This window comes from Stegastes partitus, unplaced genomic scaffold (assembly GCF_000690725.1).
Source record: "Stegastes partitus isolate 25-593 unplaced genomic scaffold, Stegastes_partitus-1.0.2 Scaffold210, whole genome shotgun sequence".
Taxonomy (NCBI): domain Eukaryota; kingdom Metazoa; phylum Chordata; class Actinopteri; family Pomacentridae; genus Stegastes; species Stegastes partitus.
Window position 1 is genome coordinate 175,666 of NW_007577941.1, and position 72,089 is coordinate 247,754.

General features: G+C 40.9%; 2 protein-coding genes across 5 annotated transcripts; one reads left to right on the plus strand and one right to left on the minus strand.

Annotated features, from left to right (window-relative positions):
* Positions 1-16,373: 16,373 nt before the first annotated feature.
* shha (sonic hedgehog signaling molecule a) lies at positions 16,374-23,631 on the plus strand. Its single transcript, XM_008280788.1, has 3 exons — positions 16,374-16,837; positions 20,772-21,033; positions 22,946-23,631. The coding sequence occupies exons 1-3, from the start codon at positions 16,538-16,540 to the stop codon at positions 23,629-23,631; spliced, it is 1,248 nt and encodes a 415-aa protein (XP_008279010.1). The 5' UTR covers positions 16,374-16,537.
* Positions 23,632-27,774: 4,143 nt separating this feature from the next.
* Positions 27,775-54,187, minus strand: rbm33a (RNA binding motif protein 33a). Of its 4 annotated transcripts, none has more exons than XM_008280790.1 (19): positions 53,986-54,187; positions 51,342-51,420; positions 50,291-50,339; positions 49,804-49,877; positions 49,360-49,675; positions 47,374-47,520; positions 46,677-46,845; positions 46,274-46,494; positions 44,278-44,596; positions 42,697-42,758; positions 39,749-39,878; positions 38,982-39,334; positions 38,296-38,562; positions 37,765-38,070; positions 36,601-37,392; positions 34,700-34,876; positions 33,678-33,863; positions 33,171-33,259; positions 27,775-33,006 (listed from the first exon to the last, which is right to left on the minus strand). In XM_008280790.1, exons 1-19 carry the CDS (start codon positions 54,002-54,004, stop codon positions 32,958-32,960), a joined length of 3,804 nt encoding a protein of 1,267 aa, XP_008279012.1. In that variant the 5' UTR covers positions 54,005-54,187; the 3' UTR covers positions 27,775-32,957. The 4 variants fall into 4 exon arrangements, with proteins under 4 accessions (XP_008279012.1, XP_008279011.1, XP_008279013.1 ...); XM_008280789.1 differs by having other exon boundaries at positions 38,970-39,334; XM_008280791.1 differs by lacking the exon at positions 34,700-34,876 and having other exon boundaries at positions 38,970-39,334.
* Between the last annotated feature and the right edge of the window lie 17,902 nt (positions 54,188-72,089).

A 72,089-nucleotide genomic window follows, 5' to 3' on the forward strand; every position in this document is an offset into this window, starting at 1 on the left:
GAGCAGCAAGGTGATTAGACGCTGCTGGAAGCAATCCAGAGAAGAGAAGGAAAAAAAACAAGGAGAGGCTTTTTTTTTTTTCTTTTTTTCTGACTTAGATCGATCCTGTTGACTGAAATGGCCTTGGTTCATAACAGAGCATGTCTGCTAGCAACAGCTTACCTGCTCCACTGAAGTGTCTGTCTGCACATCTTTTGGGAGGTTTCTTTAAAGAGGGGGTGTAAAGAAGTCTCTCTGAGAAAGAAGCAGAAAAAGATGTTTATTGTGATGACCCACCTTGACACTCTGAGACTGCCTCCTTGGCACAAAAACACGCTACTCCAGGGCTAGACTTTCAGACAATCTAAGACTGTATAAACACAGAGTGGAGCCAATTACATCTTTATTTGAAGTCATAGAAACTGGTTTTTATATGCTTCCACTTCTCACTTTTGAAAATAATAGTACACCTTTCTGGGTGCTGTAAGTTTGCACATACTCAAGTCAGTTCAGTTTTCTCGCAGTATGAATCCCATTGCAGCTGGAAACGTGTTGAAGGAAAATGGATTGTACAACTTGAGTCTTATTTAGAAAGTCATCAGTCTTAAACTCATCATGGCTGTTAATTAAAATGACATATTTCGAAGATTTTACTTCATGATAAAAGATCCTGTTCTGCCATTAAATGGCTTAAATATAACTCTACACCATTGCCACTGTTTACAATGAAGATTCTAGCTTTTTCTCGAACGCTTGCTGCAGCTTGAGCACACCAGCTCACCTACGACTCTGCTCAAACATTGTAAAACTACTCAATAGCACAATGGCAAGTTGTAATATTTTAATTATTGTGCCACGCATGTTTGAACTTGCAACTGAGTCTCACCCCCACATTTAAGTTTTATTTAAAATCCCAGATGTCTGTTTTTTTAGGCCGTCATTGCTACGCTGCAGTTTCAAGGTGAAAATGCTCAGCCATGGTGTTGACTACTTGTTTCGCTCATAATGTGTCTTCTAGCATATAAGAACATCGTATGTACCATTATGAGTGGGTCATTGTCTTGTTTATATTGTGCATATGTAAACTGATGACAGTTCTACTGCAGGTTTTATGTTGTTCTGCTGATGGACAACTGTTTGTTACAATTTTAAAAAGGCAGCAGTAATGTTATGCAAGAAGAAGGCTGCTAGTTAGCATAACAGATAAATAAAAGAGTAGGATTTAAGACTGTCTTGGATGAAAAAGTGACCATTTCCACCTTGAAACTGCAGTTTACCTTTGAGCATCTCAAAAACATGGATTCCGACTTTGAGAGATCCGTACATAACACATCTAAGGCCCCTACATGATGGGACTTTTCATGTCATTATTCTTTTTTTGTTTTAGAACAGTTTCAGATTTAAACCAACATGACAGCTTGGCATTGTGCATGTTTGAGAGGAGTCATCGGTGAGCTGGTGTGCTTGAGCTGCAGGAAGTGTGAGTTAAAACGGAGGAGGGGATTATTTTCATTTAAAATAAATACAAATATGTAACTTTGATACACAGAGATGAAGCTTTTAGGAATTTAATTAATGACTACAAAGGGATATTAAATTATATTTTTAAAATTTGAATCTGCTAAGCCTCAGGTTTATGAACAATGTCAGAAATGCTGAATTTAAACATGATTTAATTCATATACAAGTAATAAAAATCCATAAGACACCTTTAATTGAACTAAAAACATCACTAAAAAGGAATCCACACATGAGCAGTTAGACAATCATAAAGGTTTTAAACAAACCATCTTAAACACATGTCCTGCTAATACACATGCACCATCTGTACCCAGCATTCAGCCTTTCAGTAAGCGAGCATTAAAAACACCGCATTAGGATCTGATGATCGATGAGGAAAAGTCAATCCACGGACAGATTAAGACAAACTATCAAAAGATAAACTGCAAAACAAAACAGCACAAATCTCTTTTGACTGTTCTGTAATTTGAGGCTTTTAAGGAGACCTGAATTATTACTTACGGCCAGAAAGTAGACAACAGCATGTGGATGTCAGCAAAGTAAAATAAGTTGCAGCACATTATTTATAACACCATTATCCCCCCACAGACACCCACACATTCACCTCACACGTAACCTGCTCCTCCTGAGAAATATTTCTCACTGTACTGGCATGAGTTAGCAAATAATTGCTAGTCAGGGGAGGAGGTAGCTTATAATATGCATTGGGAATTTTAATCTTGACTTTTAATAAGCTTTTGACCTTCTTGCGTCTGTAGCCTATAATTAGAAATTCTGGCTGGGCCAGATTGACAGAATGCTGTGTCTTAGGGGAGGTAAAACCTTGTGTGACTGCGGTCAGCAGACCTTCTAAATCATGCGGCTGCATGAGAAATGTTTAATCTAACAAATTGGTTTCTGTTTCCTCTCTTTTTTTCATTCTTTCATTCAGTAGGTATTCTGAATATGGAGGTGATGTCATCATCTCATCCTTTTAAGAGTGACTGTGGACCATATATTCTGAGGGGGAGGCAGAGAATCAGGACCTAATGGTCTCTCCTCCTTCAGCCAAATCTAATTGTGCCCTTATCTTCTCCAAGTTTAACTGCCCCATTGAGCTGTCTGGACTTTAACTGTTGACTTGCCTGTGTGTGGTTTTACATATGTGAAGTTATACATCAAACTGAGCTACAGCTTTTATTCTGCTATTGACAACATGCAAATAACCCAGTTTGAGTCTCCTCAAACAGCAGCAGTTGCAGTTTTCTTCTATCAGAGTTATTCTTTGGGCCTTTGTATCTGTCAGGCAGCACTAAATTTAGCGGCTGGCGTTTATTTACCTTATGTCCTTGCTGGTGTGTCCTTGCTAAATGAAGGCGAACAGGACTGTCACCATCCAGAGGACAGCACTGCCCAGCCCCTCGGGAGTTGATGGATAACATGGGGATGTGTACGCCTGCGCGTGTGCATGAACAGAAACTAGACTACACGTGTGCAAAAACCCCCAAAAACCTGTGCATGCAGACACACATGCACAGACAAAAAAGCGTGCATTGCTGTAATCCACTCAGATCTTACAGTACAGGAAGCTGAGTGCGTGACCAGCCATCACAACAGGCCTGTGTGCCTCCAGTCATACAGGTATTTGCAGCCTGTGAAGGTATTCGGGCTTCCATGTGGCATAGTGGTATTTGCACCTTAGCTGTTTCAGTGTGTCAGTGTTGAGCGCTACACAGTCCTATGGATCAGTGCCTCTGTATGGATCCCCTGGAGCAGCCTCTTGTTCCTTTAACATTCCAGGTACATCCACACCAGCTCCTTCCTGTTGCTCCCCTTGTGTGGCGCTGATTGACAAGCGTCCGCTTCTCTCAGGCGCATAATCAATCTGCTAATTGGTGTCGGAGGGTCGGTTGCTGTTGAAGCGTCCCCCGCTCTTTCTTTGGCTAATTTATCTTTGTCACCGCCAGACTCACAAGGTACATTAGTTGGGAAAGTTCAGTCTCTGCAGAGCCTCGTCTCCCTGTGTTTCTCACACACACAGTATGCCACTGCGCTTTGTTCATCTTTTTTTTTTTCTTTCTTTCTTTTTTTTTTTTTTACTGCAATACATCACACAAAAGAGTGAGGGTAAATGTTAGCCTTGCACTGTTTCCATTGGTAACCGTGGCTCAGGAGGTAGAAAGGGAGAGCAGGTCAGTCTCTCCGTGCAGGATAATTGGCGATAACAATGTGCTTTATCATAATTGACTACAGCAAATAAATCACAGGAGTAGAAAGAGTTATAATTAGTGGGAGTGCTTCTCAAAGTTGTTGAATAGGGTGAATGCAGTCTGACAATAGGAAGATGTTCTTTTTAAAAAAAAAAAATGTTGCATTTGTGGAAAAATGAGCAGTGTGAAATGCATGTGAATCCTGACAGAGGCATCCATACTGGCAGGGAGCTGACTGAGCCCTTGAAACTGCACTTCACATCTGATTGATTTACAGGCCGTTTCGACCCAGGGTGCCAATCAAGCCCTGATTAGGCATCACTGACTCGTTGATGACGGGTTCAGACAGCAGCCGTGTCCGCGGTCTCGCCGAGCACACAAGATTGATTGCGCGAGGCCGCTTTAACCCAGATTAATCTCCGCAAATGAAATAAGAGTCATGAAGTTTGTGTCTGTCTCGGTTTAAAGTAGGTGCAGTGTGTCAGTGGGGAAGGAAAAGGAAAGGCATTTGCCTGCTCCCAAACTTGTGGATTAGGCCCCCAGTGCCCCCTATTGGCCCCCAAATCATCTGTTGATTCTCTCGCACACTGTTCCTCCACATTCATCTGCTGAAGACTTAACTCTGAGAAGCTCTGACTTACCTGTAGAAAAATGAATATTTACGTCCACCATGACACACGTCTGTAGATGAAATTACTCTATAGGATAAAAATGTGTATGTCTTCCTATTGTCCTCCCCTTCCTTCCCTCCTACACCTTCACTTTTTAGTGTCTCTTCTGCTTCACTTCTCCCTTTTTTTTCCTCCTCTGATGTGGTGATTTATAGGCGCTGAAGTGAGCTAAGGTGCTCTGATGGCAGGAAATTATGGCGAGCAGCAGGGGAGAAGTCCATATTCCAGCCCTGCCAGCTTCCTCGCTCTTAATACGACGAGAACAGCGGCTGCACACTGATCATACCCACATTAAAGTTGTTCACTTTCTCCTTTTTCACTCTTTTATTTTTTCTTTGATGCACTCACTGCTCTTTAAGTGCTTCGAGCGCGGCGGCAGTTACCTCAGTAAAAGTCTGTTAACAATCACCTTTTCAACAATGGCAGGACTATCAGAAGATGATTTTATGCAAACTTCTCCACAGATCGATCCACCTCCATTACCTCCGCTTTTATTCACTTGCTACGTTTATATTAGTGCCTCAAATGTCTTTTCAATGCAAAATAAGGCTCTTAACATAGCTTCGGGATCAGAACAGAGGCGATCTCCTCATCATTATTATTCACCGCTGTCATGTGAAAAGCCGTAGAACTTCAGCTTTGCTATTATTCATGTTTTAATTTTGTTACTTTCTGACTTTCATTACTTTGACGACCCTGCGCATTTATGTAACTTCTGAATAACCGGTTATATAAAGATGCTTTTAGTTATTCAGTTTTCAAAAAGGATTTTTCTTTTATCTCCTTTATTTTCATTAAATGCAAAGCCCAGGCAATGAATTCCATATTCAAAGCTCGCCCGTTTGTTGTGCGACTGCGATTATTCTTGTTAAATTATTGACACACAAAATAATCTGATGGAGGAAAAACGACATTTTATGGTTTTTACAGCCAAAGCTTAAGGGTCAGAGTACAAACAGATAAGGCTGGAAATTGCTTTGTTTGTACGAATCGACCAGATTTTAGCGTAAAAGCTCTTTATTTTATTAAGGTTTCAGGAGGAAGTCACGGTGCTTGTTGTTCCAACATGAAAGGACATAAACTACCGCAGACCTCCAACAGGTCACGACTATGAGGCTATGAGACGCCTCTGATCAGCCTATCTGCTGCTGCCTGCGTCGGCCTGCTGTGCGTCACACTGCACATTGTTTCAACCCTGACCCAGACATGCAGCCAGACGGACACACTGACAGGGACAAGACCTACGGACACGCCTAATACAGCACATCTGCAGAATCACATTAAGATTATGAGTAAAAACAAACAGAGCTTTTACTTTGATTAAGATATCTTGACACTTCTCTGAGTCTTACTGCCTGTCTGTTTGGACAATAACACTTCTCTCTATGTCTCTGACTTTCTGTATTTAAAAAAAAAAAGCTATCAGGGCAGTAAATTCAACACATTTTTGAGTGCTGAGCTTCAGTCTGGTTGGCAGCTTACTTGACAATGTAGCGAGTGGGTGAGTTTTTGCACACCGTCCTGTCAGTTTTCAGGGAACTACGCAAGCAGAGGATGTGGTGAAGTCTCACACCGGCCCCGACCTTCCCGAAAACCTCCAGCGGTGGAAGCCGGCCTCTGATAGTTTGGTGAGATTATAGAGGAACAGACGAGCGTCTAAACTGAACAAAAACATTATTAAAGGGGCTAAAACAGCAGTAAATCTGCGCAGAATATCCTATAATATGGCCGTAATGTGGAGTGTTCTTACGAGAAATGGCGTTAGGTGGGGCTATTCGAGAAAGAAAGGAGGATCTAAGGTGGGAAAACACCTTTTCAACAAGAACAAAGCATAAACACCAATTTGAGCAGCACTAAACAATAATCAATTTGTGCTACTATTAAATAATAAGAGCCTTGAGCGAGATAATCTCTGTGAGATTGGCTGCACTGCGGAGCGTAGCCACCATCTCCAGTGCGAGCAAGTCCGTTTCCTGTGCTTTTGATCTGCAGATAGAACACGTCTTCACAAAGCTGAAAGATAATGTACGATTTGATATTACGTTCATATGTACACGGCACTAAAACAGCCTTCAGTACACTCCTCAAACACCTGCGCTGTCTGCTCTGTGATCCCCTCACCTGTGATCTAAGCCTTTTATAAACCTCTCCACCCTGCAGTAGCACAGTCGAAAGGAGCGTTCAACCCCGTAAACTCCTCCCTCCGCTCCTGACGGTGCAGCCGTTCTCTGAGGCAGTAAAGATAAAGGATGAGGAGTTTCCCACCTGCACACAGGAAACGGGGATAAGGTCGCTTACAACTGGAGCTGCCAAACACAGATATTTCACAGGCCTTATCCTATGCGATCTAGAATATAAACCGACATCCCGGACAACTGTTGGCCTACCAATAAGGTCTGACCCTCTGTGATAACATAAAGAAATATGGGGTTTGGGACCTGCTCAGACATGCCCCTTCTTCTCCATATATCCCACCTAAAGTCATGTTCCAGCCTCTTGTTTGTAGTCCTGATATGTATTTAGTTCTCTGGGTTTTATTTGCAGTGGCAGGACCGGATTAGTTCAGGCTTACCGAGCTGTGCAACTAGAAGGAGACGCAATCCTTGTGGAGGATGAAAGAACGTACCTGGTTTCAGTTTATGAATCAACAACCGCAGATGAAGATGAGGATCTTTTCATGTATGTCATGATACTACGGTAGCTGCGAGATCTTAATACAATGCAACTTAAAGATGCACTAACCAGTGTGTTTTGTACGAAAAATGGTTGAGATTAGAGATTTCGACAGAGAACAATCACCCAACTGCAGTTCCTCTCAGCACTACAGACCTTTTTTAGCATCTTTAAGCTCATTGTTTTGGTTTCAGACCAGAATCTGTACTGTTTTCATTCATTCTCACTGCTTAAGTTAGCAGTAGCTGCTGAAAATTGGAACATTTAGTGGCTATCTATCTGTGATCTATGACTTTGTGTGCTTTGTTTTATTGTCTGTCAGCTGAATCTGTCTATTACTGATCAGACATCAAAGGAGCTTTAACGCAGAGCGGTGCTCCACATTTTCCTCTCAAGGGTCACAAACAGAAGCCATTTAAGAAGATTGACCCAGAGCCCACACAACCTCGCCGGCTAAACAAATCATAAAAATAGGTATGAGAGTCCAGCAGGTTGATTGTTTGGCAGCTTTTTATGAAGCTGCCATAAAGGGATTCCATCCTTCCATGATTCATTTGAAGTTTGTGCTTGTTAAAAAAAAAAAAAGCGAGTGAAGATGTCTCAACGTGGATCTTGTTATTCACGGTGTCAGGGTGTGAGCGGCAGGGGTCATCGCTAAGGTGCGAGCGAGAGGTGCGGTGCAGTCTGGGTGCTAATCAGACTCGTCCTTTCGGAGGCAGCGTTTGACATTTCCCATCAACGCCGGCTCCCGACTCGCTCTCCCTCCTCACCTGGGCTCTCTCAGACACTCAGCTCCCAAGCAGACTGTCTTCCATAGTCTGTTGACACAGGCAGGCTGCTCCGTCAGTCACTCGCCTCATTAACTCCTGCGGGGATGTTATTCCCACTGCTACAGTTGTACATGCACGTGCCCTCGCATATGCACACTCGCATACATCCACCGAGTCAAAGTTTCCCACTTGGAGGCAGCCGAGTGTTTGTCAGTTTGCACATTTTGACATGTTTTGACGTTTTTGCTGCTTGTCTGAATTACTATAGCTGCAGGATTCTCGGTTAGCCTCTGATCAGATGAATTGATTTTGGAATGGGCTGACAGGATAAGTGTGTACTTTTTTCCTTGTCAGTTTGGATTATAGCTCAATAGATACATCACTTTCATAGGAAGCTGCACAGAAATTATTAGGGGTGTACGGAGGTCCCAAAAAGGAGGAGAGTAATGTTTTGCTGATCTAATTTTTTTTGGGGGGGGAGAGACGAAGAAGGTTTCTAAACTTGATCCCTCCAGAGATCATGTTATGTATCCTTTTTTTCTGCAGTCCGAGCATTGAACCCTCATTGACTATGTATCAGGATGTACTATCCCTCTGTGATGTCTCATATTTGGTGGCTTCAACTGTGGCCATCTTGACTCCCCCACTTAAAGTCCAAATCGTATACTTTTTCGTTTTTCCGTTCTATACCTACCCTTAACACCGAATACTATTTGGACATACTACTCCATCAAAATATTGCACCGTCAGCTTTGACCATCTTGCTCTTATATCTGTCACAGTCTGCAGTGTGAAATCACCTGTTGGCACAGTCTTGTTGACTCAAGCAAGACAAACTGACTAATCTCCCACTACACAGACACTAAGGCTCTGAATAAAAAAAGCCATGCTGGGTTGCACACTACATATTTCTGGCATATTGTATTTAACACACTTTGCTTTGGGACACACTAAATCTTTTCTGGCATACTATATATTTGGATGTATCCCACCTAACTTCCGCCTAAAAATGAGCAAAGAGGTTGAGCGTGAGTGGAGTGGAGCATCTCTGGGCCATCGACCCACTTCTCACTAGAAGTGGTCACTCTCTTAATTTATGCATAACTTTAAGCCTTAATACAATTTAACCCGGTGAGTTATATAAAAATGTACCTCCTGCACAGTTGTCCTGAATAATGAAATTAGCTACAGAGATCAAAACAGTTTCTTGTACCTGGCTGTAAACATGTTTATTCCTGCTGCAAAGTTAAGCATTTTAACATGGGGTCTATGGAGATTGACTCAATCTTGGAGGCAACCTCAAGTGGCCATTCAAGGAATTGCAGTGTGTTGGTTTCACATTTGAGCCACTTGAGCGCTCCCTGCATCTCTAACGAAGTTGTTAGTAGTCTAATGGCATTGTGGGTAATATCGACACCAGGTTTTGACAAGAAAGAAGAATGTGTGGAATAAAAAAGGCAATACATCTAATTCTGCTGCGTCACTTTAACTGTCCATTGTGAGTCTTTAAGCTGTGCAACACTAAATTGAGTGCTCTTAAATTTTAAATTGAGGGATAACTTTAATATTCTGTGGACACTTTTGGTTATTGCTGCACTAAATCAATGGTGCCGAAGAGAGAATACACCAAATATAAAAATACAATGACCTTGCTTTAAAAAAAAAAAAAGGTTAAATCTACATTTAGCTTCGCTCGCCAACGCAATACTTTTTGTACAGTCCTCAGCTGAACCCAGGTACAGACTGAGACGCTTTCGTATTCGATATAAATCAGCCAATCCAGGTTGGTTTGCTGGATGTGAACAATCAATATATTTCACAATAAAACAAATATGTATGCCAGAGGAAAATACTGTATGATTGGATTTCTCATATCTGTCACTTATTGTTTCCCACAAAAAGCTTCCATCATTACACAAACTGCACCATTTGACACAAAATTTATTGCCGCTTTCATTTTGAATGACCATCAAATATCCAGCTGACAAAGATCTGTGTCCATCCAAAGCCACAACTCACAATAAGATATGAGCCAATGTCACTTTAGTTCAGCTTCCTTGTTCCTTTCAGGCAATAACTTTGATCAGTGGCAGCAATTTCCTGGATTAGTAAAATATGAATGAACGCACAAAGCGGAAAGGATATAGGTTGCTGTGGAACTGATCGCTATCAACTTTTGATTTATCGCAAACCGTGACACAGCAGAACGTGCCAGCACTTCCTCTTTTTGATAAATTGGGATATCTGCGGCAAATCAATTTGAAATTGGTTGAAATTAAAGGGGAAACTGTAATCCCACAGCACAGGAAGTGACGTGTGCATCGAGTTATTCTCACTGGGGGGAAATGTGAAATATGCACCAACTTCTACCCGAGCAACATAACAAATAATCAGCAGGGTGTCAGTTCGATGACAGATGCAGTGTTTTGCAGATATCATCAAGGCAAATGAGAAAGAGCTGATTGAGGAGAGGAATGCCTGAGCAACGTGTTAGCATATCGTAAATGACTATCAGACACACAGGTGGTTACTGCGGTTGGCATGGGTAGTGTAGTAGCCTGCTGAGGGGGCGTGGTGAGGCTTTACTGCTGTTTGTTGTGTTCCTATCGCTCATTTTAGTCAGAAGGGAGTTATTACCCACCATTTTCGTAGCCTGGGGTGAAATGGCACACACTCGAAGCACTCAGGGCTCATTAGAGAGATACAATCAGTGTCCTCACTTTAATGAAAGCAAATGCAAAAGAGTTCATGTTGAAGCAGATTGCTCATCTGCGAGAAGTATATTTGTACAGCAGATACTCTCACATCAATGTGATTAAGTCTGGCGCTTCAATCAGTTTCACAATTTTGTATCTTTGCGTCATTGCTGGTGTTTTGATAAAAACTGTTCGGAACCTTGTACATCAACATATTTTTGGTTTCCAACATCGTAACTAACATGCAAATATATTACAATGGCATCTGAGCTCACAATCAGCCATTGATTCAGCCAGGAAGGCACAAGCAAGAAAAATAATCATTCAGCTGAGCGTTTCCAACTCAAAACTGCGCTGTATTGATGAAAAACACGGATTCAGACCTCGAGCAACCAAACAACTGATCCTGTCAACGTGCTTGGTATTCTTCACAATGGGGTTCTGGTTTGAACATGTATGGCTGAATCACTTCAATATTACAACTTCCCATTATGTAGTGAAGAGTAGGTTGATAGTGTTAAAGCAGAGTGAGCCGGCGTGCTTGAGCTGCAGTGAGTGAAGAGAGAGATTTGCACATTCTAGTTGAAGCAACAGCGTAGAGCTACACATGAGCCACTTTAAGGCCTACAGGGACTACTTTTAATAAAAAAAAACGTATAAATATGCAACTTTGATACACAGAAATGAGCTTTAAGGTGTTTAATTAACAATAAGAGTGGCACTTTAAAGGAGTACTAAAGCAATTTTTCACATGAAGCTCACTTTGCTTGTTACACTGAGTACTATTTAGACTGTGAAAACAATGGAGGGAGTTTTCTAAAGTCTGGGATGTCATCAAAGTTATCTCTTGGCTCAAACCTCAAGCATTCAGTTTTTTAAAGAAAGCCTAAATTACAAACTTGGAGCCTAAAAAAGCCGTCAACACCAGGCAGGGTGGTTCAAACAAAAGATGATGCAGAGTTGCAGGAAGTCTAGCATGCAGAGCTTTCGGAGCACAACATGTACTAAGGAGTAAAAAAATCAGAATATGTCAGCGTCTGCAGCAGAAATGTTGACCATTCCTTTTAATTAGTATCTCATGAGTCATGCAACTTAATATTTTCTTGTTAAAGGAACATTTTCAGGCCCGGATAAGAGACAATGTGACTTTTGTTTCTCCCCACAAACTGTTAGGATAGTTGTAGATAAAACTGACTGAAATCAGTGTCAATAATAAACAGCATAAACAAGATGGAGAAAAAAATGTTCCTGCTTTTAAAAGCTAGAAATAAAGAAAATATATATATTAAAACGTAAGACAATTTTCTTGAGAAATAGTACAACGTATTGTGTAATAATTTTCTTGCTGAGAACTTGCTAAAGAGATTGACAACTGTCCATTAAATATGAGACTGAGCGAGGAAACAGCTCAGGTTATTTCAGGTTAGCATAAAGACTGGAAGCAGCAGGAAAACAGCTAGCCTGGCTCCATCCAAAGGTAACAGAATCCGCCTGCCAGCACCTCTGGAGCTCATTAGTCACCACATTAGGTCCTTTTAGTCTATTTTCTACAAAAACTGGGGCGTAAAAGTGCCACATTCTGATTTTACAGAGAGTTACATGCTGGACTTTTTCCTTAGTTGGGAGCAGTGACTTCCTGGATTCTCTGCTGGTTGCCTGGCAACCTCTCAGTAACAACACTACCGTGCCAAGCTACATGTTTCCCATCGTTTCCAGCCGTTATGCTAAGCTAAGCTAAGACTGTGGGTTCAGATTTAGCACAGAGGTATGTAAGTGATATCAATCTTTTTTTTTTTACTTAACTGTTCCTTTAAGATGCATGTTCTTTACAGCGAAACCGCAGAACCTTAATGTGCAGTAAATTGAAATAAATCATATGTGCTGCCAAGAAAATGAAAACTATCAAGTTCTCTTGTTAGACAAAGAAGCGGAGCCCAACAGCACTTCTCTGTAGAAAACAATTAGAGCTCAACAACAGACCAAACAACTTGTTTAGATGTAAATTCCTGTCAGTGTCTCATCACAAAGTCTCGTTATGTCTGGAAATAAACAGACACTTATCATGTCAATACCTTGGAGCCCCTCCCTTCTCCGTCACCGTTGCAAAAGTTTGTGATGGTGTTGCACTGCACGGCGGCCGGCGCTGACTCACCTGGTGGAGTATCGCACAAACACCAGCCCCCTGCTCTCCACTCACTCACCTCCTTCCCCTCCCACTGAGTTCACCCTGCCCTGCAGTTCAAAGTGGTTTTGCCTGTCTAGCCTTGGCGTTTAATGTTTAAGTATTGGGAGCGGCTGGAGAGTGCAAATAAAATGCCTTTACAGACTCCGGGGCACGCTGAGGGCTGTGATTCTAGATACTGTATTGTGAAATTTCCATTGTACTTGACAGATTAGCTTCAGGGCACCTGAATCTGTTCAGCTGGGTTCTGACTCTTTGCTTCTGCATAATGCTCGATGCGTGCGGCTTAGATAAACCATTTAGAGGAAGATTATTCAAACTTTATTGCTCTGACAAAAGAGTACACATGTTCATGGGATAGACGGCGACTTGTCTGACTTGAATGCGGACCCCACCTGCAAGGAAAAAACCACAAAGAGTTGTGGTAAGGCCGCCTTTCTGTTGGGCTGGAAGAAAGGAAACCCTATTTGCAGCAAAGGAAAACAACACAGAAAGCCTGACACTACTTATATGTTTGTGCGTGATTATTCTGTAGTCCTAATCCGTCTAACAATGTTACAAAACATTCAGACAGGAGGAGGCTTTAAAGCAGTAATTGGGGGGACTTAAACTGGTTAAACTCCACTCAGCCACTTCTAGTTGCATCTCGCTCGTGCTTGATCGAGACTGTGGCACAAGAAATCAAACATGGGTGTGGATTTAGTCTGATTCTAAGCATATCTCTTAATTCCTTTGAATGTCAGGCTGAGGAAGGAGCGTTTTAAAGAAAGACGGTGTAACAGAGTAGATGTGTCCAAGTAGGCAGAAGGTTGAATGTCAGGTTTGTGCATTTTGGGGGCAGTGAAGTTTGATGTTAAACACAAGGAGCCAGAAACTGATGACTCACTGGCCGTTTTCACGCCTCGCACTGGATTAGCCATCACATGCAACAGGCTTCTTAATATGAATTGTGTAATGCCCTCAATCCCTCCAGAATTATTTCATAAATTTAGCCTGTGTTTTGCTGTGTCACCTTCATATGCAAAACCAAGGTCAGTCAAATAAAACAGAGTGTCACATAGTGGGATTTTTGGAAGCTGTTTGCTTTATGGTGTATTTATTTCTGCACACTATCAGGATAAGGTCACAATTAAAAGCTCATACGTCAAATTGACTAGATACTTCAATCATCTGAACTGTCTGCAGTGATTTCCTTTGCCTTTTGTTGCAAACTCCACCCATCTGGCAGTGAAAAAGACCAAAATCAAACAATGAAGTGTAATGTTTGCAAATACTATTTGCCCCAGGTCTGGCTGAGAAGTTGGTTGGTTTCCTCTGCGGGAGAGACTCAAGTTCAAACCCATCAGAACACCTCGCTCTTTAGGCTGCATTATTCATTGCAATTTCTGCATTATTCATTCCACTTGGCATCACATTTTGTCACTTGATTAATTTACAAAAAAAAAAAAAATCAAAAACCCTTACAGTCTCTATTATCATCAGTATCATTAATGTTGTTATTGCTGCTACTCCTTCCCCCCGGATGCTTCACGGAGACCTCTGCAGACTCTTGCTGCCTCCTCTTCCCCTCTCTGCGGGTTTGAGGCATTCACATGGCATGCTGGGTTTTATCTCAGAGCTGTGACACCTGAACCAACACTCTGACCCGGGGGCCAAACAGTGCCTCTGGTGTCCCTCAGGGCACCACAACTGCTGTCAGCTACGTGTTTGAATAGCACCTTTGCTGCCGAAATGTGTCTAGGGAAGACGTCTTAAGAATCTCCCTGAAATACAGCAAAAAACAGACGGACTTCAGTGATTTGAGAAAGCCGTCACTGTAGAGTAGCTTGTTTTAGGTTATGCAGCAGCGAGCCAAGTGCACAAGCCATCTTTTGGCCAAGAGTTGATGCTCATGGTCTCAGTGAGCGGCAGGTAGTCTCACCTGCTCTAGTTGTGGTGCCACAAGCCTGGCACAGACTGAACAACACCAGACTGGAGGTCAGCCAGAGTGAGCTTTAATGAGACCGAAGCCACACCAAAGGCTGGCATATCTGTCCTCACTTCAGAGCACCTGTGCCACACTGTCGGTGTGATGAGAGCTAAAGTTGCTCCAAAACAGCCCTTCTTCCTGTAATTACTCTTTGTTGTCACACAAATAATTTTCCTCCCTGAAACATTTTAGATATCTGTTTTTGTCTGAAATGATGTGCCTTGAATGTGAATGCAGTGTCCTTGTATGCCTGCTGGTGCCATGCAGTTTTAATCAACAACAGCAACACTAAAAAAATGTCTTAATTGGCTCTAATCACAGGTATAAAGCAGTGTGTGTATGCTGAGGCAAAATAACTCAGGAAGTTTGGTGATTGAAATAAAATCTGTTTTAACACCCAAGCAAACTCATTATACAGACAGAGATTTATTGACAGTGTGTTATATCTGCCCTCCGCCCTTCTCCACTAAAAGAAGAGAACAAGACAGACAGTTGCAGTTAGAAGTCGCCCACCACCTTGAGACACTTAATGCAGTGGTTAGCTTTGCTGAATCTGTCAACAATGTGGACTTTGGTAAACTGTGTAGGAGAACAAATGGTTGATCCTTAGCCTTTAACACCCACAAGCAGGACATTTTACGCACTAAATAATCTAATTCCAATAATAATTGGCTTTGGTTGAGTCGGCCAAGCATTTAAAACACTTTCTAAAGCCTCATCTACTATTGTACTGTAAGCCGTCCTGTTCCCACCCTCATTCTTAAGGAGTCAACTTTATTATGTGAGTCAGAGTTGTGCGATAATTAGACAAATGTGCGCTTATTTAAAAATTCATCGTATGGAACGATCACTTAGAGAATAAAATGCAAGCTTTGACGCGTAAAAGTAAAATGCGCAACAAGGGCGCACAGTGCGCGCACTGCACAGGCGTTAATGCAGGCTTGTTTGTTAAGTTTCAGCAGGTTTGGTTTAGTATGAACAGTAGCAAAGCAAAAGGTAAATTCCAATATGTTTGCTCAGATTCGTTGAGACTTTGAATCACCTAAATGGTACGAAGTGTCTCCAAAGGCATTTTTGTGCGCATATTCAAGTTGGTACGCAAGTGGTTTCCAGGGGAATCTGGGTTGAAGGCGAAATCGAATTTAAATCCGCCAAACTAGTCATTAGTACAACAAGCAAACTCTTCATTTAGTTTATTTTGGTGGATACGTGGTCACAGCAAAGTCACCCAGCTCAGGTGTGCGCAATGCGCGTCCACGAACAGTTTTATTCTCCTGGGAAACGCATTCTGTGCGGAAAGTTGTCCCAGACGCACTCCAATTACTGCACACACAGTGAAATCACTTCACCCAACTACACTGCTTCAGATTTGAGCTCAGCACTGTGCAAGTTGCCCTGTCTGTGCTTCCTTTGCTGTGAAAGCTGGAAAACGGGAGGGTGAAAAAAAAGACGGTTTATAATTGATGTTTTCCCATGGAACAGCCCCTCCTCCCCGCAACACAGGCTAACCCTCAGGTGGAAGAAATCTTTTAAGATTTTTTGTGGGATAACATCAGGAGGGTTTGTCTAGGCGAGCCAATCAAGTCCCTCCCCTGCTATAGATCGGTGCTATAATACAAAGCAGTAAAAGCGGTCGGCTCACACAAGCGGCTGCAGCTCGACTAGAGATCCCGTGGCTTTTAATTCCCTCACTACTTTTTTTTTTTAAAACCCTCCTTCGATGTGCCCCGTTATTACCATTTCTCCGAGGCGTTCATTTCCGCACCTGCCACGGTAGAGACCAAGGCGAAGGCGAAGTAAAAGAGGAGACAAGGACATTGCGAGAGCCGGGAGAGGCAGACGGTAGAGATAGCAGCGGTGACTCGTTTGAGATCTTAAAGGACAAAAATGCTGCTCTGGACCAAAATCGTTTTGGTCGGTCTCATCTGCTTGTCCTTGGTGTCCTCTGGGATGGGATGCGGACCGGGCAGGGGCTACGGCAGGAGAAGACACCCGAAGAAGCTGACACCTCTTGCGTACAAGCAGTTCATCCCCAACGTGGCGGAGAAGACCCTCGGGGCAAGCGGCAGATACGAAGGCAAGATCACAAGAAACTCCGAGCGATTTAAAGAACTGACTCCCAATTATAACACAGACATCATATTCAAGGATGAGGAGAACACCGGTGCCGACAGGCTAATGACTCAGGTAAGGAGACAGAATAACCTTTTTCTTCCCCTACTGCCCGTCTCCTAACGCACCATCACTGCGCACTGCAACAACCTCCTTGTCAGACTGATTGCGCACCTTAAGTGAAGTCTGTTTTACCCGCTGCTGAACTCTTCACACTGAGCCTTTTAACTTCGCTGTAAAAGCAGATGCGCTTTATGCACCAGCATGGGAGTTTTCAAAGGCTGCAGGCTTGAAGCGAATATAGAAATCCAGCTGGAGAAGTGATGTGCAGGCGGACAGTCAGGACACTCGGCCTTCATGATTGTGACAGTGTATTTAAAATATTAATGTGCCCCTCTCCTCATATCTATATTTGTATCTGTGTGAGGCTCTATTTGTTGGTTTACAGGCGCACATTCATGCTACCGTACGTTTCACGAAGACTTTCACTGTTTGTTGCCTATTTAAGCTTTTACATCTCAGCTTGTTTAAGCGCCTTTTCTTTATTCCAGCCCCTGAACGCAGAAAAAGCTGTGGATGCGCACCGCTTCAAACAGCCGGGCTCATTCAGGCATGGCGTGGCTCATTCAGACATTTTCTTGCACAGGCTGCTATAATTTAGCCTTTCGCGTGGTGTGTGCATCTGTGGATGAAACAGTGGCATTTCTTTGAGAGTGTTCAGGACTTCATACATGGGTGGGACTCGCTCAATTAGCTGTATAGGGGCAAGACGCACAGGACTGCTGGTGCCTTTCACAATGCACTGGCGTGAAGGATGACATCTTTTTTAAATACTCCATCCTCATGGCCTCACAGGCAGTGAGTTATTAAACCTTGCAGCTCGTTCAGTGCAGATAAGACGAAGGCTCACAATACATCGCCTTGATTTCTCTCCAGGCTGCAGGATGCCGCGTCTCTTCAGCATGACTTTTAGCACTCAGATGCTGGTGAATTATTAAAGGCGCTTGGGTGATATTGGCTCAGTAATAATAAAATGCCGGTGGTGGTGGTGATGATGGTGGTGCTGCTGGTGGTGGTGATGAAACCAGGCGCGCGCCGGAGTCCCTGAACCCGTGCTTCGCACCATGCATGAGCACGAGCTCCGATGAAATATTCACTGTGCGTGCGGTCTCGGCGTCCCTCTCAGCCCTCCCCACATCTCCTCTGTCATACACCTATAGGTTCTCATACACTGGAATCGTGAAATTGCAGTCGAGTGGGGATGTGATTCCCAAAGTGGGGGTTCACGGCTGCTCTGGGAGGTTGCACGTCTCCATGCAGGAAAAGAAAAAAGTTTGATATGACTGTTATTTTAAAAAAAATCTGAAAAAAACTGGGAAGCACCTGTCTTAGTCAACGCTTTTATTCTGAATAAAATGTCACACCTGCTGTATGCCTCAATCAAAACATACAAACAAGGTGTGAGATCTGACAAAATGGGATTAAATAGAACATCTGTGTCTCACGTTTGTCCAACTTGGTGGCCTATTGTTACCAATGTTGGGGTTTCTTCTTGTTTTCAGATTTATTCGAAACAAAAAAAATCTCTGTGGATGATGGTTCATCATCTATTTCCCACCCTGGCCGTTTACAGAAAACACAGCAACCAGCTTTAAAGTGTGAAATGTACATGAAAGAGCTCTTAGGCACCCCTCACTGGGACCTGAAACGCAATTTGAACTTAGGACCTTTGGTCAGCGGGAGGCCATAGTAAGTTAAAACAGGTGAAACTGTCCTTATCGTAGATGACATCGTGAAGCCATCAAATTAAAGCTTGTAGAACCAAAAGAGTGTGTTGCAAGTGGCATAAGCGTCATCACATGGGGGTTTACGCTGTGCCAACGGTCTTTACGCTCCAGTGGACTTTTACGCACGGAGTTTTACGCACGAATACTGTGGACTTCTCCCGTTATCTTGCGTTTTACAAAACAGACGGTGTAGTCATACATGAAACAAGGCACGTGTCTGCAGTAGCTCCGTTAGATGTGGGCAATAAATTAATTAATCAATCAATTCCTTGAGGTCTTGCCAAGGCTATATACTTGAAGGAGCGCTTGAACAAGCACCTATTCCCCGAACTATTAAGACAGCTCACTCCCAGGAAAGTTGCCAACAGATGCACAGATACAGACATTTACAGAGAGTCCTCAGGAGTGATGGGACCTAAGTTGAACAGGGGAATCTTTTCACCATCTAAAATTCTCCTACTTGTCCCAAAATATTTTCTCTCGAGAAACAGTGAAATTGCTAAGTGCCATAAATTCAACTTGTTTCGACTGAAGCTTCACCCTTTTCACGTGATAACTGAAGCAGAATAAATAGATTTCTGGACAAGCAAATGACTTAAATTTTAAGAATTTACTTCATTTGCCTTTTCTAAACAGGTGGATCTCCCTCAGTCACGTTACCAGATGTTAGTTTTCACTTTGGAAAAAATTAAGACCAAGATCCAGAGTCAGATTAAATGGCTTTTAAAAGTGGATGATTTTTGCAGTGTAGCAGTGTTAAGAGCCTGCTGTCTCTGCCCACAGTGCAAACGAGTCGGAAAAGAGATGAGCAGGCGGCTTGTTTGCACTGACAGGTAGCTGATAAGTGTTTCCTCTAACCAAATCATTTGTGAAAAGATTAAGAGGCAGGCTGTTGAACAACTTTACCCCGAGCACAAAGCGCCGGTCCAAGGCGCCCTGCTGGGCTTCATGGTGGCTGAGCAGAATTTGGCTTGATTTGCGGCACACGACCTAATGAATTAATAAATAGGTTAAGCTTTACGGCTCTTGACTCCGACAATCCTACTCAGTATGTTGAAGGTTTTTTTTTGGGAGGGGGGCTGCTTCTTCTTTTTTTTTTTCTTTCATTCAACACATTCTACAAGTGTGATATCCTCATAAAACAGCCACTGATATATGTGGAACTTTCTTTTCTGCTAGACGAGTTTGTAGGTCTGTGTGAACATTCCTGCTTTAAGTCCTCTGGCTGTCCATGAGGGAAAAGGACAGTGGGTCACACATAGACGCTCCTCTGTGGCCCCCATACAATCCTCGGATATTTCACAAGTCTGTCAGTCAGCAGCCAAAACACCTCGACTTAAGGAGGCATGTCACGTTTCCAAGACTTTGCAGGAGAAGAATAATGAAAGTTTCCCTCCGCTGTTGCACTGAAAAGACTCTTTGTGATGTTTTATTTGACATATTGGTCAGGCGTCGAGAATAGTTGTCTTGGAGAAGGCCAAGCATCTTCACTGAGAGCGCAGAGAGGTTTGGGCTGCGACGATTTATTCGCGGGACAAATTCCAGATATTTTAAGGCAGCAAGCAGCTGCTCTTGAAGATCATCTTCATATCATCTGCATATCAATTATTTATTTAAAGCAAACAGACAACCAACAAAGGAGTCGCTCATTCCATAATACAAACTCATGAATTCATAATGTATTAATGTTGTTTTTAACTCAACACTTTTTTTTGATAGAAAGGGACGCAGCTCGCACCATTCCAAAGACCAAAGACCCATATGTTATAGGCCAGTGAAGCGAATGCAGTGCCTTATCAATATTTCATCGGCAGCTTTCTTATCCGAGATGTGCCCTCTGACGGTACTGCTCACACTGAGAAATGCAAGCACACATTCAGGATCAGAGCAGCTCCAGTGTTTCACCTCAGCTGGGAGGAATCAGGGGCGTCAGGTGGGGATGGAGAGGTGTGGGCGAGGCCTCAGTGAGTCCAAATGTAATCTTTAATCGTAATTATTACTAGATAACAGCCGGGGGCATGCAGGCACACAAGGAATCCATCAGGAAAGGGGGAAATGGAAGGCAAATTTGCCATCTACTATTGTGTCTGTGGCTTAAGGATGCTGTGCGCAAAAATTGTCGGTGCAGACTTCCCACATTTTACGCACACGTGAAGTCGATCTTAAGCGAACAATTTGAGATAATTCAAAGTGCTTCACTGACCCATTTCTCCCTCCCGCAGAGATGTAAAGACAAGCTGAACTCGCTGGCCATCTCAGTGATGAACCAGTGGCCCGGGGTGAAGCTGCGGGTCACCGAGGGCTGGGACGAGGACGGACACCACTTCGAGGAGTCGCTTCACTACGAGGGCAGGGCCGTGGACATCACCACCTCAGACAGGGACAAGAGCAAATACGGCACTCTGTCCAGGCTGGCGGTGGAAGCGGGATTCGACTGGGTCTATTACGAATCCAAAGCCCACATCCACTGCTCTGTGAAAGCAGGTATGGCTCTCCGGGGCGAGAAAACCGGTTTGTTGTGCCCACTAATAATCAGTCAGGCGCGTAAAGGTGCCAGCTGCGGAAGAAAATAGGCAAATGTATCATCAGCTTGGTTGCAGGTGCAGCTCAGGGAGGCTGGAAAACTTTCATCCAGAACTAAAGTTGCATCTTATGGCGAGTCAAAAAAAACAAAAACAAGAAAAATGAGGTTGTCACGCGTCCAGACAGCTTTACTGTAATGCCCAGCACCAAGTGAGACGTTAGATCTGTCATAAAACGCGCCTTAGTATCTGTTGATTCATTTATATTGCAAAACTATTGCTCAGCTTAACGATCAATAATAATCCGGTGAATGATTAATCACCACAGCGTGCACTCAGTCTGTTTATTTAATGGGGTAAGTGAAGTGCAAATGATTCACCATTAAAGTGACTAGACTCCTTTACGAAATTGTAAATAGATATTTTCTATGAATGATGTATGGGCACATCCCAGCCTGTGGCGTTAGGAGCGTTTCCATGCAGCTTATTTCTTGATCTTACATCGCCCCACACTGTCTCCTGGTGGGAACCACGACCATAATCTAACAAGGCTGCGCCGTGTGACCTAGAAAAGCAAATCGTTTCGCTTTCTGTGTTTTTGAAACTCAAATAACTGCTGTGGTGTTAGTTTTAAACGAGATAGCAGATTTTTACACCGTAATATATGCGAAAAACGAAAGGCTGGCCCTTTAAATCTTGTGTTGGATCCTATTTATCTTGGATTTAAAGTGGAAAATGTTGAAGTTTGTGGCTCATTTTTGCCTAAAAATCCCCCAGACAGGCCTTCACTACAGGATGGCGCACAGAAAATATTTCTCCACATTGATTGATGAACCGTGGCGCCTTTTTTCCTCCCCTCAGCTCAGACTTTATTGATAAATCCCTTATTTATCATTCAACACACACGTTTTGAGATCACAGTATGGGCCAGGCCGACGTGTCATTAGGGGTCATGCGACTTTACCAAAAGGATTTGGCTGAACAATGTTGAATTGGTCGGGGTAAATCTGGTTTTCAGTTGTCACCTTATTTCATGCTCGGGAATCTTAAAAGAAGATTAAAAGCCCCCAAATTCTGAGTAGGAAAAAAAAAAACCCTCTTTTCTGTGTGCAGGACAGTGTGATCCTAGAGACTGGTATGTGAAGAGCTCCACCAAGGCCAAAATTATTGTCATCAAGGCTGACAACAAAGCAGGGAGAGGTGGTAGACAGGGGGGGACATTGATGTTGCACAACAGAAAGCATTTAAGAGTCCGGGCCCTCATTTAAATTCAAATCTACAACTCGAGAGGCTTGGAAAAGTGGCTCCACTGGGTAAATAGTAGTTGTGAGTCGCCTATTTGTGTGAATTGTCACATAGAGGTTTCTGCACCTGAGTAAATATGGGAAGAGTAGCTGGGAAAGGCGTAAGTGTTCTTTACCGAGAGTAGCTCGATCCACAAGCTGATTTAGAATAACAATGCCTGCTCTTTATTGGGTTTTTTAATTAAGAATAGATGAGCCAAGGCTTTCAGTTTTCGCGTCTCAGACAACGTGGGCCAAGCCAATACGCATCTGGCATGAAGGAGCCGACAGGCATCATTATGCAAAATGCATATGGCCCACCATGATGTGTGGAGGCAGGAAAAATACAAATACGAGTTTTTAAAAAAAGAGAGAGAAAGAGGAAAAAAGAGGGTTTTTGAATGGGCCTTTGAATGAAACCTGGACCGTAAAAGCTAAAAGCACCTGTGATATTATTTTTTAAACTTCTAGAAAGGTTTCCAAACTGAAGATGAACTAATTCTGCAGTGGCACATTTGGTTTGGACGCAGTAAATATTTTTCTGACGTGCCTTTGGTGGGATTGTAACAGCACGATCTTTTATTTCAACAGAAAACTCAGTGGCTGCAAAGTCAGGCGGCTGCTTCCCAGGATCCTCCACGGTCACCCTGCAGGATGGCACCAAGAAGCCGGTCAAGGATCTCCAAAGCGGTGACAGGGTCCTGGCTGCAGACGAGCGCGGAAACCCGATTTACACCGACTTCATCATGTTCATCGACCAAGACTCGACGACCAGGAGGCTCTTCTACGTGATCGAAACCGACTCGGGCCAGAAAATAAGCCTCACCGCCGCGCACCTGCTCTTCGTCGCCCAGAACGGCTCCACGGAGACGCACCGGCGGATGTCGGCGGTTTTCGCCAGCCAGGTCCAACCGGGACAGAGCGTGTTCGTGCTTGACGACGCCGAGCGACTCGTGCCTGTCACCGTTAAACGGATTTACACGCAAACAGACGAGGGCTCCTTTGCGCCGGTGACCGTGCAGGGGACCGTCGTGGTGGACCAGGTCCTTGCGTCCTGTTACGCAGTGATCGAAGACCACGACCTGGCGCACTGGGCCCTGGCACCTGTCAGGCTCGCCCACTGGGTGTCCTCGTTGCTTTTCAGTTCCCAGCAGCCTCCAGTCAGTGCGCAGAGCGACGGAGTGCACTGGTACTCCAAAATCCTTTATCAATTAGGGACATGGCTGTTGGACAGCCACTCGATCCATCCACTTGGGATGTCAGTATACCCGAGTTGAAACCTCCACTACAGGAGCAGAATGAGACTAAACTGTAGGACACACGAACTATTCAGTAGATTAAAAAAAAATAAAATAATAATAATAATTAAAAAAAAAACGAACAAACAGACAAACAAGACAAAGGCCCCAGCGGAGTTGGGATATTTATTTCAGTGACTTTTCCATGATGTGTCCCCTTACAAAGAATGAATGGAGCCTTAAAAAGTTTCTCTTTGAATAATTTATTCTCATGTGAACTCTGCTGCTCTCACAGAAATGGATTCTGAAACGGTGTTGAGCAGCAAATTGTGCATAATCTATTTTTGTATATCTCAAATGCAAAAAAAAAAAAAAAAAAAAAAAAAAAAAAAAAAAAAAAAAAAAAAAAAAAAAAAAAAAAAAAAAAAAAAAAAAAAATGAAAGAAAAAAAATGAAGAAAAAAAATGACAAAAAAAATAAACGAAAAAAATATCGCAAAGAGAAAGAAGATCATGTAGAACGGAGCTAACTTTGACAGGTTGTAATGTTCATATGTGCATATATGTGCAACTGACTGTTATATTTTGGGGAGAACAAACTTCGCGGGGTTCCATAAATTATATTTTTATACACAGAATTGTAAATTAGATTTTGACAGATCGCTACCGAATCACATTTCGTTATTTGAAATAGTGTAAGATATGAGAATATATTTTAATTTAAATACAGTAGTTGGGAAAGTATTGGACAAAAAAATCTTGTACTGCTTGGTTTATTAAGAATTTTATTATTTTGTAAAACTGTTCGTTTAAGTTGTCGGAGAGGGACAGATATTCTGCCTCATGTCTGCATTCTCTGCTTTTTTTTTGTTTTTTTTTCTCTGTGTGCGTGTTTCTATTTTTCTGTTTTCTTCTGAGGAAAAAAATATTAAAATGCAGATTCTGACAATTCAGTAACAGTTAAAGTAGTACTGAAACAGTTTGGTTAAATAAATTAATAAGTAACTCCTGTAAATGTACTAAAATGTTATTTTTCTTTTCATATTTTGTAATAGGGAAATAGTTTTATAGAAATGACCTGCGGCAGATGCACAGTTTGGATAGTCTATATAGCCAGACCATACCAGTTAACTTTCATAACAGGGCGATGTGTCAAAAAAATGTCTAGAGTTTATTATTTATATGTTTATTACAAAATGAGATAAAGAAAATCTTCAAACTTGCAGTTGTTACATGTCTTTGTCTAAATGAGCTCCGCGGAAAGAGGAACCTTTTGACTGCGTAATGAGGCATTTTCTGATCAATCTAAGGGCTTAATTAATAAATAAATCAGCAAAAACTTGTGCTGACATTTCCACTTTGGCGCAAACATCCAACATTTGGATCTAATTAATTATACCGACTGTTTTACATTGTGATGGAGCACTGAGAGGGCCAGCAAACAATTTCACCCCATTTGGCAGCTTATACAAAAAAATACTTTGAAGTACCTTTTGCATGCTTGCGAAATGTGGAGAGCCCATGTCAAATTTAACGAGGTCTGTCCTGCGCAAATAACTTCAAACTTGCGCAGACAAATTAAACACGAGCGTGTTTGTCGGGGGCCTCGGGTCTGTTGCTTCGGTGTCTGCGAGCTTGAGGTCAGATTGATCCATCAGTGACTGACAGTCGGTTCCTGCCCGGAATAAAGCGACGCATTGTAGTCGGTGGTGCAGTTGGAAATCACAGCTCCGTTAGTCCCGACAAATCACCATAATCCTCCAGTATTTTCATAGAGACTTATTGTGTTAATAGTGAGCTTTTAGTGATGGATTTTTTCCCTCTGCGGTATTAGGCTGCACATCTTTGTCAAATTGATTACAGCATCAGTTTCTCCCTGGAGTCTGGAGCTCGTTACGCAATGCAAGTGCGACACCGTGTGGCGAGACGGAGGTACTGCTGGTGGGGGAAATGTGCTGCAGATGGGAGTTGCCAATGAATGACATGAACACTGACTTCACTCTTGGAAAAAGGAGCAACAAATGGAAAATCTAAATTAATTACTACGAAAAAAATGATTTGTTGACAACATAAAGGTATTAACTTTACTGTCATAGAAGAAGAGAGAAACTGCTTTCAGCCAAAAATGAGTCAAATCGAACAATTATCAGAAAAAATAATTTAACACTTGAAAACTCACTGATTATTACTGCAGCTTTCGTTCATTTCTTACCATCAATATAAGCAAAAAAATCTACAACTGAACCTTGCACGACAACTGATTTAACAGAACGTCACCCTGATTCTAAAATCTCCTGGAGGCGACCAAATCAGAGCTAAAAATCTGGATTAATTCACAGCATTCTCTGTCTGGCTTTAAATTAGAACTTTTTTGAATGGGATTTGGTTTGATGATGGTAATGGGAGATTCAGAGTGTTATAAAGCAAACTGAAGTACTTAATACTTCATAAGGATTAAGCTAGATGTTTCAGATTAAATTATACAGATGTGTGGAGAAGCAGAATTACAAAGAGAGGCCTCTCTTTGAGAAACTTATCCTGATTCTAAAATCTGATGGAGGCGCCCAAATTGGAGCTAAAAATCAGGATTAATTCACAACATTCTCTGTCTGGCTTTAAATTAGAACTTTTTTGAATGGAGTTTGGTTTGATGATGGTAATGGGAGATTCAGAGTGTTATAAAGCAAACTAAAGGACCTCACACTTTATAGGGATTAAGTCAGCTGCTTTAAACGCTACAGATGTGTAGAGAAGCAGAATTACAAAGACAGCCCTCAAATATATGAAAATAATGGAAATCTATCATGGCTTTACAACTCCAGGATCACAAAAGTGATAAAAGCCATCCGTCACCCAGATTTATCAAAGGTAAAAGGGGCCACTGAACCTGAGTTTCTGAACTGTTGCAACATGAGCAGGAATTCCATTTTCTTCTCCCACATTGTGTTTTGTTGTTGATATTGTGAGGTGGAAACTTCAGGGAGGGACAAAGCGGCCCATCTCTCCCAGCACTGTGACCTTGGGTCCCTGTCAGATACAAAAGCGTCTGTGCAGGGCAGCATTCCTCAGAGCAGGTAAACAGAGCCTCCTCTAATCCCTCTGGGGGCCCTCAGTCTGCTGGAGCTCAACAACGGCTTTTACAAATGTTGACATTTGCAAACATGAACAGTCTGGCATTCTGGAAAACAAAACACCTCGTTTCTAAGAGAGATCTGCAAATGGCAGAGCTCGCTCTTTTCCAGGCTGCGTTTGCTCGACTGTGGCAGCGACCGGGCGAGAGGGCTGAATGCGTAAGAGGTGAGTCGGAGGGAAACGAGAAGGAGGTGGTCCAGAACGATACACCTTTATGACTACATCCTCCTTCAGTGTCATTAAACTGAAGGAGGGAGCGGAGCTTTTTAGAAACGTGAAGATTTGGGGAAACGGCCTCATAAAGGATGAACAAGTAGATGAGAGTAGATACACTAAAGAGCGACACCTCTTCAGAGAGATATTAACACGATTGTGGCCAAAATAAAGAGGAAACTATGAGTTTGGCAATTAGAGCAACCACATAAGATCACTGAAGTTGGTTTTGGCTCTGAAGGCAAGTTACTGAACCCAAAAGTGAACCGATATAAGTCTGAATCACACCACATGCATCACACTTGATCCCCCTTTTCTTTTTCTCTACATTAGAGCTAATTTCATTCAACACCAGCAGACAACCAAGACAGTCTGCAACAGTCTTAGGTTTGAAAATCATATGCAGCATCATAACACGTCACTAGTAGGTCCACATACCTCGTGTTCTTGTCTTTGTGGATCTCAGAAGACCTCAGATCAGCAGTTCCCAACCTGCGTAACAGAAGCTGCAAAATAAATCTGGGTTGCAAGCAAAATACTCTTCTGCTGATCAAATACACACAATTCCCCCCACATTAATAAGTATTAATACCCTCTCGAGCTTTAAATGAAACAATCTGACAGGTTTGTTGAAGGAAATCACAACTCAGGACGAGGGGACTGAAGTTTCATCTAAATGCATCACCAGCCAACTCAAGGTTGGGAAACGCTGCTTCAGAGATGGGACTCATTCCAGCCGACTGATTTGCTTCTGGCTACAGAATCTTGTTTGTTTTGAACCTAAAGTGATAAAGTGCAAACCACCCCGCGTTACACAAGAACAGAAGAAACACAAGCGTTAAGATGTGCATGAAAAAGTTTATTTTCCGTCTGTTTTCGGTATCAAATTTAACATCTTTACAAAAATATATCTTCTTAAATCTTTATCTTTTTTTTTGCAAAAATCACATTTTACAGTATCAGAACAGATTGCACAGTGATTTCAGAATAATCCAACACAAGATGACTTGATAAGACACATCAGTGTGAAGGGTGAGAACAATCGACTAGATGCTTTGTGAACAGTTCATCAAAACTCAAGAGGTCGGAGCTTCAGTAAGCATTTGGTGCACCATGTTGTTGAAGATGATGAAACCAGTGGAGTGTCTTTTTTTTCTTTTCTTTTTTTTTTAAGAAATCCAACCAAACAATGAATGTCAAGGAGCTGAGATGACCTTTGGTGCAGTGAAAGTCATAAAGCAGCTTGCTTTAGTGTCTGCTCTGTGAACCCGGCTCTCGTCACAGAGATGGAAACCTCCATCCACTGGGCTAACAAACAATGGTAATCCAGGCAGGCCAATCTGCTTAATACAGAAGTTTTAAGTTCATTCAACAGCAGCATCAAGGAAAAGACGAGCGAGACTTTGTGTACAGTAACGTTGGAGGAACGGCGATGGAAGAAAAGCAAAAAAAAAAAAAAAATGGAAGAGAAATGTGACCCGATTCTCTGAACGCAGCAACAGCTATTCAGTGAAGGAAGCAAGTAAAATCTTCACCCTGAGGCCGGAAACAGGACGGCTGTGAAAAAACCTGAAGTGTTGAGCGAATGAGTTAAAGCAGAGCAGGTGACAAAGCAAGAGTCATGTATACGGCTGATGACTGGATCCTCGGTACGCTGTTTAAAAAAATGCACGTTAGTCCCAGAGGTTATTCTGCTGTGGTGATGATTCCGACACAAAAATCAATGACACCGTCTCAACCTCAAGCAGCTCAGTGTGATTAAACAGGAAGCACCGCCAGTGACCGGACCATACCAGTGGTTCTGTATGCTTTTTCTCAACCCGTTTGTACCTCTCAGACTTGGAATTTTGCATAACTCACAGGTCATTTGACAACATTAAATGCGGGGTTTTTTTCTGGTGTATTGCTGAGTACAGTCAATTAAGAATAACTAATAAAACCACGAGAGAATTTCGTCTTTGTTGTTTAGCAGAACTTGAGGGAAAGCTGTTCATAAAACCTTTAACTCACTGAGTAAAGTCTTCAAAACAGCAGTAAATGATGTCAAATGACCTGCTGGGTTTTTCAACGGAGGTCTTAAGATGATTCAATTAGAGGTATAAACTGTGGCTACTTGTGTCTCACATAAGAACCTACAATAACCGTCAAGTGAATTATTATGAAACAAGAAGGGGAAAAACTGACACAAACTAAATCTGACAGTTTCTAGAACATGTTGGCACAGACAAAAAACTGCCACCTTGAAGTTGGAAACAAAAAATCTATGATGTATGAAGTGGCTGATTATGGTGATTTGACTAAAACATGCCGAACCCTTGGTGTGGTCACTTAGCCTGGCTTTTTAATCACACTGGCTGCTTGTGTCACGGCTCTGCTGAAGTGGGTTCGACCTGAAGAGAAAGAAGGGAAGAAAAAAGAAATTAATATTCCAGCACATCTGCAAAATCTCAGCATCCTTCATCCCCTAAAGTACCTGCAAAATAAAGCTTTACGTTAGTGTTGTGTAGAACCCAGCCCAGTAACTGACTTGTATGAATATTCTGGTGTCATTAGCAGCCATAGTGAAGGTCTACTATGCAAACATAATAAAAACCAACTGACATCTGATAGACAAGCCTTCTCTAAAGGCTCCACTAAAACCCCATGAGGCAGTGTGATTAGAAAACCACGCTGCTAGTTAAATTACCAACTGTAAAATCACGTTATGATGAAAATTACTTCATCAAATCTAAAAATAATCACATTTCATATATGTAAGAACCTCTTCAGATTAAGGTACAGTTAGATCCAATATGAATCTGTTCTGGCGTTACGAGACCAAACGTCTCATAACAATATCGCTACGACTGGCATTGCCGGTACTCTTTCAAATCCACAGGATTCACCACAGCGCTAAAACTCAAGTGTAACCCACAACATGGAAACACAATAAATACACAATGTCAGTAAACAAAAACCTCTACAACAGCTCGACAACTCAAAAGCAAAAGGAATCAAACATAAATAAGTCAGTTTAGAAACAGTGCAACAACATACAAAAAAAAAAAACAACAAAAAAAAAAAATTTGAAACCACGTAACCTCAAGTTTTACAAGGAGAAGGGCTTTTAGGGGTTCAGACATTTTCCACACACCCCGTTTGTACCAATACCTTTAGTACTTGTATGTTGAAATGTAGCTACCTTTACTGGCAAGAATCTAATATGTGCAGCTTATTTGAAGACTCTTCTTCTTTTTTTTTCTTTTTTTTTAAGTTGATGGCTAAATTAAGGGAAATACCACTAAATTTATGAATGTGCTTCACACCTGCAGATGGGACAGCAGCAGTACTTGAGAACCTGAACCACTATTTCTTAAACAGCGAAATCAGGGAACTTGACCTGTGATGTCATCCAGATGCACAGCCAGGGGTAGGTTTCCTCAACGTTAATAAAATACTGCAGATTAGAAAACGATATTCTCCAAATTTTCCCTCAAGCCCAAAACTATCTCCCTCTGAAATCACATAAAACCCAAAGGTTGTGTTTCTCATCTCATGAAGCTGCACATTAGTATGACATCACGGTTAAATTAGCAGGCCAAAATTTTTATTGTTTCTGACTTTAAAGCAAATAAATTTAGTTTCAAAATTCAGTGACATTCCCCTTAATCTTTATGAGGTAGTATTTCTTGCCATATTGTTGTTATAGCCAGTTAATCTACAAAAAATGAGAAATATTCTAAAAAAAATAAGTCTAATCCAAAGGTAGTAAATGGCTTTTTAAAAGTATATATGATGCAGTGTAAATTACCCAGGAACTTACAGAGTACGTAAAGTACAAATGATTAAAAATGTGGCACAAATAATAACGGTACTTCATCATAAAAGGCACCAGACACATGGACATCACACACAAGCACACATCTTTGGGCTAAAGTATAACCGGCTTCACATACCCGCATGTTCACGGTATATTGGCCATGTTTTTATTTTCTTGTTTTCCCTTAAACTTCTTGTCAAATGTCTTATAAACAGAAATGTGGTCCAGTCATTCCTCATTTTAGCTCTAAAATAAAAACAAACCACGTGTAAAATGATTTCTGTCTGGACACATCAGCATATCCTTACATATAAAAACGATACAACATGAGGTAACAATAACGGAAAGAAATTCAGCAAGATAAATACTGAGTGAAACTTCTGGCCTACTTATGTACAGGATCACTACGCAGATAATGGTTGCCCCGCCCTCGACTTCAAATAGCGCAATCCTTCGTCAAACGCACGCATAATTCACGTCTGAACTTTAGTTGTTAGCGAATGTGGTTGAACGACGTGTGAGCTGTTTCAACTTTAAACCCAGAATCAACAAAAATGTTACATGATGAAAGAAAGAAAAATTACAGAGCGGCAGAAGTTAAGCCTAACTGATGAGCTATATTTATTAAATAATGATGTTTCATGAGATAAGATTTAAAGTCAGAAATGTAAACTATGTAGCATTTAGAGAATTTAAGGTTTCAGTGATGTGGTAGCGCTCCCCAAACGAGGGCAAATCCTCAGAGAAAATCAAAACAAAGTGATGCAGTAGACAGCATACAAGTGTAGCTACTTACAATTTCTCAAACATCTTTGAAGAAATTTGAGCTTTTGTCAGGATATTTAGGACAATGTACCTGCATCACAACAAGGGGAACTTCATTTATAGAGTATTATGGTGAATTTCCTTTACGGTTCTTCTCTTTTATCTAAGCCAAATGATTTACGTGACGGAAAACTGTTGAAAGTGCTATTGAAGGTACAATACGCAGCTCAGTGATAAGGCACCAAATTATCAGCTGATAGTCACATGAGTTCAGGCCAGCTATTCCCAATTCCAGAGAAAAGTAAGGAATGTATCTGTGCAGAGCTTTACAGAAATGTGTTTTGATCCTACGTAGACCTGCAGCCAATTCTTTCAGAGCTCCCAAATATGACAAATCCTCAACAACATACATTTAGATTGTAATCAATAAAAAAATCTCTACATACACACTCCCTCAAGACACACTCAGCACAGGCAAGACAATAAACTGCAATATAAATCAGACGTACAGCTACAACACATCCCAAATTAATTCCAGTTAACAGTTAAAGGATAACAGTCGAAACAAAGAGCAATGCCCAATGACCGAAAATGAACCTACATGAGAGGGATGATTGGAACTATCTATCCAGGAAGCAGCACTGAAACTGAAAAACACCAGAAAACCTATTTGAGAGGCAACATTTACAATCTCACAAAACCCACTTGCAATTTAGGAAACAAATGTTACGGATTCAGTCAGTGTTCTCTGTCAAATGTTTAATCCTCACACCCAGGCCACCTCTGCGCCTGTACGCAACATCCCCACTAGGTAGTGCCATCGACCAATAAACTGACGAGAGACGGTACCTGAGAGCAGGCTTGGGTTGGAAAGGATGAAGCGTCAATAGTGATAAAATGCTGCCATCTACTGAGGGGGAGAAACACTGCGAAGGAGAAGCCCATACGGACAGGCAGACCACATTCTGCCAAAACCATTACCTGCATGATAAGCAAACAAAAAAAACACTACGAAGAGGTCATGTTCGAATCATTACGTTCGAGGGCCCTTTTGCATTTCTTACTGTGACTCTCGCTTAAGAGAGGAGCAACCATTATCCCATGATAAATTCTACTTAGTGTCCGAGTAAGATGCAAAAAAAACATTCTTTACAAACTACATCAAAGTAGGATTAACTGTCCAGTGTCTCTCCAGTGCCATTTTATTTTTTATACAACTACAGACATCTGGCAGGCAGTCAAACACAGGCATGCTCGCAGCTAATGTCTTTGTGTTCACTGCTCCAAGCCGACTGGAGACGAACGATGAACGATGCTTCTGTGCAGAGACGTTGAATGTCAAGTGACCCCAAAGAGATGATGGAATATTCTTAGACCAAGGTAGAGTTGTGCACGAGGCTCCCGCGTCGGGAGGAAGGGACTTCGCGTAACAGGACATCCTGGGTTTATTGTGCTCCTCATCCATCAATCAGCGACACATCAATGTGGGACAAATCAATCATATGCCTGCGTGGTAATTGTGAGAAATTTTTAACCACTGTGGACCGACTTACTGATGCTTACAGCAGCTACAATCTGAGAGCGTCACACTGGCAACATGCAAAGGCCTACCACGGTGTGTGCTCACTTAACTGTCACGTCTATTAGAAGGCAGAAGGAATGCTGATTACCTGTGGAAGCTCATCTGGAAGCTTGCTGCGTGCTGGGGACTGGAAAATGTGGCGAGCGCTTTCCTCTGCTGGGGAATCATTTTGAACATCTGCAGTAAACAGAAACGGAACGGACAAACTGAATACAACTGGATACTCCTCTCATCCACAAGAGGGAGTGGGGGTGGTGAAGAGAAATGGAATAATTAATTCACTTTTACAACCTAACCTACCCAATCGCTACAACAGAGGGCGCTATGGGATCACACATGCGAATGTTTCATTACTTCGGTGGGTGCAAGTAATCATCCATTTTTCAAAGTTTTCGGGTCGAGGCGCTTGTCTAAATGTAGAACTGACTTTCAGACACACGTGTTGTTATTTGCTGCTACTTAACCTGAGCTGAGTATTTTGCTACTCTCTATGCAAATTAAGATTCTTTAAAAGCACAGAAAGTCACAAAAAGGTGCAAAAATACTATTAAAAAAAAAAAAAACAGTGTCAAGCTACGACGCATTCAACGCCTACCTCTATGGGGCCGATGGACCTGAGAAGGTTCTTCAGCTGCAAGTCGGTTGTAGATGAGGAGAGGCCCTCGATGGAGACGGTGCAGCATTCCCTCTCCGCAGTTCTTTGGCTCTGTCTGGTGGACATTGGACGACCTCGGCCTATCTGAGCGGCCCCTCTGCCTCGGCCCCGGCCCGACACAACAACCTACCGCGACACAAGAGTAGGAGAAATCGCCACATGAAGGAGAAAATAAAGAGGGAAGTGAAGAGACAAAACGGCGAAAATACAGACTAGACCGTTTCCTGCTTAAACAGACGTGCTGATGCATTCAGCCATGTGGAGGGGTTTCTCAGCACAAAGGTAAATTTAAATTTGAAACGCCGCGTGTTTTCCTCTTGCACCTCTCAGACTCGTCAGGCTTTTACATGATTGACTCATCATATTTCTACATTGAACATTCACGTCAGAACGTGACGCATGTGGCATGGCATATCTTCATATGAGCTTTTGAGTGAGAGGTATGTTTCTTGAGCTGCAGAGGAAGAAGAAGAAGAGGAGGAGGAGGAGGAGGGAGAGAACCCAAAAAGAAGGGAGAGGAGGTTGTGTGTGTGTGTGTGTATGTGTGTGTGTTGGGGCGGGGGAGCATAAAGGGAGAGGAGCCATGCAAGCGTTATGGTGGCTGCCTTACCCTGTCAGCGTCAGTGAGTATGGTAACTGTGACAGGAGCCTGGTGGTGACAGGCGTGCAGAGAGGCCAGGGGACCTTGTGTAGCCCCCTGTGTTACACTGTTTTCAGCTTGTCAATACTCCCGCACCTGGCATACTGTCCTGTCTTATTACAACTACTGCTCGATTGGTATGTCTACTGAATGCCAGGGTAGAGCCACCGGAACAGGACAACTTTACAGGAGACATTTCGGCTTCTTTTATAGAGCAGCTGCCATTACGCATGCAGTCTACACTGTTAATAAATACATTTTAGGTGAAGTGGTTGCTAGTGTCCACAGCACGCAAGAAACCGAGAGCTCATTTATGACATACCCTATTTTGCTGTGGGTTGCCCATGCCCCCTCGGCTAGCCGGCGGTGTGCCGCCTGGTCCCTGTTGCTGCTGTCCTGTCATGGTAACCTTCCTTTGGATGCCCTGGTTAAGCGGAGATGCTGGCCAGGTGCCTTGTTGCTGCACTGGGCCGCTGGTGGCCTCAGGCCCCTTTCCACTCTGGATGGGGATGATGGAGGACAACACTAATGTAGTATTCCGAACAAAAAATCCAGCCTTTATCTCCATTTGCAGGCATCACAAATTCATGCTCACATTAAGCATTTAGGCAAAGTTGCTTTATGGACGACTGGGAGAAATGCAAGGCCATATCTACAAAGTAAACTGAAAATCTGGCAGCATTGGAGCTGGATTCCTATCAGACCGGCTGTGGAGAATAAAGATCAACCCAACAAGGTGATGGTCTCATTATCAAATAAAGTCACAGCTCAACTCTGTTGACATGCAGGGAGGAATTGAAGGTCGTCTCTTTCCCGACTCTGCAGAAAGATGTGACAGATCAATACAAGGGAAGAAAAGAGGCGATATCTCTGACCTGTCCCCAGCTGAGAGTAAATGGATTAATCCCTCCTATAGAAATCACAGCTCCTGATTGCACCCATCAAATGCTAAGCTGCATTACACTGGAACGACAGCAGCTCGATGTGTACCCCATCCCCCTTGCACACCCCCCTTCTCCCCAGCTTTTGTGTCTTGCGCTGCTTTGTATTATCCCTGATGAAAATATAATTTGCCTCTTATCTGTGTGCCTAAGCCATACAAATCCAAATCCTCAAAAGTGGCAACTTTCTTACACAGGTATTATGTTAACCCCCCCTCCTCCCCCTTCAACCAAGAAAGATTAATTACAAGGGTCTTGGATTGGCATCTTTTGTTGCCTCGCACCTGAGAGATGGAATGATGGAAAAAAGCAACTGAGGGATGACAGAGAGGACGAGAGTGAGAGAGAAAAATAAGAAGAGAGGAGATAACATTGTCAAGCTCCCGCTGATGACAGCAGAACAATGTGGAAGAGGGAGCATCTAGAGAATCGTCCCTTTCACTGCAGCTATAGGCCTTAGCTGTTTCTTTCTGTTTCCATCTCTCTTTCTCCACTTCACATCCCACTCCCCTTTTTTCTTCAAGATGCGGTACATCAGATAGCTCTGCGCAGGTTTCCATTAACGCAGTGACACCCAGTTATCTTCATCTGCAGCCAGCCTGCGATTTTGGCTCGGCGGCTTGATCCTCTGGGATGAAGTCGGAAAGCAGCTTATTTCAAATACTATCACATCCCACCAACATGTCTCATCAGTGACAAGTATGAATGTTTAACATGCATGCCTTTGTGGTTTTTCAATAAAGATTAATGTGCAATTAAGGCCACAGCAGTAACGTAGCAAGCAAATATAAAATAACCAGCAGTGGTAATTCTGGACTTTATCTGCGTTACCGTCGGTCTTATTTTACCCTCTCTAAGGCCTCTATCTTTAAAAGAATACTCCCCTGTCCTGAAAAGAGGATATCAACCTTTAAGAGCTTTGATGAGGTGTCCCCAACTATACAGATAAATGTCATACTTCTCTCTTTAATGCCTGCAGCCTTTCTATGTCTTAAAGGTAAAATGTACGTAAAAGGCATTGTGGCTTAAATACCAGTTCCCAAAGCTTAAGAGAGGAAACTCTTAACAGATCAATTTTGCCAAAATGACACAGACATCACTGTGTCATTCCCATAGGTTAGATATCATCTAGATTACAAAAAGACAGAGAGGGCAATCAGTGGCATTTCCTTTCAAAACTATGTAGTTTCCCTTGTGAGTAAAATCTGCTGAAGAGGATCAAATAAATGTCAAACCAAAACACAAAAGAAGGTGTCAGATAAAAATGAAATCGTACACTTACCGCTCCTGAAAGTTTGACGACTCTGACTTTTTGCGGCACCTGCTGGTCTTCGAAACTAGAATTCTTGGCCCGCTGCATCACAGTTCTTTTAGCCCCGGGTTTAGCTCCTTGAGTCTGAGCCTGGCCAGGGTTCACCGAAGGAGTTACAGGTATGTTCTTTTGAGCACCCTGAATAGACTGGACCTGAGCACCGGGTCTGTTTACGTTCTGCAGATTACTGTTTGTTCGTTGCTGGTGCGGCTGCGGCTGCTGCTGCTGCTGATTTTGCTGTTGTTGGTTCCACTGTTGATCTGGAACAGGCCCGGGAGTCGGTTGCTGCTGGGTGCTGCCTTTAACCATCTGCAGTCGCGTCTTGACATTGGGACGCAGTGCAGGGGTCTGAGCAGCGCTGCTGGCAGGGATGGAGTTGCCCTGATTAGGATTCCTTAGTGTCTGATTTAATGATTGCTGTGTTCTCTGAGGAAACGGTCTCTGCTGTTGTGGCTGCAATTGTTGCTGCTGTTTTTGTTCCAGCTGTGGCGGCGGCTGCTGTGGTGGTAGTGGTTGTTGTTGTTGTTGTTGTTGTTGTACAGGGTGTGGTGTTTGCGGATTTGGTTGTGCAGGCTGAACCTGTGGAGGAGTGGGGCCTTGGCTTGGTGTCTGGGCATTAAGTCTTTCCAGCAGCTCCTTCTTTCTCATGCCAGCCTGCATCTGTCGTCGCATCTCTTTCCTCTTCAGGATCTCTTCTCTCAGACGTTTCTGCTCCTCAATCTTCATGCGATACTGCCGCGTCTCCTCGTCCTCATCAGGGTCCTGTGGCACAAAACAGAAACTGAATATAGGACTCAAATGGCAGCTGTGGACCACCGTGTCCTGTTTGAGCCATACTGTATGGCTTGACACTCAAATGTAATTGAAGTCAAAATCCATGAGAAAAATGTGACTGTATTGATCTGTTCTTTCCAACTGAATGAGACTGACGTCATAAGCAAGTTTATGATTTGGCTTTTTTAGTGTATTCTTAGCATCAAGTTTACAGTACACTTTTGGAAGAATAATTGACAAAAATAATTTTATTAAATAATTTGTGCATGATTCAAACAAACTCAATGTTTACAGTTTGTTTTCACTCTATGGGCCAATGGGGAAAACCACAAAACTCGTCTAAAAAAAAAAAAAGCTGACCTGTGGTGCCGTGCTTGACGGTGTGCTTGGGATTTCCTTGCGAATAACTGTCCTGCCTGCTCCCCCGGGCTGTGGTTCGGTCTTTGCAGCAACTTGGCCTCTTCCTCTTCCACCGTAAGACATCGGCTGAGTGTTCTGCCCAGGACGCATCCCCGGTGTTGTCTTGGCAACAGGCTTGATGTTGGCAGCGGGGAAGGCGGGGGTGGTGGCAGGGCGGGTACTGTTCATGTTTGTGTTGCCAGGTGCTACAGGGAGCTCCCGTAGGTTACTGTTGCGCTGCTGCATTTGCTTGGAGACAGGTGCGTTCTGTAGATGGGAAAACGTAAACATTTCCTGTCGTGTCTTGAATCAATCAGATTCTAAAATACATTTAAATTCTATCCGTTTTTGCCCACACTGGGTTTTGCTTACTGAGGAAAATACTGACAGAATAATGTATAGTAATTAGACTGACAGTGATAAAATAGAACCCCCATATATCTGTTAACAGTTTGAACAGAAAATAGATGAGCTAATATGTTAATCTCTCACCATTCTCTGCCTGTTGGACATGTTGCGCTGTTGGGGGTTCTGAGGGCGGGGAGTCATCTGCCTGGGGCTACCATGCGCCTGCTGTTGATGAAAAGGATTCTGGCCATGGCGCATCATGGGGCGAGGCTCACCGAGACTGAGCTGTTGCTGCTGATGATGATGGGGTAAGTCCTGCCTATGGTGCGGCTGCTGCTGGTGCATGGGCTGATGGGGTGGCATTTGGTCATGATGTGGAAGCTGGGAGACAGGAGGGCCGTGCATTAAGCCCTGAAATAGCAGAAAAAGCAGCAAAATGCACATTTATTATATTTATTACATTTTTTAGAAACTACACAAACAGCATTCTTATGAAAGTTATTCTCAACATTAAAATGGGCAATTTGTGAATACTTGCAAACTGGTGTCTACATGTGTCCACATGATAGCGCTACAATATTGATTCAAGCACTAGAGGGAGCTCTTGTCTACGTCTATTGACAAAAACGCAGAGGTGCCAAACAGACATGTGTCTCTTTCTTCAACACTTGAGTAGCACTGAATATGGTAACTAGTCAGATCAAATTACCATATTTAGCAAGCAAATCCAAGAAACAATTGGAGAAGGAGCAGAGAAATAGAAACACAACTGCTGAACCACACAAAGACACATATATTGGTTATAAAAAATCACTTACTCTTAGTCGTACCTGCATCCCAAACTGAACTTGTGGAGGGGGGAAAAGGTTCCCCTGCTGGCCAAATGGCTGACGAGGGCCCATGAAAGGCCTGGGCTGGTTAGGGGGGCCACCTTGTTGATTCAAGTTCACCATCCCCTGGTGACTCTGGTGGGGAGGGAGGTTGGGTCTGGGGGGTTCTCTGGGAAACAGTCCTAGTGGGCCCTGGCCAGGCTGGTTAAAGGCTGGTCCTGGTGGGCCGAAGCCCATGTGGCCCGGGCCGGGCAGCTGCTGCTGGTGGAGGTTGTTGCCGCTGTTCATCAGAGGGCTGGGGCCCTGGTGATCAAACATGTGCTGCCCTGGAAACCGTGTTGAATCTGAGCGTTCTGTGTTCACACAAGGAAGGCGAAATAACAACAACGCAACAGAGATGTCAGGTTTTTTTCTCCTTCGGAGCAAATTTCAATACACCAGTAACTGCATCTCCAGATGTACACTGTTATGGAATGGGGAAACACAAAAAGACAACTCCATCAAGGTAAAAGTGGGTTATTCACTCTGCAAAAAAAAAAAAAACGCAAGTAAAAAACGCAAAATATGTATGTTTAATGCCATTTCCAAGGTTCATTCATATGTATATATGATATACACACACATGCATTTAACATGAGTTCTACTAATAGAGCAGCACCAGAAGGCAAGCAGCATACCCTGTAGGTATAGTGCCAGAGGTGATGATAAATAGGGTTAAGTATGCTAAGAGCTTTGTAACCCTCGTCAAGGCTGGGTGTGAGACTCACCTCCCATAAAGAGGGGTTCTCTGTCCTGGGGGCCTTGAGGTGGCTGGTTCCTAAAGGGCTCCATGTGATGAGGGGGCCGCTGGGGCTGACCAAAATTACCAGGCATGTGCTGCTGGAAGTCTCCCGGTCCCTGGGAAAACACAAAACTCATGAATTATAGGCCATTCTGGGAACTCAAAAATCACAAACAAATTAAACTAATGAAAAATGGGAATTTGTGGGGTATTGCATCGGGCAGGGAGTGCTTGTAATTGAAGTGCTAGGGTCATTAAAAAGACGCTGAATCTTGGGTTGTAAACATCAATATGCATGACAATATTAAAGAAACCCTTCAGCATGAATTTGTGAGCAAACCTGCATTAATGCTACGTGGGGCTTTGTTGATAAACCTTCTAAAAGCCCGTCTCTAACAAGGAAAGGGTATTTCAGGAGGGGATAAGTGCCCTCATCTTTGTTTCAACCACTTCGTATGTTCGACAGCTTTCTACTCATTGCATGCACGCTACTCCCAATCTATCTTCCAAGGAAAACTAGATAACAACCATTTAATCCCTCCTTGGAATTCGAATCCCCCTCATAACTGTCTCCTTTATTCTTTTAAACATCCATCTCTGTTGAAAAATTAACCTGCTATTCAACACGTGGCACTTCCACAAATGGGCTGCTTGCCTCCTCCAAGCCTATTGTAAATTACTTAAGATGCTATCAAGGCTTAATCCATCTTTATTCCACTGCTGTGTGGAGGTATTTAGAGAGGAGAGGTGTTAGAAAGCTAGAAGGCCAGAGTCCCAAAAACTTGCTTAACATAAAGTTAATCAAAGGGGCTTACAAAGACAGGGGATCACAATGGGGGCACAATCATACCGTTCTAAAAGGTCAGGCAGGCAGGTTTTCACAATGAGGACTCTGGTGTCCATATAATACCCCCCAAATAACACAGCTCATCCTCTCACTTTTAATCCTTGATAAACAGTCTGTGGGCTGCTCAATATGTAACTGATGCTTCGATAGCTCGTAGCTGTGAGGGGATAACCGAGACAAATGTAATGGAGAGGGGCCAAATGTCAAAGCATTTAATAAAGAATGGAAATTTGAGTTTAAAGAGACGTTTTGTTTCTGGGTTACATGCTGACGTCTTAGCCAGGATCAATAAAGACTGACAGCGTACACCCGTATACTCTTTGTTTTCAAGGCATTAAACGCTATTGTGAAGAGATCACGGTTATGGAGTAGAGATTGCAACCACGTGCCAGCAAGAGGGCATTATTTTGAAATAGGGAACAAGAAGTGAACAAAGCTCATACTTGCAGCATTTTCAAATAGTGTGGTTGGTGGTGAAGCTAAAATAATTAGTCAAAGCATTAGTCGATCAACATGTGCAATAATTAGGATAAATGATACATAGTTTAAGTATATGTTAATATTTACGTTTTTTTTCCTTCTACAATAACAGACTATTATTTTTAACTGCTTGTCAGATAAACGAGCAAGCTGAATGTCAAGGTTGGTCCTGTGCAATTTTAAAGGGCATATTTTACTCTTCTTTTTTTTCTTTTAATATATATAATTTTTTCAATCAATTACTCTATTGAGGATGGGCTGCAGCCAATCACAATAATCATGAGCTGCAGCTACTTTGTAGTGAAAATAAACGTCTGAACTGAATAAATATTCCTAATAATGACTTTAATTGGCGTTGAGATTAATATTTCAAAACCAGTCTCCACCAGCAAAAATGTAATGCAGTAATACTAGAGGCTATGACCCCCCATTTGCCTGGCCTTTTAACAATTAAATTTGATGGGATGATAATGTATGATAATCATGAGTAATCAGGTGCCCACTGATAAATGGAATGTTGCCGGCTGGTATGTCACCTGCATTTCAAATTGTGTCCTTGGCAACAGCAGCCTAAACGCGATTGACAGCTGGGAAATCCAACACTATGCTGTTCATCATCCCAAGTGTCTGCATAGCCTTCCCACCCCACATTCTACTGTCTGATAAGAGCCAAAGCAGCTCCTTGCAACCAATATCAATATCTCACAATCACAGACCTCAGGGAACAGGAATTGCATGATAATGACACTAAGGGTTGGAAAAAGGTAAATAAAAACACATTTTTTGACAAAGATTGACTCTGGTGGAAAAGCCCAGCTCATTTGGCAGCGGGGTTGTAAATCCACATGAATGCAATTGGATGCAGCTATTTTCCTATGGCTAATTTGCATAAATCCATATAAAATGCACTTTCCAGGAAGATGTCAGTCAGCACCGGCGCCACCTGATGCCTGGGCATCATTAACTAGAAAGATGGAGTAACTTAAGGCACTTTGGCTGACTTTCTAGCGAGCCATTTCCCTCAATACAGTAATTACTTTAAAGGCATTTCTGTCATCTCTTGGATGGGCTCTTTGTGAGTGAAATAAAGGACCTTTTCTAACAGGAAATCACTGACTTAAGACCCCTTTCTCTGGCGTGAAATCCAGCCTTCAGAATATATGGTGCAGAAAAGCAAGAGGCTCACCCCAGCCCCATCAAACCACCATGTTTCACTAATTCAGATACCGTTCAAAAAAGGTCTCTGTGCCTTTGGGACACAAACTTGTGGAAAGTGAATTTTAACTGGCAGTATATCCTGGTTTCACAATTCCATTATGTGCCAAGCTGGCTAGTCTGAGCCCCAGCCCATCCATGAAGAGCTGCTAACTAAGTCCCGCCACTGCAGCCCCAACCTCCAAAAGTCTACAGCCTAAAGCCCCTATCACGCATTTCCAGTTGTGCAGCCAGACTCCTATCAGTGTTTACAGATTTGCTTTAACAGTATTTGGCCAGGGCAGACAGTCTAATTGAAGTAATGATATTGCCCTCACAAAAAGGGACGCTAACCGTGTGAAGAGGGAGAGAAAGTGAGGCGAAAGGGAGGTAGAGGAGCAGCTGCTACTCACAGGGAACCTCTGAGGACCCTCAGCAGGTCTGGGCTGGCTCTGAGCAGGAGGCATCAAGGGCACTGCAATGAGAGAGAGAGAGAGAGAGAGGTAGATACAGAGTGAGGGGGGGGAGGAGGAGATGAAAATGAGAGGCAGTAGGCAGAGAGAGGGTGGTGATAGTAAAAAGGAAGGAGACCATTAGACATCTCCATGCTAAAGGCTCTTAGTTAGGCGTACATGTGAAATTTTGGCTCAGAGTTGCTCCTCACATCTTTACACAATTGGACACAGACCACAGAGCTCAGGGAAAAAATAAACACATGAATAATTTGTTAGACTAAACAAATAAAAGACAGTTGTGGTTTAGCAACATTTGGCACAATTCTTCATGCTACAAGCATTCTGCTTTACAATAAGGGTTAATGAAACTGTACGTCAACTTCTACAAATGGTAAATATTCAATTGCAATCGATCACTTCAAACAAATATATATAAATAAATTACACAGATACACAAAAGAATGCACACACACTGACACACACACACAATCCTAACCACAGGCAATCCCAGATCTTCCAGAACACATCTTTCTCTTGGGAGCGAAACCCAAACTACACACGGTAACATGCTTTGCAAACAAAATTTCAATCTTGGCCTGGACAGACAGGCCAGACAACCCATCTCAGGAAATGAAATAGTGATGCTGCCAGCAAAAATTGGAGGAAAACCCATTACTTGCTCATTCAACCAAACAACAAAATGACATTCTAATCCAGACACCTTTCAGGACGGAGTAAAGATAACTGCCGGCCAAAACAGCACCGTGCCCCTCAAAAGGGCAGCTTTCTGATTAAGTAGCAACAATTTCTGTTAAAATGAAAGCTATGGTTTTCAAACTCAAAACTGAAATGATAAACCTCAGATAAATAATATCTAAAAATATGAATATTAATTGCATGTATGCGTCTTCATGCAAAGAGAAAAAAAATTGACTACTATGGGACTCTAACGCCAATTTGGCACAAGACAAAAAGCATACTCATTTAAATTTAAACACACAGCTTCTAGCTAATGGCTTAAATTTATGTCCAAAATCACAAACAGAATACAATATTTATACAACAACAGAGATTTCTGATATAATTAGCTATATAATTCTAATCTAATGCATCAGTCAATATTGAAAAACACTGTTCATGAATTATGTGCTTGGACATCATCATTCAATTTAAAAAGTTCCTTTACAATAGACATGACCCTTTACTTTGTAGAGGTACCATTCTGTAGTCCCCTACTGGATATCTATTTCTCATATTAAATCTTGGCACACTTCACCATGTGGTGTAAACTCAGGGTTGTCATTTGATGAGGCAACTGGAGGACATAATTAGGAGAGCTTGGTTTGATCAAACATACCTCCTTGTGGCAGAGTTGTTGCCATTTATAAATGCCATTGCAAAATTTGTTTGATGGCTATTACTCGAGCAGCACTGTGGTGAAACCCAGAAAAATACCAGAAAATTGGGGTAATTATTTTAAAACTAGTTGCCTAAAAACATAAAAACAAACAGCACTTGGTTGACACTGGATTAACCTACCTTGTACAGGGGATGATGCAGGCCCTCTAAAGTGGGGGTTAATGTGGATGTTTTTGGGCTGCGGAGGCTGCTGCTGGTGATGCTGAGGGAAGTTGGGGGGCGGGGAGCTCATCATTCGTGGCGGTGGCTCCATCTGGGGTCGCAGTGGCGGGGAGCGATGAGCCATGTGCGGGGGGATGAGGGGCTGAAGGGGCTGCTGGGCCAGCGGGCGCCCATGCTCTTGGAAGGGAGGAGGTCCTCTTGGACGCAAAGGGTGGTGTTGCTGGGACTGCAGTTGCTGCTGATGAGGCTGATGAGGAGGAGGCATTCGTGAGGGTGGCTGTTAATTGGAAAGAGACGGGGAAACGGAGAGGAGGGAAAGCCAAAACAACCTGTCAAAACACATTTCTTTCGAGAAGATTCTGATATCATTACTTGCAGCCACGTGAAGACGCACCAACAAGTCAATTCACCAGCGAGAACGAAGATGGTATAAAATATGTTCGCGTTTATAATGTGTTTTCTTTGGAATTTGTACACGTGAAGACAACCTTGGCAGAATCACAACATACATTTTTAAAGTGAGCTAGTACAGGTAAGAAAAAACAGTAACCAACACCAACAGCCAGGCTACCTGGTAGCATTGGGATATTTAAACTCATGAATGCGTCAACTAATAAATGTTGGAAGAATAATTATATAGTTAAGTGATGTTTCAAATGGGTACTTGATAATTGGTCAATCTGTTTACCAAACAAACAAACATGTCAGTGACCAAAGAAGTCAAGTGGTTAAACCTGACAACTACAGTATGTTGTAAAAAGCACACACTCATTAACAGCAGTCAGCAGAATGTTTGCGGTGTTGGCATGTCATCCATGTGCCATTAAATTTTCATTTCCAGTGTTAATGTTTTGTTGTGAATTTTACAGCCTATTATCATTAATTAAACAGTCCAAAATAACGCAATGCTAGAGTTAAATGTCGTGCAGCATTGTGAGGATTCACTTTCATCCTCTGGTCGCTCCAGCTGTGAACAACTGGGGGGAAAAAAACACTTAATTGATATTGTTGATTGTTAGCTAAAGCCTTGGGTTATAAGTTTAAAGCAACCCAAGACACCAAGGGTTTATGTGTTGAGAAATGTTGTAAACTCAGCTATTACATCTTAATTATTTATAGTATGATTTGGCATTATAACACCATCAAACAGCCCAGACTGTGGTGAAAAGGTGATATCAGTTACTTCACTGTATCTTCCAATACTGAATATATACTATTTTTTTACACAGCAATTTTATATGACCACATTATTTATGTAGAAAAATGTTGTTTTGGTGAAATTTAAAACAATGTAGCCTTGATAAAAATGTATAAATTCATTCACTGATCAAATCGGGAAAAAAAAAAAAAAATGGAAATGTGTCATGACTAACAGGGAGTGATTAGAATAATAACTAGTCCTGGCCCAGTTGCAAAATTATCATCACTAGTTCCTTTAATTTAGGTTACACGTTCAATGTGACTTTTTCCCTTGACCTTCAAAAGTCTAGGATGAATTGATGAGCCACTTATATCATAGGATTAAATGCTTGGAGTGATATCTAATAATATAAGCCCACAAGAAACTAAATCCTGGGCAAAGAACAAATTTACTTTTGTGTAATACTGTCTAAATGGACTACCGCCAAACAATTTGCTATAATCCACATATCAACACTGATACAGGGAAGCAGAGTGCTTTGACTTTTGCTGTAGTGGTCTACGATATTAAAGAGAGCAGCACGAAACAAAATACACACCAAGTACAAAGACACACAGCCTTGCTGTAACTGTGACAAATACAAGAAGGTAAAAAGTTGAGCCATATCAAATCATCTTATCCAGTGAAGCCCTTATGCTCCCTTTAGCTACTCTTCAAAAGAAGTGGTTCAGTACCAAGTGATGCAACACTCTGTGCAGTCAAACTGATTATCCCTTTAAAGTTGTTCAGGTGGATGACTGTACAATGGGTTACCTGCATGCCCATGTTTCCCATCAGGGGGAGCCTCTGGTCATTCATTCTTCCTCTGTTTCCTCTAAAATCTCCCATTCCGAAGCCAGGAAAACCTCCTCTTCCTCTGCCTCCTCGCCCTCCTCCTCCGCCTCCTCTGCCTCGGCCACCATACCGGTTTTGTCTCTTCTGCCGCTCTTGTTCCTCAAACTCCATTAAGTCTTGCTTGGCCTTCTCTGATAGCTCTGATGAAATAGGAAACAAAGTCAGCGCTTGTAAATTAACTGTCTGCGGAAAAAAAAAAACTGTATAAATACATTTATTTAACAGTGTACAGGGAGAGCTTTAATGTCAGAAAATACTTGAGGATTCACTCTGGCTGTCAATAAATCAAGAATAAATTATGCCTAACAGGAAGAATTTGTACCAAGCGTCTCAGGGATGTTCCTCCTTTTGTTGCCTGCATCTGCCAGGCGCACAACAGCGCCATCCTTTCTCTCAGATTTGAAGCGTATGCGGCCAGACTCTTCATCTTCCTCGTCTTCCTCCTCAGATTCCTCCTTTGCTTCATCTTCAGGCATAGTTGTATTATCACCCTGGAAACATTTTTTTGAGATTAAAAACAGAAGTCTACATTTTCTTTATCATTTTACTTAATAACTGTGTGCAAATTCAGGTCAGTGGTGAGACGCTTTACTTACTTGTGTTACATTTTTCTCATGGTTTTCAATGCATCTTCAGATAATAAGAAAAATTAATGTGTTTTTTGTTGCATTAAATTGTATATACCAAAGTCAATGGTGTAGCATTTTCCAAATTCAACAGTTAATGGTGTCCCAAATGGTTAAAGTGATTAGCATAGAAATGCAACATCACAGCCAGTGACCTGTAACTTCTTCCAGAGAATAAAGCTAAAAAATTTAGTCAGAATCGTTTTTCAGTTGCAAGCAATTTTCAACTTCTCAGTATAAATTTTCTGAAACAAATTAGAATGATAAAAATGACACCAGTGCTTTGATTGCATCATATATAATTCCTGCACCGCTCAACACTCCCGCGCTAAGTTTCAACAAGGAATTCTGAAATAAATGCAATAAATGTAAAGGTGGGACGTCTTAGCATACTTCTTCTGTCTCATAGGCGTGAGGTCCCTCAGTGGCGTCTTCTTCATCCTGCTGCTCTTCACCCCCCATCTCCTCGGGGTTCTCTTCCTGTTGGACTCCATCTTCATCAAGAGGCGCAGCACCGTAGGAGGTTTGGTATTCATCATCCTGTAAAGACGATAAGGACGAAACGTAATGATAAAGTTGTAACAGCTCTCCGATAAGGATTAGCATTGTAAGCATTGCTGGAAAAACAATCTCTTTCTGCTGAAAATAAAAAATTGTATTTATGCTAAGCAATGTTGATATAATGAGGGGCAAATAATTAAAACATAACAAGTGAAGGGCTAAAATAAATACAGGAGGGCTGATGATACACCTTACTTGGCAGTTTAGTCAGATAAAATCTGAACATTTTATGAAAAAAAAGACAAAAATCATACCGAGCACACACAATAAAATGTTATGGTGAGGATTTTGGGGAGGCACCAGGCAACCCCACCCCTTCCGAACCCAAATTACCATAACAGTGGGAGCAAGGCTTCATTACTATTCCTGACAGCATTTGAAATTCAATGACATGTAAATGTTTGACATGATATACAGAAATGCAGGCACAGATAAAAACACTCCTCCCCGCTTCAATGATGGTGAAAATATCATTGACTGACTCCTCACAAATCACTCCGTTATTGGCCGCACTGTAAGTTCATGACTCCATGCCAAAAATGCAGCAAAGATGCAGACATTCTGGGAGATGACAAATCTTTTTTTTCCCTTTTCTTTCCATTCCATAACAAGATTTCCTTTCACCTCATGATGCAACCGCTTCATATAATCCCAAAAACACATCTTGTTTATTTCATAAAATCAACAAGCAAGGTTTGTCAAATAGCTGCTATCAGATGTGCTAGTAATTCCAGTATTCTCGGTGCAAAACACCCTCGAACAAATACTATTTGCAAAAAAAAAAGGTCAGACTGCAGGTCACACAATAGTGTTTGGTGTTGTGCTCCATTAACCTGCCAACAGCTGTATGTATAAATGGAGAAAAGAAGAAAAAAAAAATCACTCTTAGCAAACCAGACGGACCGACAGCCTGCCCCAAGGGAACACAACAGCTTAATCCTTTAAACTGTTCCACAAAATGCTCAATGAATGCCATGGTGAGCAAAATGTCAAGGTCAGGCAGGTTAGTGACCTTGTAAACAGTTATTGCACATAATTCAAATACACATCCACACCTGCAGACATCTCCCAAAATCCAAAAAAGGCAGCCACTTGTGCTAAGAAGGTCAACATCTTATCTTTATTTGGAGAAAGGAGGTAGGCTAATATATCTCTGTCAGGTGCCAAACACAATCACACCACAGTAAATGGACCATAACAGACATTTGCACATGGATCCGCTCTTATCTTTGATCCTCTTAGCCTGGGCTAAGAGGAAAGGGAAACGAATAAAAGGGAAACTCACATCAATCATTAGAAAACTGTATGGAGTGTCCTCAGGAAGGTCAATAATCTTTTCACCTGCATGAGACTTTATCAGATCCAGTCTAAAGCCAGAGATAAAAGCCCCCCACATTAACCTCTGCCGATTGGCAGCACATCTCCCCAACACAAAGCAGCTTCTTACTCCCCCAAAGATACAGGGCCCAAGGTCACAATGGCACAGGGATTTGGAGGCGACAGCAGAGCATTACCTCACGCCAAACAAGCTGTCAACAAAACTTTGTCAGCAAGATGGAGAAATGAACTGGAAGGAAGTGATAATGAATCTAATCCTCCCCTGCCCAAAAACGCCAACCAACATCTCCTTCTCCTGAATAGATTTTCAATCCTGACTGTCCCCTTACCGAGACAAGAAAACTGACATTATCTCTTGGATACAATAGAGTTGGACAGAAAGGAGAGTGGGAGGATGTGTGTGTGTGTGCGTGCGTGATTGTGTGCTCGATTGTGTGCGCACGGGCTTTTACATGTGAGTAAGCAAATGTGAGAACTCACTTGAAATTCACTATCTATGGGCTCATTGATTTGGATGTCTAGCACTTCATCCTGGTAGCCATCGTCGCCGTCTGCCATCTCTCCGGTGTAATCCATTTGGTCTTCAGGCATCCCCGTGTTGTCTTCCTGACTGTATTCGTTCGTATATGCCTCTTCCCCCTCTTGCTGATAATGCTCCTCCTCTACATCCCCTTCTTCACAGCCCTCTGCACCCAGGTTCACAACATCATCTGTGTAGTCTGCTTCCTGCGAGTTGTCCTGCTGGTCATCGGATGTGCCCAGGTCGTATGTGGCATTGAGGCTGACATACTGAGCGCTGAAAACAAACAAAAACAATAAACAATCCAAAAAAACATGAATGGAACATGATGGAAATATAAACGAAATTTTAAACCGAAAAGAGAAACTTGAAAAAAATAGCAATGATGTCGGATGACGAACTACCTCGCGTTCATTTCTTCATCATCACTTTGAAGAAGGTCATCATTCAGCTCTTCATCTGATACTTCGGAGGGATTCTAAAACAAACAAAGGAACATTATTGCGTGATATTTTAAAATTGTGTTCCACTTTTCTTCAAATGTGTATGTGTGTGTGTTCATGTTGTGGGGGCAGGGGACCACCTCCAACCCCAAAGGATGCTCTATTCCCATGTGGTGAAGGCAATCTGGGCAGGTCAACAAAATGCTTTTTTGTCCACTGTACTTCCTCCTGGTTCACATCAACAATTCCCCCTGTGGAGGAGCCACCTGCTACAAAGGCCACTGCTCACGTATACATTGTAAATGTTCGCTATCACCTAATGTTCAGATTATATTTTTCCCCTTGTAAGCAAACAAACCATACCAAGACACCAAGTGCTGTTTTGGTGCCAAGCACGAAAACACAGAAAAGAAAAAGTGAAATTCAAATTGTTTTTGCTTGTTCTTACCTTTTTACCTGACAGCCAATCCTCCTCCAACAATTCGTCTTCCAAATCACTGTTACGGAGAAAATACCAACAACAAATTAGCAGAGTCACATAATAGGGGATTGTGTTATTCATTTATAAATAACTGTATGCTGCTTTACATAATACTGTCACGCTGCCTATTTTATTATCAGATAAAATCTTGATTAAGATATACTTTACTGTCGGAAAGAAAAATTTGTCTTGAGCAATAGTGTCACAGTACAGCTACAACATCAAAACATTTACCATAACATACAGAGAAAAAAGAAAACTTTACTCACAGTCTGATATTTAGAGTGAACCAAACAGCTGGAATACATTAAGCTAATTTTGCAATTTTTATAATATCCCTTTTTCATAATATTTTCAAGAGAATAAATCAAGTTAATCTGCAATAATTAAGTTCTCTGTTTAACTATAAAGCCTATTATGATTTTTTTTAATAGCAAAGGTTGCAGTGCTGTCTCATTCCAAACATTTTAAAATGTAACTAAACCACATTTTTGCAAACTACACAGTATAACGTATTCGAACTTTCATATGATAACCGGTTTCCACAAAAGTAACACACCTTTCCGATGAAACAGAGTGCGCCCTACCTGAAACCAGTTCTACGCATGCCAACACTTGGGGCTTGACTTACCAAATACATTTTTTTTTTATACACAAAGATCATGATTTGTGATATGTTTTTTTAAATATGAGACATACTGTAGCTTCAAGTCTTGTGGACAGACTACAGATCAAAGGCTAAAACCAGACTTTGTTTGGAATTTTAACTGAGCAATTAAGTGCTGCTTTATGGGGGGAAAAAAATCGTATTTAAGCAATACACACCAAGTTGCACTGTATATTAGCTAAAATGAAGCTGCTTTACATAAGTCGATGTTTTGTGTTTCATGGATAATGACGTTTGTAGGATGGAGTTTATTACAATATCGAACCTGTTTTGATAGTGACGACCTTAGCAGGCTATAAAGGAAATACAGTACAGCATGTACAGACGGGAGAGCCCGACACCATGACTTACCTCTCTAGATCATCATGTTGACCTCTCCTCCTGCGTGACCGCTCAGCACCGGGTTTGTCATATTCATCAAAGTCATAATCTGCAACAGAAAGGCAGTTTTACAAACAGATCGGCTCTCGTCAAAGCGATTATTTATACTAATAATATGGCCCCTTTTCACAAATGGCCTACGTAGCCACAGCACAGTTCACAGTAGAAACTAGTAAACTCTTTAAATTTGTAATCATGACTGTTGTGCAAAAATATAAAAGCTATCCAAAGATTTAATTCACGAGTCCTGAGTTACAGTTGTAGTTTTACATGTTTATAATGCTGCCCTGTTATCAGATCATTTTAGTTTGTAGTTGTTCCACCTAATCCTCAACAAGAAATTGTCTTCTCATCATATGTCATCCTATCCTTTGTCTGATCATTAACAACAAATCTCTGGCATAACGTACACCTATAAACATTATGTTTCCACAGGTTTTCCCAGCCTTGCCAATACATAACATTTGTCACACTGGCTCTACCCAAGGGAGCACAGCCACTGTGAAATCAGGCAAAGGGCAACCTTTGATTCCCTCAGGGTCACACAGTAGATAAGAAAAACATAACCAGAGCAATGACACCACACACACATTCTCGAAAAAAACATTTTATATAATACAACACGATGTTGACAACAATGTCAAACTGATTTTTTTTTTTAGGGATACTTGGTTCCAACAACGTTTGCTCTGCTCCATTTACTTCAACAAAACTGGCACAGGCACTGACTGTGATATAACTGTTACTTCAGACTGACAGAGTGAGGTCTATCTGTGTGGGTCAACCTGCAGGAGCCGACACTTCCTCACAGGGTTGTATTTTTAAATCGCAATTAACAAAACTGGCAACTCAACATTTTGGCACTGGCTAAAACCTCGATAGTGGAAGACACCAAAAATCCCTCTGTGCAGGAAAAACCCTGTTTCATGACCTTCCTTTCAAGCAAGATCTAAATCTCCCTGACTGTGGTGAACAAGCACTACAATCAGAAATGGAAACTAAATAATATTTGTCACTTCACTGATATAAAAAACAAAGAGAGGGAAAGAAGGGGGAGGGAGCGAGGAGAGTACAGCTAGAAAAAAGAGTGAACTTGAAACTTTTAGTTGTTTTTTTAAAGTCTTTCAAACTACACTGCAGAGAGGTGTCAGTGCTAACATACATCCTTTCTATGGCGGGCAGCTCTCAGTATAATGCAATTAATTTTGCACCAGTGAGTTGTTAAATGGATCAGATAGACAGTACTCACAAACTTATAAACACAGTAAATGTTGCATGGATAGGCGTACCAAGCCAAGTTTTTTTAGTTGTTGTTCTATTTCTTATTCATTAGATGCATGTAAATAACTGGATAATTTAGCATGTGAACTTAACCAAGATAAAAGCCACAGCCTGATGTAAATGTGGAAAGCCAGGCACCAATTCCAATTTTCATTCTTGCTTGTAAAAAGCCACAAAAATAAGAGCTACACTGACCTGTTACCAAACTGACTATTAGCTAGCTGCCATGACTGAAGCTACTGAGTAAATTACTGACTAACTGATTTATAGCAAGGCGTGTTCTAATTTATGAGTTGTATTAGCACGTTGTACTTAAATACATCACTAGTTATTATTTGACTGGCTAATTTGGGAAGAGGCGAAGGTAAAGCTTGGACATCCAGCTTTAATGTGCTTATAACTCCTACCATAAACCTGGTGCACGAACATCACCAACTCTATGGACGTGTATGGACTGTGACTATAACTGATGAGCTGATAGTATATTCTGATGGTGTCTACAACTCGATGCTAATCAAACACAGCAGCAACGTATAGAACAATATGGAATAAACACACCGCGCAAACTGCGTCATAGTGCCTTTTATACACACATGCAGTCTTGAGTTTATACCAACTCGCAACCAGGGGAGGAAATAAAATCAAGTGGGTTAGGTAAGTTAACGAGCTAAACAAGCCGTCACAATTAGCAAAACAACTGCATTCTCTGTGTGAAGGGTGGTATGTGCTGTCAAAGTTAGCTAGCCTCTAGCAGGAGCAGCGCTACAGAAGCTAACGCTATATGCGAGAACAAACGTCCGACGTTATGAAGCTATTATACACTTTAATCGCTATCATAGCAGATTAAAATTTCAAAAGTTAGTTACAATTCAAAGAAAACGTCTGTATTACTCTGGACTAAAGTTACCTAATCAAGAATTAGACATTTTTGGCATTACTTTGGTAGCTAGCTTGCTTGCTAATAATCTTAGCAAACAGCTAACAACTATATATTTAAGCGAAAACGATGTCAGCCTTTTAGCTTAGTTTCTGGATTTCAGTGAATATAAACTGACTTCTGCCGCTAATTAAACGCAGAGCTTTAAAAAACATGGCTGCTTATTTATATTTCGCTTAAACATATTACCGTTAACAACTTAGCGTCAGGCAATGGTGCTCACTGACGTTTCTTCGCGCTAAAGCTATTTTAGCTGACCACAGCTGCGGTCCGCCGTTCGGCCTACTGACTCCTGCCTTGTTTTCAACCGCTCTTAGCAGTTGCTAGCCGCATTAGCTCAGTTTAGCTCCACTGCTAACTTAGCATTGTCGACAAAAATCCGCTGACATTACTCACCCTGAGCGTTGGCCGACATGTTGCAAGGCCCGTCCCGCTTAGAGTCTGACTACAAAACTGCAGAGTGCATCTAATCGTCAGTATTTGACCATTATGATGGCACAAAACATAAAACTAGCAAACGAACAGCGTCAATGCGGCAATGATTTCGAACCGCGACCAGAGTACAAACATGGCAGTGATGTGTTTGCAGCGATGATGCATTGTGGGTGGGGAAACACCAAGTCCCTCGTTTGCCGCACGAAAGCGAGCTGCTTGACAGGCCAAGTAAACACACTGGCTGACCATTATACATCTGATTTATAGGCTGTCTACCCTCGAATTTTGCATGTAGCTCTTTGCAAGTGTTGGCTGTGCGATCAAACAATCTGCACCACTGGATAAGGTTCGCAGCTGATTGAACATAAACGCACACCTCATTAACAGATTTTATATTATCTGTAAATAACTAGGCATTTCCTTTATGAGTTTAGAATTCTAAACTATTGGTACGCTATGAATACATATTATTTTAAGTTTATTTCTCTGAAAACTGAAAACATGGCTCTACAAAACCTCAATAAAAGTTAGGTATTTATATTTGTTTTATGATGACTTGTATTACAACAAGCAACCAAACAACAAAGTCATTATTGCTTCATCAGAAACAGTTGCACATTCTCATGTACTTTCTCTCCTTATTTGTACATTTCATTCTACTTTTTCCTGTTGCTTTAAACATTTAGCTTGTTAATCCATTTTTTCACAATTTAACGTTGACAGGAAATGACTACTTCCACACGTTTCATGTAAAAACAAGAACAAGACACACAAAGCTGAATTTATACACACAATATGTAAGTAAGATGACGGTACAAAAGTCAGAGAGTACATTAAAAATAATAAGTCATCTTGAGGATTTAGAATCTAATTTTAAAAAATGAAGTTAAAACATGTAAACATTAAGAAGAAATTTTAAAATGATGCACTATTTCTATGTCAATGGTGTTGACTGTTCTGACTCCTTTGTGCAAGAGGTCAGATTTCCTTGAGTTGTGTCAGTTCCGTTGAAGCAGCATGCAGTTAACACCCAGATAGATCTGATTAACTCATTGGAGGCTTGTTCGAGTAATGCAACTTGCAACCAGAAATATGGCTATGCCTCCATATTGCTTAAAGTGTGATAGTGGGAAGCATGGGCATCAGAACTAAATGAAAGTATCGGGGGTGAAATTGTTATTCTGGGCAAAGAAGGGATTTCTCATCATCAAATATGGCTATCTTGAAGATTTCTAAGGGGGCAGTACATGGCAGGCAGACCAAAATGAGCACACCATCAAAAGATCGATACATCATGCGGCAGGAAAACAGATTCATAACAGACACAGAGTTTAATTAGTAAAGAATCCAAAACTCCAAACAGCAAGTGAAAAGAAGGCTTCTAATAGTGGTCTCAGAGGATGAGTGTCTCTAAACAAGCACAGGGGGAGACGAGGCTAAATGGTTGAGGTGGGCTGAGATGTAGCAGCATTTCACAGTGGCTCACTGGGGGAAAAAAAAAAGTCCTATTTAATGATGAATCCAAGTTGGAGATGTGGCAATAACAGAAGGATGTATGTAAGAAGACAGACAGGATAGAGAACGATATGGCAGTATGTAAAACACACAGTGAGACATGTTGGTGGGAATATCCATTTCTGGGCGTGTTTTGCCACTCTAGAGTTGGACAGCTGAACCAAATCAACCACATCTTGACCAAGGAGAAATAGCACTCCATTTTTTAGAGACATACAACACTGTCTTTTTTTGCATCTCTGTGGAGAAGCATTGTGCAGCAGAATACATCTAAGCTCTGCAAGGAACCACCTGAAGACCAAAGAAGAGCTGACTGCAAATTAACTTTCCTCCACAGTCACCTGACCTCATCCTCAACCCAGCATTATCAGATCATGCTGGGATGATACAGGTTGTCAGGTTGTGCACAAACTTGCAAAGTTCATTTCAAACACAAGGGTGGGGGTAGTTTAAAAAAATTGAAATACATTTTTAAAAAAAATCAAAATAGAAGCATCGTCATTAGTTTTCTCAGACTTTTGAACTCCACTGTAAATATAAGTAAATGTTTATGCAATGTTAGTCCCTAAACTTGCTTTCTCAGTGTTAATAATTAAATTAGAATTACCTTACAAAAACACCAAGGCACAAGGATGGGAAAACAGAGTATTTAGTACAGATAAAATGTACAATTATTGTTGAATCACACAAGATTAACACTGAGAAGGTAGATCATACTGATAAGATAGAGAGATTTGGCTACATTGAGAAAATATTACAATGCTAAATAAAATATTAAAACAATATCATGACCTGATATATTTGTGCATGCTTCACACACATATTTGCAATGGCATTTTCATCTTACATGGACACATCAGTGTAGCTCTACTTCATTCAGTTCTGTACTACATTATTTTGAGATTATCGTCACGCAGGGTTAACTGGTGGGGGTCAGGGCTCATAGATTGTTTCTGGATTGGGGTCTCTGACCTGCTTCACAGTCAGATTTTGTGTTGTATTGTCTTGAGATGAGTTTGACACATTCCTAGGGACAGAATTTTCACTCCCTCTCATCAGTCCCATTTTTCTTCACTATTGCAGGCGGGTTTCAGAACAACAGTTAATTGCATCCATCAAACCGTAAAAATGCGAAAATATGAAATATTCCTGGTTTTTGATATTATTACTGCAGCCAAGATGTATAAATGCTTGCCCTTTTCAAACCTTGGTCACTTTGGCTGAAATTCAAAATGTGGCCTAATCTTTATTCAACTCACTCCTTTGATTTTTCTTCCCTGTAAGGTCAAAGCCTGTTTATCTCTTAGCAAATTTTTTTCCTCTTTTGTGCTTAAGTCTGGGAGTCAAAGTTAGTGTCTGAGTCTACCGTTAGACTACAGCAGAATTCTAACCCCCAAATTCCTCCTGGGCTGACAAACGTCAACAAAGACCCCGAGAGACACCAAAGAGAGGTGAGCAGTGAACTGAAGCCTCATTGTATTGGCTCATTATGGGGTCCCGCAGTGAGGAAGAAGCTATTTTGTAGCACCACAAGGTCAATATCTGAAAGCCAGGGCGATGGAGGGGATCAGCCGTGAGATTTTTAATTTGAGAAAGCGTAAAGGGACTTTCCTGGTGAAAGACAGTCTGTGAATTCTAATGGACTGCAGGGACTGAACAGACAAAATGTTGAGTTGGCATATGTTTTCCTTTTCGATTTTAAAGTAATATGAAATGCAATTTTTACACAGTACTGCAACCTCAAAGACATAACCTTGTATATTGCATGCAGGCAATGCTGCATTGAAGGCTATCAAGCCAATCTTTTTAATAGTGTACAAGTTAAAACTGAAATAAAAAACAGCAAGGCCCCATTTTTACTGATTTTGTAGCCTGCAACGTGCTTTCTAAACTCATAAAAGCTTAATGTTTCTGCTTCTCAAACTCTGCAGGTGCAATTCATATCAATATACAATCCACACTTTATAAAATGTCCATTCAAAACATCTGTTTCCAAAGCTTTATAAGATATTTCTATGCTACTTGGATTCACTTTCCCAGGAATTTTGATTTTACTTCCAAATAGATTTGAAAAGGGGAGCTGTCACACTCTATTATGGTGACCTCAATGATTCTGTGCTCTATCCAAATCCAGCGGTTTTCCATAACAATGCAAATTAAAGGGTGCAAAGCCGAAGGAGACAAGACTTGTTATTTTCCATCCAAAGGACAGCGGTTCTTTACAACAAACTTGCCTGTATGCCTTGTGTAGACTTTGACAGAATTTCAATGCCAACTTGGAAGTTGTTCTGCGTGAGACAATGAGGTTTTGATGTCAGTTCATGAGGATCAGCAACTGTCTTGAGAAAGTGATACTAGAGCTGTGGAACGGGGCCTGCAAGAGATTATTTTGTGAATGAAAGAAAGTTTAGATTTTAAATAAATGAATAGGCCATATGTCATTTTTTCAGCTAAGACCTTCTGGTACTGGTTCGAGACCCAAGTTTGGGCTCCAAATCAGTATCAAGTTTGAACAATTTTCTAAATGAGAGCAAGTTACCATGTGGTGATACATGAAAACTCTACCAGGGAAATTTGCTTTGGGCAGCTTTGTAAATGTGTAGCTGAATCCCACAACTTCCCTATATAAAGGATTAGTTGAGCTTCCATTGTGAGCATGTATAATGCGGAGGAGCAAGTTATTCTATTTTAGGAACAATACTACACCCTGCTCTATAGCATATGTACACTTTAGCACAGGTTTAGTGTAGGCAATGCACACAAAAAATATAAAAATAAAAAAATCATTGGGCACTTATATATTATTAGTATCATTTATTCTTAATGGTTTTTAGGACATGCCTATTGCAATACTGAAATTTGCTTTGGACATTAGTAAAGTGTTCTATCTATCTATCTATCTATCTATCTATCTATCTATCTATCTAGCTGTATAAATTGCAGTCAACTGTACCTAGTCATGTGCCATATTTTAAAAAAACATGCATACATATAAATCAATGAGGCATATGGAATACACAGCTCTCATATCCTTATCCTAATTGTATGTACATGTCTGAGGCAATTATATATGATTTCTCTGTAATACATAATAGCCTGCATCCCTGCCATTTTCCCACAGTGAATAGGCTGCAGTCAGTGACCCACATCTCAGTGCAATGAACTGCTTAACTCAGACTGTTGTTTTATTCAGTGCACTGTCAACAGACGGCTGAGGAGGCGGAGGGGCGGGGCTTACACTTATCGGCCGCCGTGATTGGACGCTGGACCCGGCTCCCTCTCCGCGATTGGCCGTCTCGCGCTGTCACTCCGGATCTGTTATCATCGCTTCCCGCGCCATTCGGCGTGCACGCGCGAGAGCACCGAGCACGTAACCGTTCGGAGACTGTCTGGAGTCTGTCTGAAATTGATAAAATTGGAAATGGAGTTTTACGTCCCTTCGCTCATTCACCGGGAAGCCGCCGGCTGGAAAAAGGGGAATCTTTGCCGTCCTCGTCAGACGCCTTCGCCCATGAGTCGCCACGCTCAGTCGAAATATTTTTTTAGATAAACGCTGTGAAAGTTTTTTCCTCCTGCAGTCTATCAGCAGACAGCTCTTTATGTACAGGCAGGTAAGGCGAGCGCCGGAGTGCAAGTTGTCTAACATATAGTGGATACTGCAGCACTACAGCATAGCTTTATTTTAGGCAGCGGTGTTTATTTGTGAATGTTAGCAGCGTGTTTTTGCAACAAAAAAATAACAAAAAACACAAAACAGTTTTATACAATTAAATGGTTCCGTTTTGTGTAACAAACTATAAGTAGCCGGCTTGCTTTTAAAAATAACGCGTGTTGTGTTTAATTTGTTTAAAAAAAATATTTCCACACAGTAGCTATTTTGTTGTGACGACTTCAGCTCATTCACTCTACTTCAGGAACACGCGCAGGTGACGCACCTTTGCTGACGTGTGGTTGTTGATTAACCCCACGCGCGCTTAAGCTACCTGTTAGCATACACCTGAGGGGGCTAAACCTGCCTTCAGAGGACTCTTTAATTCTCTGTTTAACCCTTTCAGCATGCTCCCCCGAGTCAGTTTGTGATTACAAAGAGCCCCGAACAATGTGTTTTTGGAAGCACACGTGCCACTCACTAATGTAAACTATCATATGTGGCCTTGGAGTGATGTAATATGAATCCTGTATCAAAGTTTTTTTTTCTTCCTCTTTTCTGTCCCTGTTTATGCTCTGCAGGGGTTCATCCTTCAGCCCTGGAGTTCAAGAGGAGTGCACCAACCAGAAGGCAGCCTGCAAGAGCACAGAAAGGTTGGTTGTTGTACACAATGTAGATGAGGACAGGAGTTGTGTTTTCACTTTTTTGACTGTGTGAGCAAGAGGGATGCATTTGGCTTTGTGTATTTATTGTTTCACCAGTCAGCTCCTTAAAAACACATTGTTTCTCTTTTTGCTGTCATTTTAATACTGGAATCTTACCGTAATCATCTTAAACTTCTCAGCTAGCTCCAAAGTACAGTACAACATTTTGTTTTCATGCTGATAAAGAAAATTACATATGAATTTACATTACAGAGGCTTTCACTAACACTACGTTCAAAACTATAGGACACAAATATTCACATAAAATTCACTATAAATCTGGCTGTATCAGTAAACCAAATGGAAAATTATAGATATTTTGTGCAATATTTATACATGTTCTATGTAAGCTGGTATATTTCATATATATATTTAGAAATGTTGCAATCTTGTTTATAATTTGGTTTGTTGAGTGCCTGTTCATGGTTAAAGAGCTAAATCATGAAACAGTTCCCCTCTGCAAAATACAAAACTTTAAAGTCCAAGATGCAAAGAAAGAAAAAATATCAAATGAGGCTTTAACAAAAAAACCAATGTGGAGTTGTGTGCAACATTGCCTGTGTACCTGATCTGCTGCTGCTGCCTCACACTCGTCTAGACGCTTTTGCTCTGTCACTGCAGTTGTCTGCAGACAGTGCTGTCATATGACTTGGAGAGCCTTCCTCCCTCCTTCCAGTGTCTGCTGTTTTGGGGCAAGATGGCTGCTAAAGCATTGCTGTTATCCATGACGTATATGAATCAATACATGTAGGAAAAAAAAAACATGGGAAGGATGGCGATGCGCTTCGTTTAAGTGACATCAAATGCCCGAGTGTTTGAAGCACGCAGAAGAGATGCAGAACATTAACTCTTTGGTTCATTTTTTTTAAAGCTAAAGTTATTGCGTTTGTGAGTTGGATGATTATTAAATCGCTAGGTATCAACACTGGGTCACTACAAACTAGTAGCTGGGCTCTTGCAGTGTTTTGAAGCAGTTCTTGACTTGTTAGTAGTTTTCCTCCAGACTTAATTCTCTATCGCTGCATATCTGTCTGTTATTGGGATGCTTGGTAGCCATTTTGTCTGATTCATCGCTGCCAAAGGCTGGCAGGATGTCTCGAAATTTGCTTTAAAGAACCATAGTCACTCAGCAATGTATAGAAATGGCTTCTGCTCTTGAAATATCTCTATTTTAATAATTTGTGTATATATATCATTTATTATTGCATTAATGGAGAGCCTTCATCTTTTGAAGATTGCACTGAATCTGTTGAATATACTTGCTCTCACTACACAGACTCACAGTGGGTATCTCTTGGGTAATTGCAATATCTTACAAGAGGTGTAAAGAAGTATAAAAACTATTACTCATAACTGCTCAGTATTTCTTAGCATTTGGGAATCGCCTTGAGAAGGCAACTGTGTGAACACGAGTTCTATTTTAACATGAAAAAATATTGTTGAAAATGGATTTGAAACTCTGTAAAATTCATTTTATGTGCTGTATAAATAACTATCAGCGGGTTTTTGGATCAATGACTTTGAAAAGTAACCAAACTTAACAGACTGAAGTGTGTCACAATTTGTAACAGGCTACATTTTAAGTGATATTACTTTTTGTAGCTCTTTTGATTTAGAGTCAATTCAGTGCTGGAGTAAGTCAAGCGTATCGTAGTACCACAATTACTGTTATCCAATAATATGCAAGATGATGTAAGATAAAATCTGTTTTTTTATAAACAGCAACAGTCGATCTGACGAAACACTTCTTTACTCGTTGTATTAACTCCTGGCTGCTTTAAAAAGTAATTTTGTTGCACCAAACAAGGAGATTCGCTGTATTACTGTCGTTAAATAAATGAAGAGCAGCTGTCGTACACTTTCCACAGTCCCCTCCTTCGGTTTCAGGCTATGGACAATATTAACTTTGGCTTGTAAAAGTGCTCCAAGCGCCACTCTGACATTACAAGTTACTTCTACTCACTGAGTCTGTGATGTTTATCTGTTTGCCATATCAGTGACCAGCCTGGACAGATCTCTTCATTATCACCTACTTAGTGCATACTCGTCTGCTGTCAGACAACTCCTTTAGTCTCTTCTTGTCATATTCTTTAATGGTTTTTGAGTGCTTGTTGATTATGTTTTCACTCGGGTGTGCAGCCACACTTAAAACATGCAGTATTTTTGCAGGCCTGTCCCAAAGCTGATCCAGGGTCTGACAAAAATGATTGGAATTGCAATTAGAAAGGTAAGAAACACGTGTAAGGTCATACATTTCTCTGGGGATAACTTTGTCGTGATAAAAGAGCAAATGTCGATGAGACCAGAGTTTTATGAAAGTATGGCGAGCAGTTGTTGTTTTCGGTTTCTGTTGGACAAAACAAAATAGTGCTGTTGTATTGTACGATTTTTATTATTTTTTTTGATATGCGTTCTAATAATATTGATCACTTGTTATTTGTAATAGTGAGCACGGTTATAGTCACTGCTGTTTGCATGCATTGTACAAATTAAAGTGGTGCACCACTTTACGGTACTTTAAAACAAACTTATTCTAAACTTGTGCGTTTAAAAATTACAAATCAACGATGATAAAGTGAATATTATAGCAGACAACTACAGCTCAAGTCTTTTTAGAAGGATTTTAGAATTATTTGCATTCAGTGTTTCACCTTAAATTGCAGTGTATGCAACACTATTAATGTACTGTAACTTTTTGACTATAAACTTAAAGTTAAACAGTTTTAAACCAATTGCCCGATTTTATTATGTAAGTAAAAGAAGAGTTTTTTTTAATTAAATGCTTGTTTCGGGTTCTTACTCTGCTTGTTTTCTGTGTCTGCAGCAAGTTTTATGTTTCATGACCATTCCTAAGAGACTTTTTTTTTTTTTTTGCTAATACTTTCTTCTTTCATTTTCACAGGAGATTCATGGTTTCTTCCAACCTGTCATGCCTTCATGTCTTTGACCCTGGAGTGTACTCGCCCAAATGGTAAGATCTGTGTTGACCTGTTCATTACAGCACATTTGTGCACGTTTAAAGTTGAGAAAAGCAATTCTAGGAATGCTTTAAGGTGCTGCAGTGAGTGAATGCGATTGCCTGAGGGAGATATCAGTCCACTGCACACACCAGTATTTACAGAGGTTGAGTTGTGGCCTGCAATGCCAATTCTGCATGATGTGATGTTGAGAAATGGCTAATCAAATTCACTGCTGTCATTCATTCCTGAGCAGCAATCATTTTTTATTAACACAGATTTTTGATCTCTTCATAAGATAATCATGGATATGGATCTCGTAACTTTCACTTGAGGCTTAGCCGGAAAATGCTGATGCGAGAAGGGCTCTGAATCTTCATCCTGTTTTTCTATTGAATCATTGTCTCCACCCACAGTGCGGTCACGAGGTCTAACGTCATGATGATGTCTGGGGAGAACAGGCTTTCATCTAGCCTCTAATGCTTCCTGAGCTATAATGGAAAGATTTCTTGGGTTATTTCTGTGCACATATAGAGTAAAATCTGAGCATATTTCAAAGCATTGCTCCGTACAGCAGCAGCACCTGCCATCGCCTGCTGTAAATGGCGGGTTGTTTATCTCACCAGCCGTTGCTGCGTAATGACGCAGTTTCCTTTTGACATGGTGTGGCTTATTTTAAATCAAGGCCTTCACTGTATTTTAAGAAGTCTCCTGGCAGTCTGCCAAAGATGGATCCATTTGCCTTTTCTCTTCTGAGAGCACAACTGCACAGCTGTGACCCATAGCTGGTCCTAGCCATCGATAACTCAAAGCCATCAGCGTCCATTTTAGGTGTAGGCTCTGGCGAAAGAGAGAAACTGTAATGTAGCTTGTGGAAAAGGGAGTCTGAACTCGCAGCGTACAGTAAATCCCGGTTGAGAAAATGGTTCAACTTTTGCAAACTTTTTTAGCGAAAGGGGCTTGAAAATAATTCTGAACAAATAGATACACGTGAAAAATACTTCTATTGAATTGTGGTTTATGATTTATAGGTTTAATGTTTTCTAGTGCGGCGCGATTAATTTTTATTTGGATGAGCGTTTTTATTTGACCTTAAAATGTTTATATTTTTCATTCATAATTTTTAAGCGATCGTACAAATGCGTTTTATGCAACATTTAGTATAAATTACACAAAAGCTCGTCAATTAAGATTTAAATAAAATGTTGAAGCAGTAATTAAATCCGCACGTGTAATATACTACAATACGATAATATTCACAGTTTGGGATATAATTAAATGCTATGACTATAGTGTGCGATGAACAGTTTTTACTATTTATTTGATTACATAATAATAAAAGCTGCAAGTTCATCAACGAGAAAAAAGTGGTAATGAGTAAGTCGCACAACGTAAATTAATTTGATTATTAAATATCAAAAGCAGTGTCCTACGTTTAATGATTTGGTTTTGTGTTTTGAATTTTTCACGAGGTGAATATTAAAACAATCATTGGCTCTCGTAGTTGACGTTTGTTTTGCAGGAATTTAGAAAACGACATCAATAAAATATATACACACTATAAATAAAATGCGGTTTATTTCAGCGATTTGCGCATCATAAACATTTAGTACATTTTTGTGCGGTATTTAATCAGTGATAATAAAGAACATTAAACAGTTCGGTAGCTGTTTTGTGTCTGATTTCGACCATCATATGATGCATTTATTTTCAGATTATTTTAATTTCCATTTGTCGTTTAATTATGCACAGTACGATTTTTGTTATATAAAGCAAACTATACGTTTATTTAATGTAATAAATATATTGATAATTTATATATATTGTACTTCCAGAGACTCAAAGCAATTGGAGCGATATAATGCTGTGTAATTTGTTTGTTTCATCATTTGAAAATTAAGGCCTTCAAAGTGTTGGCTCTTCTAATGAAGTTGCATAGGCTGTTGATGTATTTCGAAATAAAGTCCACCCATTGCAGCACGTATTTCAAAGCATTTTATATTGTAATGTAGAGCTGCTAGTTTGTCTGACGGAAAGATTTAGGTGACCTTTACCCCCTTGAATGCTTGTTTTCCTCCACTGTTAAGACCTCATGTGAAAGCCAGACTGTGTTCTGATGCCACGTAACACAACAGTGGCTGTCAGTAACATTAAGCTGGGCCTCTGCTCTGGTGCAGAAAACACAAGGAGAAAAGACACTTTTGGGTTTATGCATGTGTTTTGGTGTCATGCAGGCAGGTCAGAATTACCAAAACTATAGACTAATGTCAGGCTGAGTGTTTGGACTTTTTTTTTTCTTACACACTCAAACCTGTTGGCTTTTGTAGATGGGACAAAATAAGTGAAGTTTGCTTGACTATATTCAGTTCAGCTTATGCTGAGCAGGCAGTATAGATATTTTCCAGTTGCAATAATATTTGTTTAACCTCAGCAAATTCAGTTGTTGTCGGTCTTGGAATTTAAATTCTGTTTATATTAAATCGTCATTAATGTTGATTGTTTATTTGGTTGCAAATGTTTTTGATAATGACGCTATATTGTTTTTTAAAAATTTCTTTATATCTAATGTCTTACTTCTGTTGATAATATTAATAACTATGTTTTCTTTATGATGAATTCATGAAGCCCCAGTAATCGAATAATATTAACGTTTGTTTATTCGATGGATTTTTAAAGCAGTTTTCTCATTAAAGAAAATCTCATATTTATGGAAATGGTCAGCAAGATCTTTGCTTGGCGATAGCAGATCTTTGTTTATCACTAAAAGAGTCACGGTCAACACAGCACTCGCTGACTTAGCAGAGGGTTTGAATTTAAGCTGCAGCCAGAACATCAGTATCCACGTCACATGAATATTAGATCCTCATTAGAAGAAGGCTGCCTGCCTGAAATTGCACAGTGACTGCAATGTAAATGTCAATTGTTAAAACGTTGTTGCTTTTCGAGCTTCGTGAAAGGTAAGTAAATAACCTGCTTTTGTTAACTGCAGTGTTGAGTGTGTTTGCCTGCCTTTCGTTACAACTGTTTGTGATCCAGCCAGTCTTAAGATGTGCACATGCAGCATGTCCGTTCCCAGTCAGCTGCGTAGCATTGACAGCTTCAGCAATACTTCCTGTTTTCATTTGACTGCAAATCCACCACTGACTTTTAAATGGAGTGTGCTCATCTATAACACCCCCATAAATGGTACAAAGAAGGCTGTAGGCCTGGGTGACCACTGTTTGACTGCAGTGCAAAGCCACATGCCTGCTTAAACTGAGCAGCAGCCTGAACAAGTACTTACCTTCTGGGGAGAAACTTTTGGCCTGAGATGAACTTCTGCTTATTTACTTAACTCTTAAGTTTCCCTGAGTTCTCGGCCGACAGAAAGCGAACACGTGCTGCAGGATTGAGGCCTTGCAAATGAAGAAGAATAGCCTACGTTGTTGTTTTCCAATAACAAAACAGTTTAAGTATTTATCATACCGCACTGTGATTCATGAAGATTGTCCATTGGAGTAGCAGTCCTGGAACATGTATTTTAAAACAGGAATATTTTAATCGTTAACTAAAAGATCTTCACGTTTTTCCCTTTTACAGAAAAACTCACAACAACTCAGGCTGCTCTTGGTTACAATGGGTCACTGTCAGTTCTCTAACCCAGGTCCACTTTCCTCCCTACCACATATTTACACATGCCAGACACTGCTAAGCTTTCATGCCCTTGTAACCTTATGCAGTAGTCACCATGTACAGCTTGACCAGGACTATTTTTTAGCAGCTGAAATTAATATTTAGGAAAACAAGACATTTTGATGATGAAAAATCATTAGATATTTGTGCAGATTTTAATTAGGGGCTCCACTGAAATCAAAGGTAATTTAAAAGTAAACAATAAAATGATTATTATTATTATTATTGGCAAATATCAGGTCAGACGATATCGTGATCTGAGAACCACGCTGTCGTAAATATAATCAAACTATTAGCGTTAATGTCGAGTCCACTCATCTGTAAAGTTATACGATAAAGTATAACTTGTTGCGTTAACTTGATGTATGACCAAAGAGAAACTAATAAGTTCTATATGTTTTGCTCTTGCCTGCTTGAATCGTGGTGGTAAAAATAATATTGACGAAACTAGTTATGTAACGTTTAGCATCAGGAGAGGTACTTATGGACAACTCAATATTTAGGTGACCAAAAATCAGGTGTAGATATCACATTCATCCAACAGGTTTTTATTTGGTATTTCTCTATGTCATTCTAATTTTTAAAATGTTAGGTTTTTTTTTAAAAAAGTACTCCGAACATGCAACAGTATTAAAATATCCCCAGTTCAGCGGCTTCACTAAAAGTTTCCCCCTCAAAGTCGGATATGTGAGACTTGAGGGTGTTCTTGCATTTTTCCCTAATTGGGGCTTATTTTAACACACCTGGAATACCTGCTCTCACTTTGCCATTTGACCTTTTGAGAATTAAGACAACAAGGCAGAGTTGGAGCTCGTCAACCCTGCGGTACATCATAGTGAGGGGAGGCTGCACCATGACTAATTAGTAAATCTCACTTCTCTTTTAGGTGGAAAAAAAATGATTTCCTTTGCAGGGAGTGTGGGGGTTGATGAGTAAATACCCACCTGCACCAAGTTGCAGTAACCTAATAAGTCTCCCTGGACTTTGAAAGTGAATATTTCATATTTCACTGATCTCTAACAGCTTTTGTGCATGCCTCATATTTGACTCTCCGCAAGCCTTCTAAGATGGGTAAGACTGCACCCACAGACTGCAGGGTCTCTCCAGTCACACAATGGCGTGGAAAGGTCAGGCCTAATGAAGTCGGGGGTGTGACCCCTAGTATTCAGTGACTTTGCATGGGCTCCCATCCCACCGCTGCAACCATGCCGGTTAATCCCTTTTTGATCCTAATTGATAGGCATTAACATGATCCTTATCCAGGAGCTGTGTTTTGTCTTCCACAGCCCTTCTCTCTGGGTGTCAGTGACACAAAGTGTGAAAGCGTTAAACCAAATGTGAAATTGATATTTTTCATGTTTGTGTGCTTAAACTCTGGCTGTGTTTCTAAACACTCACGCAGAAGTGCTCAGTGTTCAGCGTTTGCCCTTTGAGGCTCTTAACAGGACTTAGCATATAACCTCTGGAATCCGACTGTGATGTGAATGGTACCAGCCCATTTCCTGTCTGTTTTCCTTTGAGTCCTTTTATCTTCATCACCAGATGATTACTGCCTTTAACTGTTAACTAATTACCCTCTTTAAAATGTTTGCACAGATTTTAAGTCAGGGCACATGCTACTTTTATGAAAGCGCAGACACTGCATGATTTCCAAAGTGCAGGTGTTACACCAGTTCCCAAGGGCTTTGCCTCACTGACTTTAAGCTTATATAATGCTGTATTAATATAATCATATATGTTTGATGTTTAAATCCAGACATCAAAAGTGTAAACCCTGTAAATCCTCAATTAAGTCAACAGTCAATATTATAGGCGGAGTTTGTTGATGTTCAACAGGCATTAACAAAATCTTTGAATTACCTCTTCTTGTTGGTCATTAGTAGGTGTTTTGATTTATTCCGGCAACTAGAGGTGATAGTCCACTTTTGTAAATAATATCAGAGCACCACCTGTAAGAACTTAACAATTTTTAACATGAGCTCTGTATTTTTGTTCAATGTCACACATGGAATTACTGATTACATGTATTCCACAAATATTTTTTTCACTCAAAACTGTTTGCAAACTTCTTGTATCTTTGCAAACCAGCTGCACAAAATGGTATAATTTGTATATTGGTGTGTAAAATTCAGTATTTTGAGCAGGTTTTACATAACATTTGCTCTTGAGCCCATGATCAGTTTTTTAAAAATTCCAAACAGTTTTGCGTACATTGGTGTTTAGTGCGGAGTACAACTTTAACTTGAAAAAATTCAGCTGGAAAATGGGCTTTTAAAATCTAAAAAAGACTGATTTAAGAGGCAGCAGAATGCCGTCAACATTCTTTTAAAAACTGTATTGACTCCTGTAGATCACAGTGAGTATATCTGAAAAGGAATTTCTAACCAAAATATTTCCCCACCCTTCCACCATTAATGTAGGCACCTCTAATAGAAGATGTTGGCTTCAAGAGCAAAAAAATATCATATTATGTAAGAAAAACTAAATTTAACCCTTTCAATAGTTGATAAACTTTTTTTTTTTGTGGACTAAGCACATTATCCCATCCTTTTGCAACAGCCTCTTTATTCTGTGGAAACATTTCATCACATGTTTTTAAAACATTTAATTTCTTTATCTGATATTTTAGTTAAGTTTATATCGATTTTCATTACTGCTGTTTAAATTATTTTTTCAGATGTTTTCAAATCTTTTTATGTTTTAAAATCATTTATGCATTTCTTTAAACTGAGTAATTACCATCAAACACTATTATCAAGACTTACCTCTTTTAAAACAACAGTATCATGACTTAGTTTAGTCTTTAAACTGTGTAAATCATTTCCTCTCATATGCACGTTTCTCCAAAAAAAAAAAAAAAAAACATCATCAGATTTTAAAGCCTTTAATGGACAACCATATGTGTGACTTATTTATTTATTTTCCTCAATATACTCGAACCTGCACAATTAAGAAGCATGTCTCGCCATTGTGCTCAGCAGTGTGCAACAACCCACTTTAGCTGTAAAATGCCAGGTGTCATGTTGGTTCTTGTTGGTTTCACACAGCGACTCAAGTCCCTCCCAGGAACGCATTTCTCATGTCTCCATAGGATTGAGTGTTATTTCCAGCTTGTTTGTTGCAGTGAATAATGAGGACTCTGTAAGACCTGATGACATAATTTGGAGATTGCTAAAGAAAAATAACTAATTATGAAGCTAAGACGCTACAGATTGGGACTACGCTTGTGTACTCCACTTGACTGGCACCACCTGCCCTCTATATGTCACACTCACTTCACTTGAAACCGAGCTGGTGTCTGCCAGTTATGTGCAACCCCCAACAGACACATATGCAATGAATCAGTGGCGGGTTGGACTTTATAATGCTGGTGTTATTTAGATTTGCTTTAACCGCGAACAAATGATTAGTAGGTGGCGTACAGGTTTGAGAGTTTGGTGGAGGAAAGATTCAGTGACAGCCATAGTGAGGGAACGCTCCTTAGAGTTTTTTTTTCTCTTCATGAGATGGCAGGAAAGTTTAGAGAGTCAGAGCACAGGAGAGAAAGTTTTCGAAATGCTGTATTTGTTTCTTGGTGCTGTAGCTCTACTGTACATTTGTGATTACCTAGAGGTGTTCTGGCTTGATCTGTTGGTGGAAGAACTTTGGTTTTCTTGCATTTTTGTTGGAAAATAATTTTCTAAAATGCTAGCTGTTGTGGGAATAGACAGTTAGCAGGTGCATGATTGTATGCAGTACTGTATGAAGAGTTTGCTTCAGTTCTTGCTGAGGCTGTCTGCCAGCTTTTTTTTAAAGTAAGAGAACAAAAAAATAAGGCAATGTAGTTCATGAATATAAGAAGAGTGAAAGCCAGTTCTAACATTTATGGCAGCATTGCACTGGTACAGTAAGTTCAAATACATTTAGCGATTTTTCCGAAATTGTCATGCTGTGTGAATAATAATTGGCTAACACCCACACCGTGCATCTTATTCCCACACATTTAATGTAATATTGTTTTCTCGATTCAATTGTATATGTAGAAATAATTGTCATCTTGCAGCACGCTCCCCTAAAAAACAACAAACTCCACAAGAATTCTATCTGTAGCTGCCCAGTAATTTTGTATTCTCTCCTGGTATATGGGCTTTTTTTTTTTTTAGCTGTTTTTTATCAATAATTGCAACACCAAAAAGCACTTTTTGAGAAAACAAAGAACAAAGAAAAACAACGTCAACCACGTGAGTTTGAGCGTGTGTTAGAGGTTTGACTTTCAGGCTGAAGGAACCAAAGCAAGTGAAAGGTTGCAGCATCATTACACTTTTACATTACTGGCAACAGACTCTCCAACTCATGTTTATGCATGTCAGATGCTAAACTGAAGCTAGTTTTTAGCATCATATACCAGTTATACCTGTATGTCACATCTTTGAAGTTTGGAAGTTGTACTTTTATTTTGTATTGAAAATAACAAAACCATTAATTTCCTCTTGAGCTTTAAACAAGAACAGCAGGCAGATCACAACACCAAACGTGCTCTGGTTTGTTCTCTCCATATTGTTTCAATACGAATTACTTCCTCTGGAAATGACACAGATGAAAATATCACATGTAAAGTACTTGCAGGATGTTGCTGCATCACAGCGGGGATGAGAAGAGCTTGTTGTCATGTGTGAAGTAGGTCTTTTTAAGACACTGAAGTCTACGGTAATTTCCACTGCTCTCAGGATATAGCTGTCAAAAATCCCACCAGCAGACTGTCAGTCGCATTCAGTTCATTTTTACGAATCAGCTTATGTATCTGTGTCATCTGACCATTTTTGACAACTTGAAAGCAGATCACTTATTTAGTTGCTATTATTTCTTTGTTTCTTTACTCTCACTATTTTTTATTATTTTAAAGAATTTCCTTTGGGATTTTTTAATATTTCATCTTATTTTATTTATTTATGTAGTCATTAAAAACATAGACCTGAGGTTTGGGCTCTGGATGTGATTTCTATTGAGCTCCTTCCTTATAAGAGGGAAAATGAAGAATGTAGCAAAAAGCAGATGATATGAAAAAAAAAACCTGGAAAATTAGGACCTGTCGAAAATAAAAAGTTGGTGGTAAATGATTCACTGAATAGCTGTGTTTACCCTCTAACTATGTATAAAACTTGCACCATGCAAGACCTGGGATACTGTATATTTTACTCTACGGCATTTTTAAAAAGATATTAAAATAACATGCAATTTTGTTACTTAAATTCAGCTTTACAGAATTTCTCTGGAGTTCAAAAATTGAAAACTAACAAGAAACTTCATTAAAAATTCGTCTTTAGGTGCGTGGGGTTTACCTTGGATATGTCCTAGTCCTACCAATAATATGCATACATCTCATGATTCATTGAAATAGTATTTTGCACTGGCAATACTGTTAACTCAGATTTCCTAAATCCTTCTTGCCGACAACTAAAGACAGAACGACAGGTCTATCTGAAACATTGAATATGTGCATTCATCTGGAGCACAGTTCTTTGCTGGAGTTGGTTTATATCCTGTAACTGTGTCCTGCTGTGTGAAGACAGAATTTAAAGATATCACAGT

Bases quoted from the DNA above. Each gene is read 5' to 3' on its own strand.
- rbm33a (XM_008280789.1), bottom strand. The intron at 49,878-50,290 runs GTAAGAACAAGC...TGTTTGTTTTAG, and splicing joins ATTGGCTGTCAGGTAAAAAG to AATCCCTCCGAAGTATCAGA. The intron at 42,759-44,277 runs GTAGGTTAATCC...CTCTCATTGCAG, and splicing joins TGCATCATCCCCTGTACAAG to TGCCCTTGATGCCTCCTGCT.
- shha (XM_008280788.1), top strand. From the start codon at position 16,538: ATGCTGCTCTGGACCAAAATCGTTTTGGTCGGTCTCATCTGCTTGTCC. The intron at 16,838-20,771 runs GTAAGGAGACAG...TCCCTCCCGCAG, and splicing joins CCGACAGGCTAATGACTCAG to AGATGTAAAGACAAGCTGAA. The intron at 21,034-22,945 runs GTATGGCTCTCC...TTATTTCAACAG, and splicing joins CCACTGCTCTGTGAAAGCAG to AAAACTCAGTGGCTGCAAAG.